Source organism: Camarhynchus parvulus, chromosome 8, assembly GCF_901933205.1.
Source record: "Camarhynchus parvulus chromosome 8, STF_HiC, whole genome shotgun sequence".
NCBI lineage: Eukaryota > Metazoa > Chordata > Aves > Passeriformes > Thraupidae > Camarhynchus > Camarhynchus parvulus.
Genome location: NC_044578.1, coordinates 15,467,393 through 15,522,270, shown reverse-complemented (window position 1 = coordinate 15,522,270; position 54,878 = coordinate 15,467,393). Strand labels below are relative to the sequence as shown.

The 54,878-nt window shown below is 45.5% G+C and overlaps 1 protein-coding gene across 1 annotated transcript; it reads right to left on the bottom strand.

Annotated features, from left to right (window-relative positions):
* Nucleotides 1-26,669: 26,669 nt before the first annotated feature.
* LRRC8C (leucine rich repeat containing 8 VRAC subunit C) lies at nt 26,670-46,081 on the bottom strand. The gene is made up of 3 exons (XM_030953656.1): nt 45,968-46,081; nt 31,524-31,665; nt 26,670-29,113 (listed from the first exon to the last, which is right to left on the bottom strand). Exons 2-3 carry the CDS (start codon nt 31,659-31,661, stop codon nt 26,843-26,845), a joined length of 2,409 nt encoding a protein of 802 aa, XP_030809516.1. The 5' UTR covers nt 31,662-31,665; nt 45,968-46,081; the 3' UTR covers nt 26,670-26,842.
* Between the last annotated feature and the right edge of the window lie 8,797 nt (nt 46,082-54,878).

The following is a 54,878-nucleotide window of genomic DNA, read 5'->3' as shown; positions in this document are numbered from 1 at the left end:
CTCAAACACCTTCAACTTATTACCATTTAGAAATATGTAGAGGGAGAAGGAAGGTCTGATCACGCCTTAACCTAAAATAACGTTTTGCTTTGTCAGGTTAATTATACGTTCTGACATCAGAAACTGAAATTAGCAGGCGATTTTCCCTTGGGTTGCCCGGACACCGTGGAATGAATCATGCCCGCTCTTGTGCTGCACCCGGGACCATGGAGAGCAAGGGATGGAAAGACCAACATATTTATTTCCTTGCTCTGATCTCTGTGGCTATAGTCACAGCCACGATCTGGCTTTGTAGGGGCTGTGATGTGGCTGGCTGGTATTGCTGTCATCCCAAGTGTGGCAGAAATGGCCATCAGCTACCAGTGGGTGCATTTCCACTGCCACAAAAGCATATTCACTGCTTTCCTTTGATCCTGGTGTGAACCCGTGGCACCAGAGTTTCTCAAAATGTCACTGAAACTTTCTGAAATTAATCTGATGTGACAACAGTGTCCAACACAGGGCATTCTCCTCAGAAAAAAAAAAATACAACCAGACCTTTTAGCGCTTAAATACACAAAAAACACTCTCCAGGTAACTAAGATACCCTCCTCCTCCTTACAGCTATTTAGCACAAGATGCCCCGAAGTTAGCCTAAGTCTTAAATCTTAGAAAGAGCACCCCGACACATCTTTTGCTTGTCTCCTTGTTTTTTTAAACCTAAAAGTTCTCCTGGCATTTTGTTTCCATGGTGGCTGCTTTTCAACTGCTCCCCCTCTCAAGCCCCTTTTCCCCTCATCCATTCACGCTGTTAAAAGCTCCCTACCTGGTGCAGCAGAGCAGCCTGAAGCTACCTCCGTCCACCCCTGCCCGCCTCCCTCCTTCCCGGGGCTGCTCATGCCGAGCTTCGCCTGCTCCTCTTCCTCTCCCGGAGCTCCCTCTGCTGTTGGATGCAGCTGCGAGCCCTCGGAGAGCCCGAGCGGATGCATCTCCGGCGGGGCAGGATAAATGGAGCTGCATCCTTGCTGCTCACCCCGCAGGGTTGTTCTTTCTGTCCGAGCGTCAGAGCTATAGGAAAATTTGCCTTTATGTTCTGTCTCCAGCTGTTTAGTGTAGGACATGAGTACAATGGTGGAGTAGCTGCAGACCCAAACTGCTGATTAATTACAAGCGATGCTATAGGAAAGGAAGGCAAAACTCTGCCAAAATTTATGAGTGAAAAATAAGGCCCCATCCTGTGAAAGCCATGTGCTTTTTCTGCCTGCTGTAGGCAGACTGGCCTCACACTATGACAGCCTTACTGGAGGGCACCTACACACTGCAGGCACCTGGAGGTATGTGCCAGCTGCAGCAGGCCATGCTGAGCCAGGGCATGGGAGATCGAAGCCCCCAGCCCCATGGCACATGGGCATGAGGAGGGGGGACGCTCACTCTCCCATCGCTCCCTGCAGAGCTGTCCCCTCACCATGTGGCACACAGGCCCCTCACTGCGGGCAGGATGCTCAGCAGCTCTCACTCTGCTGCACTTTAGGATTCCTAGGATTGGAGAAAGAGAGCACAAAACACCCATTTCACAGCAGTGAAAACCTGCCAGTAACTTGTGCTGGTTTCTGCAGGGGCAGAGCCATGCTGCCCCGGTGGCCAGGGATGGCGCTCGGCTTCACTCCCACCCTGAGCAGTGTGACACAGAAAGGCACCGAGCTGTCCCCTGCTAATGCTGCCACGTTGGCACACTTGTTGCATTTGCCTTCCTATGTTGCCATAGGAACTACAGCCCCAGCATCTGCTCCTGCTGCTCCCTGCCACGCTGCCTCTGCACCCCACTGGGCTCAGCTTCTCTGCCAGCCCGATCATGCCTCCCCCTCACTCACGAACTCCCTGCCTCATCCTCTTTTTTGGGTGACAATCAGATTACTGCTGTAGCAGTTAATTATTGCATTAGTTATAATTTGCCTATTCATTTGTCTTTCTTCTTCCCTCCCACCTTGGAATAATTCCATCTCTCCATCCTTTCCACCTTCACACTACCTCTGCTGTTTGACGCCCATCCCCTTTTCTCTTGCACTCCTCAGCCACACAAAGCTTTGCTGCACTGCTCTACCCTTTCGTTCCTCTTTATCTCCCTGCTACTTACATCTTCTGTGCTCTCTCCTAACACCTTTTGCTCCATCCTCTCTCCCAGTCCTCCTACAGTTTCCTTCACTTTAGACCCCCTGCCTACCACCTCAGGTTACTGCTTCACACTGGTCTTCTCTTTCTTCTACCCCTGTGCAGGGGTACTGCCAGCTTCTCCCAGGTCTGAGCCAGGCTTGTTCCTCTCCTGTACTCTCCCTGGCTCTTATACAGTCAACAGCATTACTCTGCTCCTACTTGTCCAAATACCCCAGAAACTGTATCTTATAATCTGCCACCTCCTTTAGCCTTACTCAATCTTTCACAGCTCCAAATCCTCACTTTCCTTCAGGCTTCTTTATAAAGACTTCCAAGGTAAGCACCTTTAATTTCCCCTTGTCCCAAAATCCCATCCTTACACACCTTTCTTTTTCCTTGTTCTCTGAATGGGAGAATCCAGCCAGCCCCACAGCTAACTCTACCCTCAGCCTAAAAACCCTGATCTATAGCTTTATTCCAGTGCTTGCACCATTAAGTTTCACAGCCTCTCACTCCTCCATCTCTATCCACATCCCTCTGGTTGTATTCCTTCCTGTCTTATGGAATTGCTTTTCTTCTCTGCTGCCTTCTTTCTTTCCACAAAGACCCTTGGACCAGGACCCCAGTGTCCTCCTTCTGTTCCCACCCCAGGCACATTATTCATCCTTCCTTGCCCTCCTCTGTTCCTTGCCCTCTCCACATGGGAGTCTCCAGCTAGCCTATCTACTCCTTCCTCCCCTGTGAAGGACACAAATGTCTCTGGGTGACCTTCTGGAGACCACCTCATCTGATTGGAGGGCTTCAGCTAACATCTACAGCTCTGCTGGTCCCCGCTCCTGATGGGGTCTCTCCACCTTGCATCTCAGCCAACCCCTATCCTTTCCTACATGAACTGAGTGTTGCTAACATCACCTCCTCTGATTCTTTTACTTTTCCTTGCAAGTCCCTTGCATTTGCACACTCTGTTTTCCTACTAGAAACATCACTCTTTCTTGCTTTGTTTCTTTTGCTTCCACTTCTCCAGCTTAATTTCACCACCACAAAACCACCAGTGGTCATGAAATTGTAGCATTTAAACTATTGCTGCAGGACATGCAAGAGGTGTATATGAGAGAGCACATAAGGATGCTCTAAAGGCATGGAATTTTCCATTTGAATTATATTTTCATACATACTTCAGACCATCTGTGGAAAGCTGTAAAATGACTAGTTGGAAACATATTATAAAACTGTGTTATTTTACTTAAAACATTAATTTAGCAGACTCAGATCTGAAAACTCAGCAAAACGTGAACAGTTTTCTTGCATTTCCCAATTTTGCTCATCTTTTAACAACAACAGGATCTCATAGTTTAATGTGACCCAGAGCCTTCCCCTACTGGCTGTGACTCTTGAACCCACATTTGGCTGCGACTCTTGAACCCACATTTGGCTGCTAGCTTGGCACGAGTTACATTTTTCTGTCATCTCAGGTACACATGTGCTTGTTAATGCAGCCTGCAGTAATTTGCAAGTGTGTTCTCAAGTAAGGAAAAGTGAGGCCACACTTCATGATTTTGTAATGACACCTCTGGACCCTGAGATCAGTACATTACCAAGTCTTTTTTTGGCTTGTTTGCAGTGTTCCTTTAGGTACTTTTTGCACACTGTTTTGTCATGCTATTTATATATTTGGACTCAAATTTCCAGCTTTGAACACTCTCTGTCCATTGGAACAGCATCCTGGATACACTTGAAGTTAGCTTTGTGGCCATCTCTTTCCTGCTTCCCCATATTTGAGAAAGCTTCTTATATCTATCTAGTTTCAAAATGCCATTTTGTGGCAATTCTGGCCTGGAGGAGACTGGCAGCTTTATGTTCCTTATGTTCCTGGTTTTCCCTATATGAAATTTCTACACTTTAGTTCCAAACTTCTGGAAAAAGAGACTGTCTGTGCTGTTAGCTCTCAACCACCTTTTTTTTTCCCCCTTATATAGAACAGCTTGTGTTACCAGTGTTTACTGCAGAATTTCTTCTTCACATCTGAATACCAGTTGTTGACTGTGTCTTTAAACACTCCTTGCACACCCTCTATGTGCCTTTCCCCTTGTGCTATCAGTAAGTTCTTTTCTCTTTCCATTTCAAAACCAGCTGTCTGAGTTCCACTGCAAAACAAATTCAGGTCAGTGCAATGGGGATGGGTACCCAAACTTTCAAATTACACAGCCCTATGCCTGATGCTGCTGCGGCATGAGCTCTCCTGGTACTCACATTGTCCCCCTGATCTGCAGCTGCTTCCACTGCAAACCCCTTTGCTTGGATGGCTAATCAGTAAATCTGAATATTTATAAAATTACAATTGAAGGTTACTAAAGCCACAGTAAATTCACTGAAAATAGCCTAATTTTTCCAATTTATGCCCACTTACTATGCCACTTTTTCTAGGTTTCCTGCAGTGACAGGGGTCCATCACAATACCTCCAGAGACACAACCTTCACATATGTTGAGTTCCTACACATTAATTGTGGTGGGAGTAGCTGGTTCCAGTAGGCAAAGTTTTTCACTCAGAGCTTGTTTGCAGAACCAGAAATTAATCTCCAGGGCTTTAAGACAGTCCCACAGCCTCATGCCCAGCCCCAGGGAATCCACATTTTTTCCCTTCTTTTATAACTAGGTTTTGTTTCACACATAAACCTCTTGATAACAAGCAGCAGCTGCACAGAGCAGTGGCAGCTTGTGAGTGAACCAGGATGTTTCTTGTGCAAGAGGGAAGAGCCAAATGCACCTAAGGAAGAACTCCAGGAAGGATTGGACAGTCAGTGTCTTGTGATTACATTGTACTCCACATCAGGACTACTCAGATGGGAAGCACTGTCTAAATTTGGAAGTCTGGAAATTGGGATTGGGAATCGAAAACAGGGAATGAGTAGGGGAGATGCTGTGACCAGTACCCTCCTCCAGGGGGAGGAGCCTGCTGGAAAAGGACAGACAATTGGAGTGTATGTCAGGGAACAGATAAGCCATTCGGAGCACAGGTTCTGTTCCTGCAACATTCACCATTAACTTTTCCATCGTAAGTCCAATATTTCTATGTGCACTGGCCAGATCTTTGTGGTAACATCAGATACCAGGCAAATGTTTCCTTCTATTGTCTTTGCATCTCCCAAAGGACCTTTGGTTTGAGTTTCTTTGCCAGCAAATAAGCAGCAAAAGGAGTTGACAGATCAAGGAATGAGCTGACAGATGGTAGGAATGAGCTGACCATGTTAGTGGTTGCTGTTTATTCTTCTCTGAACAAAGTACAACCAGTTTTCCCAGAGCTGCATGAACAGGAAGGAAGAGTTGATCTCTACTTTAAGCATGTAATGACAGGGATGAACTCCCAACTGGAGAAACTGGGGCTGGGGGTAGCTGAAGATCTTTTAAATTAAGACCCATTTCACTCTTTTTGTGTTACTTACTCCTGTGTGGATTTCCTAAATCTAGGTGAGCAGAACGTGTCTCAGAAATAGTGGCTGGTTTGATTGGTTTGCCAGGGGGAAGGACAAGGTGAGCTCCACACTGCTGGTGTCCAAGCTGCTGGAGACACAAGCAAAGGAGGGTGCTCTCCTCCCCTTTTGCTTGCCTGCACACAGCAGGCAGGCTGTGTCCTTACCTCCTCCTTTTGGGCTTGGAAAGAACAGGAGGAGCACAGGGGAGATGGTCTTTCCACTCAACTCAATCAGCAGAGCCACTACCTACAGCAAATTCCCAGATCACTGAGCTCACATTAATGTAAGACCCTTGAACTTTCCTTTCCTAGAGCTGGATCATTTGGAAAAGAGGCAAGTCATCATTTGGATAAGAGGCAAGCTTGTCACATGGACAAGCTTGTTGTGTTCTCTATAGCAAGACCATGGCTGGATTGGAGCTTGCAGTTTGTCTCAAAGCTAATACAAAATCTGCCTTTGAAGTGCAGTAGGCATTACAGGGGAGTGGTACATGCACCTCTGGGATCCAACCTGCCAGATCTCACCTGGTTTGGACACCACAGTGGTGTCTTTGCTCAACAAGAATTATTAGAACATTGAAAAGCAAGAATAGACACAAACAGTTGCTGGATCTCTACTTCACTTTTTCAAGATTTTTCCCCAGTCCATTCACTTGAGTTTTGTGGATATTTTCTTACTGTTCCAATTCAAGTGTGTACAGGCTTGAAAAATGCTGGTAGAGGTCTTTGAAAACCCTGAAAGCAGCCAATGGAGAGGACTGAACTCTCCCACCTGTACAGACACAATTGTGTGTTGACACCTGCAGACCAAAGCTTATGAATTCATTTCCTGTCTCTAGGAATTTGAAGGTAGGATGCAGCATTTTACTACATCTCTGGTAAATCAGTGCCTGGCACAGCTTCATGAAAGACATGGGTCAGCAGCCAGAAGTGCTTGCAGATATGACACAGGACCATGAGAGACCTCTCTTCTGCTGGAATAAGAACTCGAGGTAAAGCAGGATATTGTCAACAGCAACACTTTCACGATCTCTGTGGAAAATGAACAAACCTTGAGTTGCTCTGAAAACATCCCATGACACTGTTTATGAACTGCACTTGCAGAAGCTCTACCTTTATGAAACACAATGATAGTTTTATTACAAACCTGGAAAACCCCATGCTTTGAAAGAATAGCTCCTTTTAGGTCAAGAAAGCTTCTTTTACTTCACTTGGGGTATGCAAAAGAACCACAGAAAACTGCATGGGTACACGATCGAGAGAGATCACATGGAGAGCACTGAAGGGAAATACAGGCCTCCCTTTCTTCCCATCATTGTGTTTGGAATATGTTTCCAATTGCACAAGTTACAAAGCAATCAAAGAAACTTGTCTACAGTGGCAAACTGAAGATGCCCTATCAGACCACATTACAGGGTGCTACACAGTATTGAATCCTTAGTCACAACAGAAAAAAAATCCACATGACTGTAGGCAACAATGCGCTCAATTTCCATATGTCTTAACAGAAAAGAGCACAGCTCTTCAAAGAAAATGAAATTTGTCTTTGGAGGATGCCCACGAACATGTTTCTTCCCCCACTTAGATCCTTACCCAGCTTCTCACCTTCCCTTGAATGAAATTGGGAAGAAGGGAGGCCACCCACTGCAGCACCCCAGAGGCAAAGAGCTCATCAGCCAGACACCCTTGGTCCTTGCTAGATTCCCAGCAAGCTCCAGTTCCTGCAGCTCATCCTTCATCATCTATCACCCGTGTTAGTAGGCTGGTCCCTAGGTTTGAGGGCAAGCAAATGCTTTGCTCATATGGTTTTGAGTGTGCAACATTTAGCATTCCCAGTCTTGGTCTGCTTGCCTGAATGTCTGCTGGTTTTAACAGTTCTGCAAAGGAAAACAAAAGCAAAATTATTAAACAATGCAGCCATGGCCTCATGGTAGCACAACAGCTGGGGCTGGCCACTACCACAAGGAGCAGCCTGGCCTCAGTGGGCTCAGGACTTGCCGTGGGAGCCCTGGCTATGAATAACTTATCTAGAAGAACAAAGAGAACCAGTAACAGACTTTCTGTCATGCTCCAAAATCCATCAGAGATGACTGAAGCCTGTTACTGCTATCTTCCAGTACTTGTTATAAAATGACTGCTATATCTAGCACAAAGAAACACTTTTTTTTTTTTTTGTTAGGTCACTCTTGCAGCATGAGTATAGTAAGTAAAAACTGCAAAGGAAAAATGTTTCCTTTTTATTACTGCAAAGACACTTTGAAGATGGTCAGGCTAGGGAAGTAAACTCTGCTCAAGCTACAGCTGTTCTGTGGCCGGAATGAGAGCTCTGCGCAGACCACCGCAGTGAGCGCTGCACAGCCGGCTGCTGAGCCTCTGGGACGGTGTCTGCACAAATGTGTCCCTTCGCCTAGCGGGCCGGGTGCTCAGGCAGCCAGAACTGCCGCTGGAAGGGTTCGCAATCCGGCCGAAATCCCATCAGAGGGCGGCGGGCAGAGTGTGCTAAACGGCCCCGAAATGCCGGCGCTAGCCGGCCCCTACAGCAGGCGCCACTGCGGGCCGCTGCTCGGCCCCGCTCACCCCGGGCCCGCTCACCCCGGGCCCGCACAGCCCCGGGCCCCACTGCGGGACCCGACCCGCGCTCGCAGCAGCTCTATCGTGGGGCTGCCTCCCGCGGTGGGGGCCTGGAGCCGCCCGCCGGCAGGAGGCACCCGGGAGCCGTGCGAGGGCAGCGACAGGGGGACAGGACCGTGCTGGAGCTCCGTACCCGCGCCCAGCCCCGGCAGGCCGCCCCGCTCCCGGCCCGGGCACGGCCCTGCTGCGCCGGGGCTGGGCCTGCACCGCCTCGGTGCCGGCCATGGCCGCAGGGCAGAGTGCGGCTCCTCTCTCGGCGGGCACGCAAGGCTTTACCCTTAGAGATCACCTTGGCACTGCACTCCGGGCCCGTTATTGCTACTCACAAGGATTCATGATGACGTTCTGGAAAAAGTCAATATTCTCCTGTTTCCATGACCAGTAAGAGAGGCAGCCACGGGAGAATGTGGGCCATGTTGTTAAAGCTGAGTCTGTTTACACCCACACTGTGAATGAATGAACTTCAGAATGGTGGCAGGTTTTTAACTTCTCTTTCCTTTCTTATTGACATTTTTGGCCAGGAAAGCATTACACGCCGGAATATTTAAAAAGAATAGCAGAAAGAGAAGGAAAAGCAAAGGCAAGGAGGGGAAACCCCACCAAAAAAACCCAAACAGCAAAATTAATGATGAAAAGAAGTAGCAAGGACTTCTCAGTTCATGGAATTCCTTTCCTCATGGGAGGTCTTCTTCTGGACCTTCCCTGTTTGGACCTCACTCACCTGGTGGGGCTGGACAACCAGTGGAATCAAAGTGACACTGTGCTGTGCCCTTACCTGCCCAGGCTAATGAAAATTGCTTGCGACAGGCATCTGAACCCACAAAGATTCCTTCTCCCACAAACCTACTTTTCTAGTTGATAATTTTCCTTCCAGCTCTTTCCTTTCAAGGAGAGGAAGAAAATGCTCTCTCAGTGTTTCAGTGAGCTATCCAGTTCTCAGACCCAGCACCCAGCCCTCTGCTTGCTTCACTGCTGCAGTAGTTGTGGCTTTAACGTGAACTCTCAACAGTCACAACTCTAGCAAAATGCTTGAGATTTTCGAGATTATTTTCATTTCTTGGTATGTCTTCGAGGCCAGGCTGGAAGCCGAAGTGGAAGACAGAAAGGGCCCACAGGAGATGGAGGAGGCACTGGCAGTGGGGCAGATAAGCAGTTGCCCACCAGCCACTTCAGACACCCCAAGGTACCTCAGACTGTACAGAGCTTCCAGACACAGTGTAGAGCCTCAGGAGATGGGTCCATGCAGCAACAACCACCAGAGTGCAGAAGGGCATGAAAGGATGTACTGGAGACCTTCAGTCTTAGAGGTGGGAATAGAGGACCAGAGATGGTGAATTCAGAGATCCATAAGGAAGGAAAAAAGTATGAGCAAGTGCTATGGTTCTCTAGATTCTCTTTTTTGTCTCTTTAGAATCTCTCTGTAAAGTGACAGATGAAAACTGGGTGCTGCTCTGTGCTGTCAAAGGCAGATGTGCTGTGCCTGACCAGAGCAGCGTTACCCCTGGGGCAGCAGGGCCGTGCTCAGCGTTACCCCTGGGGCAGCAGGGCCGTGCCAGGCCGGGAGCGGGGCGGGCTGCCCGGGAGCTGGGCCAGGGGTGCCAGAGCTCCAGCACTTTGCCCTTCTTGCCCTCCTGCCTGTGGCTCCACAGCCGCTTGCAAGGCCCCTGTGTTTCATGCCATAGATGTCCCCAGTTCCACGGCTGTGACAGACAATCCCGGCACATCCTTTCTCCAGATATCCTGGGCACATGGCATGCAGGAAGCACTGGAAGGGCTACAGCCAAACCCACAGCTTCTGGGTGCTTTCTCAGCCCCTAATGTACTGTTCTCAGGGTCATGCCCTCCACCCCATGACAGCCTCGGCTATTTGCAGCAGTCCTCACACTGGTGGTGCCCATGGAGGGCTGTGCAAGCTCCTGCCTCTGTCAGCACAGGAGCAGTGTCCCATTGCAGCATCTCTGCTGCACTGGTGCAGCTGCTGGCTGCTAAAAACCTTCGCATTTTTAACCTCCCCACTTTTCCAAGGGAAGGAAGCACTTCACCTCTTGCAGTTAATCTATTGAATTTTGTGTGATAAAAGCCAATTCCTAGAGAAGTTTATTCCTCATGCCTCTTGTCTCTGAATTTCCCATTAATAATTACTCAGTCTGTCAATCAGGTTTGTAGGTGTTGTTTGGGGTTTTTTTTAAGTTTTTTTTTTTACCTACAAGATTATTCTGTGTCTTTCTTGCTTCTCTCTGGTTTCAATGTGATAGCACACAGAGACTGCACTGTGAACAAGTGAAATTGCATGTTCAAACTTCTATGGAAACCACTGACAGGCTCTGTATTTTATGATTTGAAGATATTCATAATTCAACAGGAATCTTTCAAAGTGCATACATATGTACATAAATTCTCCTTTTTCTTTGATTTAATATTTTGCCTGCTTTTCAGAGAAAGCAGCTGCTCATCACATACCTGAACCATTATAATTTTTAAAGAACTGGAAACCTGAAATTATTTGCAATTGTTTTCTCGTTTTTCCTACTCACCTGTTTTTCAAGTTATATTCCAATGAGTCTGTTTTAAATTCCTTTTCCTATTGTTGAAAGACTCATGGACATCTGTTCTGCTCCTGCTGTGCTATCTGTATCCCTGTATTGACGATTGGAGTCAAAATATCCTTCTTTCTGAATAGTCACTCTAAGATGGGCCTGCCCTCTGTTCTGTAATCACATTCAAAGCATTTGACCTAATTTTACAGCTGTAGATAACTGCACAGTGCAGGCAATGCCAGCAACCCCTTTGCTGTACCATCAGCAAACCTGGTACAAGGGGTGAATGGAAAGGTGAGGATGGTGGTAGAGATCTACAAACCTCTGTAGCCTCCTGTATTCTGGTTCCCCGTGGGAGACACAGCAACTGGTATGTTCTGGGATTGCCTGGGACACTTGGGTCAATTAAACAGCCTCTGGCTGGGCCCCAGTTGCCTCTGTACTTACTGTTTCCCCCAGACAGTTGTCCCAAACCTGCAGGGAGAGGAGGGAATGGCAGGGCTGTCCTGGACCATGCTGACACCATGGAAACACCCTGTGGGCTATGGGGATGGTGGCTCTACACCCCAGCTCTGGAGGCCAGCTGGTTTCCAGGAGCTGTAATCCTCATGCCACCATGGCTTCCATGCCACGACTCCTGTTTCAGCACCTCAGTCAGGAAGACTTGCTCAGGAAAGAAGTTTCCCCATGCTTAGCCCCCAGTGCCTCACCTCCTGGCAAGTCTGTCACATAGAATGGAGTTCATCATGCTGGACTTGACCAGCTGAGCTGGGCAAGTGCCCCAGGAAAAGGGATTAGAAAAAAAGCCAGAAGAGATTTCATTTTGTGGACAAGGACACACACTTATTTCCACAGTGCCTGCAGAACATTGGTCCATCTTTTTTTTTTTTTTAATTTCCTAAGAAAGCAAAATAAATACAACACACCAAGAAAAACTTTGCTGTTGCTATTATAATCAGCAAGATAAAAAGAAGCAATTCATAGTGGCCTTACAGCACAGGGCTACTGTAGGAATTGCTGATCTAGGGCTAATTTCAGCCATGTTCTTTAAGGAGTCTCTTTACCTCATGCTGACAGCATTTTGCACAGTGGTTCTGGGCACTGGAACCACATCCCAATAGCCTGTGGGTACCTGTTTTCCATTTTGTCCAAATGCAAACTCTGGTTGAAGAGAGCAGCGTTTCTCACAGCTGAAACACTCCCCCCACTATGGGCAGAGCTGCAGCACAGAACCTGCAACCTTAAACTGGCTTTCTGTGTGCTGGCTGTTGTCACTTGTGCTGTGCCCAGCATCCCTCTGTGGCATTTTCCCAGTCCATCTCCTGGCCTGAGGGCAGGCTGGGAGACCCAGCTGATTGAAGCAGCTACCAGCAAGAGGCAGGGAGTCTGTGTGAGCACAGTTCTCTTAGGAAACTGCCCTGAACTCTGAGGTGAGACAAGTTCAGTCTTATAAAAATAAATGTGGCTCCCCAGTGCTAGGGAATATTTATGTCACTTGACTCAAAACAAAAATAAAACAACAACAAAAAAAAGACAGTGGGAACCCTCAGCTGTAACATAACATGTGCAATGTCCCCAGCCCCACAATGCCCCAGGGCTGGGATGGACTCTTAGAAACTGGGGGGCATCACAGGCCTTCTAGGGGAAGTGTCTCAGTTTTAATCCTGACATCAACCACTGAAATCTGTAATTAGCAGAGTGCTTTTCTGGAACTGTCTCTATATCTGTAGTAAGGCTGCTCAAAGTGTGTAATTACTCAGACCCAACCATCCCACAGATGCCAAGTGAAGGACAGCCATGGCAAACTCCTCACAGCCATATTCCTGCTCCACAGGGCAGACAGGTGGGGAATGCAAGCACCCAGAATGCAGCCTCCGGTGCTCCCAGGGATTTGGGACATTTCTGCCACCATGCCCTGAGATCTGGTGGCAGCTCCCATGGCACTGTGAGCAAGTGTGATGTACTTTGCCACTGCACTACTAAGGATTTTGCCCACTGTATTGTCCTGACTGTGCCTGCTCTGCAAGGTGCCTTACTGTGTTCTGAGTACATCTACAGCCTTCAGAGGAGCAAGGAAAATGCCACTTCACAGATATTTTTCCTCTGACTCCATTTTCTTGGATCCTCTCTTTGTTTTCAGACTCACATGTGCTGAAGCAATTTGCAGTCATGTCTAGGTATTACATTGCCACTAAGTCCATTAGTTCATAGATTTCTTCTCCCATGGAGTTCCTGCAGCTGCTGCTGTCTTGCCAGTTAATTTCTTATGTATTTCCTTTCAAATCTGAATTGAATTATTGAGCATACATAATGAGGCACAGTAGGAAGAAAAAAGGCAGATAAAGCTGACACAGACCAGATGCCTCTTCCAGCCACCGCTGCACCAATAGAGAGTGGGTGAATGTCAGGTGAATGAGGAAAACGAGGATATGGACAAATAACTTGCAAGGGTTTTATCATCAGCTACTTATATAGGGGTTTTGAAAAGTCCCTGCCCTCAGAGCATCACTGTTTCTCTGAACTTCCCAAGCATTGTGCAGTTCAAGGGAGACTCTGAGAAGGAGCTCATTTACATTAGAAAAGTCTTGAATACTGTGGGAACCAATGGTTGAAAGAGTTCAGCAAAAAGACCATCCTAAGGGAGCACAGCACATGAACAACAGAAAAAATAACCAAAAACCTAGACACACAGTCAGTCTCCCTTCACCTTCCCAGCAGGCTCACCTGTCCATCCTTGAGACTCCTCAGTCTCAGTTACATGCACCTTTACACGGCCTTAGTGTTGCCCCTGTGCTGCCTGGAGAGGATCCCAGGGCTGCCAAAGCCAGGCAAGTAATGGCAGTGATCCCAGTGCCCACCTGCTGCCTCCAAAGCAAACCCCTGGCCTGCACTGCCTGGCCACCAGCCTTCCTGGACCCCTCAGAGAGCCTCAACTGCACTTCTAAAACATCTTATTAGGGAAGGACTTGGAAAATAGCTGTAAAGAGGAGCATACCACCCACACATTCTCTGCACCCTCCACTTCCCAGCCTTGTTCAAAAGCACTGTGAAATGGTTTGTAGGCTTCTGTGAGTGTAGATATTCATCAAAAATGTCACCTTCACCAAGTAGTTTCAGCTTGTTTCAGGGCTTCCTCATAGAAATTCCCACAGTGAATGGCTCCACTGGCAGCAGCTTAGCTGGCTGCAGTGGAAGAGGGATTTACACTTTTAAAGACCTCTCCCTTTTTTATTTCTTTGAATCTTTGTTAAAGTGATATGAAGTTATCTTGGAAGATCTGGAGGTATTGGCTTTTAATGCCAAGAAATAAGTAATGAAATATTTGTTCACAGAGTTTTAGCTTTATGTGCTTATATTTCAATTCTCCAAATTTCCAGTCTCCCTTAATGGTGAGCAGAGTCTACAGGCAAAGGCTTCTTGAAGAAGTGAAACCACAAATTTTTTAACATAAGTGGTTTATCACTACTGTTTGCCAGCTATTTTATTAAGTGTTAGGAAAATAAGCAAATTAATTTCCCACTGGTTTTATTATAAATAGATCAGGCACTTGAAGCCCTCCAGTTGTTTGCAATTTGTTTCAGAAAAAAGCAATCTGCCTTTCAATTCTGATGTTCTTCTGCATAGTAACAGAGGAGGAAGGTACAGATCTTTAGTCCTGATTTGTAGTTTGGTTTTTAGATCCACCTTCTTCCTTCTACATGAGTCACTTGTGGCAGCTGAGAGAGATTTCTCCCTCTCTGTGCACGAAGGAGGAGTTGCATGATACTTTGGAGGAGAAGCCATCCCTCTGGCTAACCCCTCCTCCAGCAGCCACCTGTGTCCCTGGTCCCCCTCTGTATCATTTCATCCCTGTGCTATTCCTGGCCTCGTCTGAGCTGAGATTCCTATAAACACTGTGTCCCGTAGGCATTGCAGAAGGCTTTTCTTTTCAGCTCAATAGCAGAGGAAAGATGATGTTTTCAATCCCCTTTGACTGCAGGCTCTCTCACAGTCCCCCAGGGAGGTAAACAGTAGAGGCTGTTTATTAACAGAGGATCCAAGTGCAGAAAAGCTGCAGAAAGCAAACTGGAGTGAGGTATTCACTGAATGAGCCATGATAATCCTGCCTAAAAAACTGGTTTTGCAGAAAATAGGATCCAAATCAGGAAAAAGACCCATGTAGGTAAGCACTTAGTCAGAGAAATACAGTATTTCCTTATTTTACATGTTAGTTGCTCATTTTTATGTTATCAGACTGGGAATACAGCACTCCCGTTAAGGGAATGTGATATCAGGTTGCTTTTATGGCACAGTTTTTTGGGTAATCTGATTTGGTGAGAATTTGAGCTACTGCTTGTGTACCCTGCTTGTATGAGAATTTCCTGGCTAGACAAAGTAATTCCTTTGCTTTTTACAAACAGCAAACCCCCCCTTTCCCCACTCCCTCAGGGAAGAACTTTGACCACTCCATGAGGCAGCAAGGTTTGGGTGCCCCAGGAGGGTCCCTGCAGGCTCCAACTCTGCACCACTCCAGCTTTGCCTGCGGATGTGCCCAAGCCCAGAGGTGGGTGGCAGGAGACACTGGACATTGAAGGAGTCAGAAAAAAAGTTAGGCAGAGGAAGTTCAAAAATAGACAAGCTTTTCCTGTAAGTCTGCGTTATTTATTTAATTTGTTTTTGTTGCTTTGCATTTAGGAACTTTTTTTCCCCCTCAGTGATAGGGAAACAAAAAGGGAAAAGCTTTGGGAAACAGGCAAGGGAACAAAAAATCTTTCAGAGCAAAGATGGGGTAAAAGAGAAGGACTTAAGAGGACCAATATCAAGGATAAAACCTTCTCCTAGATACCCATCAGATTTTAATTCTGAAGAAAGAACAGAAACCATGACAGCTGGAAAACTTCCTTCCTCTTTTATCCAGGCTTTCAGCACTGCCATTTGCAGCTGGGTGCCTGTAGCCCTTTCTGGTGCCCACCCCAGGGCTGGGCATACCTGTGATACCCACAGCCAGGCAGGGACACCCTAAGGGGCAGGACCTGGGCTCCATGCTCTCAGAAAACCACACAGCCCTGTTGCCTTGGAAGTCATTCAGTGCTGTGCTCTGCCTTCCCTGATGCCAGCAGCTGCTGCCCTCCTACCCCATGGGATCCAGCTACAGTCCCTCACTCCATGGGGCAGTGAAGAGCTGGGTGCAGACAGGATTTCAGCAGCAGAGGCTGATGGAGAGGAAGCAAATCCAAAGGCAAGCCAACCAAACTCATGTATTGCTGACAAAGGGTGCATCTACACTGCCAAGGTCTCCTGCAGTGCAGTGTCACCTTCTGGCTTTACTTAATTTAGTGATCAGGAGCTTCACTCAGCTGTAAACACCGGGAGGAACCCAGAATAATTACTGTCTGCTGTATGTGTAACTGTCACCAGGATCAAATCAGCATCTATTGCACCTGGAAAGTGGAAAACTCCCTTACCAACACTGCTGGCTGCATACACCCCTGCATTACTCACATGGAACTGCCAGGATGATTTTCAGGGAAGTCTGATGAGATGCACAGTGATAACAGGTTATTTCATCAGTGGATTTCATCTGAGGATCTCAGACTATTTTACATCACCTCTTGTCAGCTTGACAAACTCCTTTAAATGCTCCCCCCATGCCATAGGTGGGGATGGAGATGCCAGAGAGTCACCACTGGTGCCCCCACTTTGGAGCAGACACAGCCCCTGTCCTGGGGCAATACCTGGCATTATGCTCAGTGTGTGCTTAGCAAGTTAATTAGCAAAGAAAAGAGAGAAACTTCCCCAAGCCTATCCCCAGCAGCATCTCTAGTGAGTTTCACTTTTTCCACCACAGAAAGGGGCACAATCCAGAGAGGGAACACAGCCCAGCCCCTGCTGCATAAGCCAGCACTGTGGGAGGGCTGAGGCCTCTCATCTCCTGCTACCTGCACCAGCATCACTGCTCAGTGAGCTCCTCACCTCAGACCCTGCCCTGCACCCTTACAAAATCTTGTTTGGTGTATTCCCAGTTTCCCCTGGCATCTGCTGCCTGTCAGTGACACTGTGGAAAAGGCTCACATTCTGAGGTCTCACCTCTCTTTTTCACAGCCATAAAAGGGAAAGCAAAATGTTTAAATTTGAATGCTTTGAAGTTTTGCAGAATAAATAAACTTCTTCATGAAGATTGCAATGGGAAAAATCCACAGTGTCTCCATAAGATGTAATAAATTGGGCATCCATTGCATTATCTGTGCATCCATGGCAAATAATACATTATAGGCCTGAAAACAAAGTGCTTGGGGACACCATGCAACTAAAAAACAGGGAATCACTTTTGCTATGTTGGAAGGCAACTGGAGCATCTAAGGCACGTGTAAAGATGGGACCAAAACCTACCGAGAGGGATGCAGGACTCATAGAAGCATGACATTAATGGAATTCACTGTAAAGGCTCCTAAACTGGAAACATTTCTTTATAATGAGAGCTGTTTTCATAGGGGATGCCCTTGGAGGCCTGAAGTGACTGTAAATGTGTACTTATGGAGTGTTATGGGCCTTCTATGCTGTAGAGAAAAGGGGTGTGAAAAATGGAAATACGTTTGGCAGGGAGGCAGCTTTGGGCCATTTGTTTGTACTCTGTCTGAATTCCTTGCTGGCCTTGTTTCTAAATCATCATTATCACAGATCCCCAGCAGCTGAGTGATCTCCAATGGAAAAATGTCCAGCCAGGCAATGTGTAAGGAAAACACCCTCATACATTAGGCAGATCTCTCAGGCATAACTTCTAAACAAGTACTAGATGAAACTGCAGCTCAAATGGATGGATTTAGATGCAGTTTACAGCTACTTTTTAAACCTTGCTTGGATAGCTGGTTAAATGAGATTTAGATAAGGCTAAGGCTCAAATGTATTGCTGTCAAGGGAAAACATCCACACACACATTATGAATTATTGACTTGGGGAGACATTGCTCACTTTTGTTTGGATAGTGTCTCAGCACATATCAAAATCCTGGCAAAAATTTTTCAGCTGGCCTGTGCTATATAGAGGGTTATACTCAGCTACTGGGACCAAGCCCCCTTGAACACCCAGGGATGGTGGTATCTGCTGTAAGTCATTTGGGTAGGGAACTTCTCACCTTCTTTTAGCTGCTTGGGATCAAGCATCAGTCATACAGTTGGTGCTGTTCACCTTCCAACTCCAGCCAAAGGATGCAGAAAGGAGCTGAAGGAGGAGGAAACAGCCTGTGCCACATGAGGGATCTGAGGCAGAGAGACCTAATTGTATCTCTGAACATCCTACCCTGGAGCCTACTGAGTAGTTCAGCCAGTGATTATTCCTTTTCCTCTAATCCCTGTTTAAAATATCCTGGGCCAAACACTAAGACAGACAGAACCTCTTCCTGCCAGGGCTGAGCACACCTGCAGCATGGAGAGGAGAGCTGTCAGTGACACTGGGAGCACCTGAACTGGCCTCACCACATGCCACATGCCTCACCTCTGCCACACTTCCTCATTCCTGCTGTTATAGAGCTTGTTGCCCTCTCTGGTGAGATGATGCATAGGGACCCTTGGTGCCCTATGCTCCAGCCTTGGGGTTCAAGGAGAACAGAGGAGAGGAAGACCAGTTTTGGGAAACTCACCATTTCAGTCATCTACTGACCTACTAAATATTTTTCCTGGGAAAAAAAAATGGCAGAACCTAGGATGTTTTCATCTTATCACAGGGTTTCCATACTGTTGTCTCCTTATCACAAAAGTTTCATCCTTTCTTGGTGTTTCTCATGGGCAGCTCCTCAGAGCACTGGCACTTTCTTCTCCACAAAGCAACCAACCAACTCAAGTTCCCTTCTCACCCAGCCACCCCACTCTTTTATAGCACTCTTCTTCTCATTGGTTACAGCTGTGGCCTGTTAAAGTCAGGCCTGTTCCTAATCCATGATAATTGGCCCAGCTGCAACTCCTTAGGGGTGAGATTACTTTCTACACTATCTTTATTTTCTTATGTTCTATCCCCCTACACTAGGACACAGAGACAATAAGGTCTGGAACCTGCAAGTTTTGAGCAGACACATTTTTGTATTTAGGTGTAACTTCCCCCAAAGACTCTGACCTACCTCTTGCCCCCTTATGAATGAGGACTCTTGAAGCCTACTAAGGGGAACTGGAGTGATGAAGCTGAGGGGAAAAAAAGACATTTAAGTAAACAAAGGTTTTTTTATTTTTAATGAAAGCCCTAAGTGAGCTACTGACAACTCCAGTGCCGGTGGGCAGCAGGGGAGCCTGGCTGGTGGTGTGGCTGCTGCAGCCACCCTGTCCCACCCTGCTGCCCAGGGTCAGTGGGGTCAGAGGGTGGCTGTGGGCCTGCAGGGCTGACTGTCCCTGATGTGGGCTCTCAGTGTGGGCTGCAACACGGCAAAAAAGGAGGCTTGTGCCCATGGCAGCTGCTCCCTGCATTGCCATGGCAACACATCTGTTTCCTCCATTTCCCCATTCCTGCCAAGGGAGAGCCCCAGCCCTTCTGGCATCAACACAAGCCCAGGAAAAATCCAAGTCTCAACAAAACACCTTTTCACTGGTCCCTCTCTCCCCAGGCTGCAGCCCTCTCTGCAATGACTGAAAAAGCCTTTACTCTGTCATGGACAGAACATTCTCTTACAAAGAGTTTGCCTTGCTGCTGCAGCCCTGATTTTGAAAAAGCACCGTAACCCTTGAGCCCTTGGAGCATAAGGGCCAGCAGAACCCCAGCACCCCTCCCCACCCTGGGTATCACCACACCCCACAATATGCAGCAGCCCCCTGCTTCACCACCTCACTTTTTTCAGGCATGCAAGGTTTTATTTGCCTTCCTCAGACACTTGATAAGCACTAAATTTTTTTTTCAGGTCCTTTTCACATGTTTCCGACCAAAAAATCTTTTGCTTTGCAAGATTTATGGTAAAGCTCCACTTGCAGCAGGTACAAGCTTAAGTTCCTGTTGATGCACAAGCTGGACTCACCAAGTCCCAGCCTCCTTTCTCTGAAGCAAACAGCTACAAGTATTTGGGTGCTGACGGGAGAGTGTGGGTTATGGTGCAAAGGAGAGGGTCCCAGAGCTCTGGAGGAGCTGTGAACAGCACAGGTACTGTGGCACTGCTGGATTATTGGCATTCAAGGTGCCTGGATGCTGGTGCTGGCAGGGGTGAGCCCCTTGTGCAGCTGGTTTCTGCTAATGGGTGTTATCAGCAGTTTGGAAGCAGTGCCTCTCCATTTTCACAACCTCTGCAGAAACACTTGCCAGCAAAGGCAAAGCATGTGCTCGGCAGCTCCTCCAGCAGCACATCGGGGTGGCCACGCCAAGCTCCTGGGCAGGAGGAACCTGCCCTACCTGCTTGGCCAATCCAGCCCTCAGCTGGCAGGGCCACGTTGTTGCTCTTCATCTGTGCAAGTGCCAGGCCTTGCAAAGCCATTTCCATAAGCTTAGAAAGTTTCTTTTCTCATCTATTCTACTGATTCCTGCCCCAATAAGCTCTTTGGTTTGAAAAAAATATGTCCAGGCCTGCCACTTTGTAGAAATTTTCAGCTCATTGAAGGCACAGGGGTAACACCCCCCAAAGGTTAGGCTGTGTTTCCAAGGAGCACTGTAGCCACCATCTAGGAGCACACCTCTGCTGGGATTCATTTACCATGTCCTACCCCATGCAGAGTACAGTGTGGGCTCTGACGTGCTGCTGGTGACGGTGAGAAGGGTCAGTGTTTCCACAGTGACACAGGTGGCACACTGAGATCTTGCAGTGAGGATGTAGCAATAGGTTTCTTGTATTTAAAGGAAAGAATAAATTCTCTCCCTTTGAGGCTGTCAGTTCTCCTCAGTGCATCCAGCACAGAGATGCTGCAGTCAAGTGGGTAAATAAACTGCCTCATGGGTAGCATCACCTTCCAAACACAGGTGAGAAGTGCTCTGCTGCTTCCAGCTGTCTTGCATCCAACCACAGTAAGGATGCCCCTCTCACTCTCCAGCCCTGCATTGCAGTGGATCATGTGCCTTGGGAGAGGGACAAATGGGTAAATGAGGTCACAAGTCTCCCAAGCACTAATCCTGCCTGTATTTGCTCCTCCACTGCAGGTTCCCAAAGCTACTCTGCATAGGGTAGTATTTTGCTCTGTGGTTTTGTTTGCAACTTGTTCTGAACTCATCTAGCTCCTAGATATAGCCAAAAACTTGATCCTGAGGATAACCTTGTGACTGTACTGGAGTTTTGTGCTACTTAAACTACTTTCTTCTCTCTGCTCACAGCAAGGAAACAGGATGCCAGAGCTTTGCCAAAATATTTTACTAAATAAATAGAACTGCAGGCAGTCTCCACAAGCCAGTCCAACAGTGCCACATGACCCCAGCTGGCAAGAGACAAGGGTTACATTTAAATTCAATTTTAATTCAGAAAAACATCAACACTTATTTACCACAGTTCATAAAATTCATGTGACAAAATTCCTCTAACAGACAGTTTAGTATCCCTCTTACTCCAGCAATGTAAAAGCACAACAAATCAAGTTAGCCTGTGCTCCAGCGTATCATACCAGACCAGCAGCAACACATGCACTACAAAATGACTCCTTGCTGAAACCTCTGGGAGCTCCGTGGCTCTTGGTGCATCTGGAAGTCCTGAATTCCCTTGCCACTTCTGTCAGGTTCCTGAGGGACCTTACAGTTTTCTGAAGTAGCTCAGGTCTACCTTTTGTGTAATTGCAGCACTGTAAAGAGACATGGTCACTCATGTCTCATTTGGCCCATTGGGAGAGGTTTGGAAGGAAGCCCCATCTTGCCATGACCATTCTCGGTGTCCATGCCACTGCCACCTGTCACAGGATGTGGTCCCCATACCCACTGCATCTTCATGAACTTAGCAGCAGGGGAGAGGATGGGCTGATAAAATCATTCTTGTCAGTAGAATGGTTCAAGAGTGCCTGTAATGCAGATGTTTTACTCCACAGCCCCGGGATCACACACCTTGCCAGCGCTCCCCATCGTGGTACCTGGGAATCTGGCCCTCACCAAAAGCCATCAAACCCCACTGCTCATGATTAATTCGCTCTTTGATGGTATTGCATTTTTGAAAACAACTTCCCGGCCAGCACAAGCTCCTTTAAATGTGCACCTGGAGCCAGAGGACTGGAGTGAGGTCCTCATGCTGGTTTGGGCTTCCTTATGTGGAAGCTCTGGGGCCATTGCCATTCACTGCATGTCTGCCAATCTCATGTTCCCCTATGACACACCAAAGTTCTCAATCCCAGTGGGAACAGGGCAGGTCCAGCCCAGATTTGTCCCTCAGGTGCTCTGAGGCAGTGTAACAGAGAAGGGCACGGTGATGGGCAGCCCGTGTGATGGGAAATCAGGAGCTGAGCCTGGTGTGCCAGGCACCCATGGGTGGAGCTGGACCTGCAGAGAGCTGCTGTGCTGAGCTGCCCTGCTGGTGGGACACTGCCTGCCTGTCCCTGCCCTGCCACTGCCCCAGCAGGGAAGACACTGAGGGGCCCATCCTCACCCTCTTGTCAGAGTCCCTCCTGTATCCATACTCCTGCAGCATTCCCAGCCTCTGCCTGTGTGCCACTGCAGGGGCAGCATGTCCCCATGCCAGCTCCCTGCCAGGGCTCACCCAAAGGCAAAGCCGACTCAGGCTGCTGTGTTTACCACTCTTCTCCCTCCACTGGGACCGCAAGCACCAGAGAGAATTCCTGCTCCATCCTGGCAGGACAGTGCTGTCTTGGTATGAAACACCAAAACTGAAACACGTTATTCCTTATAACTTAAAGAAACAGAAATGAGGCAAACATCCTATACCAAATGCAGGCAGCCCAACTACCTTTGGAGCAATGTCCAAATCTCTTCAGATTTATAGGGGAGTGTGTCAGATGCAAGGACTAACAGCACCATTTCCCTGGCAGCGCAGGCACACGACAGGGGGGAGGAAGGAGCCCTCACACCCCTGGCTGCAGGCTGGCAGGGCTCCCAAAATACCCCCAAGCCCGGGCAGAGCACAGAAACCAGAGTGGGGGAGTTGCAACAGCAGGAATGGCTTTTTTCCTGGCCATTTTTCTGGCTGCTGGTCAGGCAGTGGAAGGAGGTGCACAGGAATGGAGACCATGCAGCTGTAAATCCTGTCAAGTATAATGATGTTTTTTTAAGCATATTTTCTTGATTTCCCTCCCAAGGGACCAAACCCAAAAGATGGTTTGATCTTTAGGTAACCCAGAAACAAAGTGTTTCCCAAAGAAATAATCACATTGCAGTCTGACAATGGTCATTATTACAAAAGAGCATTTTATTTCTGCTTTTTCTGGGTGTACTATATTGCAATGTAACACTATGCAGATCTATTATGATATTAAGATTCTTGCTACAGAATTAAGTTTGTCCATTTGGTCAAATTTCAAAGTTTTTTCTTGGCATTCCTGCAGGACTTGTCACCACTTAAGCACATGAATTACTGACGTGCCAGAAAAGCGATATAAGACTTGGAGCAGGCGTTTTCCAATCAGAATTTGCAAAAGTTGTTGGGCTGGCTGGATGCACGAGGTCAGCACAAATATCCATTCTAATTTTGACAAAGGGGGAGATGAACATCTCCAGATTTTGATCACAAAGTAGATTTGCTTGTCAGGCTCAATGTGCTATGAAGGTTGTCTTCTTACTTTTGATGCAATCTTTGCCTATCTCTAATTCTGTTACCAAGGAAGATTTTTATTATTTTTGAACAACAATGGAAAAATGCCTTGCTTAAATTCTGGAACTGTCATACTTGTTAGGCACCTGATTAATATAAGTAGTTATAGAAACTCTTTGTGTATATATATAAACCATGCTAAAGTATTGTCCACAAAATGTCCATCCACTCTAAGTCAAATACTATTGGTCACAGAAAAGTCTAGTATGAATTGCATGTGAATATACATATGAGCAGTACATGATTCACTGAGTAAATATGGCACTTTTACATATTTTCCTGGATGTTATAGACAATTAGGAAACAATCTTCGCTCAGCTGACTCATTCCTAAGTTACTGTAATATGGGTTTGGAAAATACACCCCAGAATAGACAGTAAGAGGTTTAGAAAAGTCAACAGTGCAGCTACCTGAGTTTGTTTCATTAGGAAACTAACAGTAATGTGATATTTTATCATCCACTCTGAGCCTGAGGGTTGTCTACTCACAAAAGCCAAGCTGCCTCACCCTGCTATACATAAAACAGCACAGTTCTCCAAGCACATGGCTTGGCAAGATGATGAACTGACCTAGCATCCCTAAAGGGACTTGCCCTGACTTCTTGTACAGACCCCAGCTGAGAGTCCTGTCCCCGTGCTACTCCCACCCTAATGTCCATCCAATCCTTTAGAGAGCTGATCCAGCAGAAAATTAGTCCCTTTTTTAGACTGGCATAGTTTTCTGCTGGCTTAAAAAGCTCATCCTGTGGAGGGATCAGACCAGCACCAGACCTGTAAAGGTACATGAGAAGCAGCTGGAAGGTGTTGGCAGGAATAGGGAGCATGGGAGGAGGAGGAAGCTGCCCCTTTTTGGTGACAGTGAGCTGTCAGACTGAGGATGTTGTCTCAGCTGACCAAACCCTTGGAGAAGATACAGTTATTAGCGTCAAAGTGCTTAGACTGGTATAGTTTATTCCTAGCACAGTGAATAAAGATATGCCAGCACAAGGCACTTCATACTCGTGTAACTGTGTCCACGTGAGGGGCTGCACAGGTATAAATATAATCAGTTACAAACAAAACCCCACATCCCCTAAGTGATGTATTTACAAAAATGGCATAGAACAAGTCTCCAACCTTCAGTTATGAGATGTGCATAACTTCCATTCAGAAACAAGACCACAAACTACACATGAAACAATATTACACACAAAATAAATTAGGGGTTTAAAATGCTACATCAAGGAATATAAAGACTTTAAAAAAAAACTTTAAATGTAATCCCATATTTAAAATCTAACTAAGAGAACTATACAGTTCCACCAATTACCTGGACATTTCAAACAGTTTACATTCATCAGGGACAACAGCACTTTGGTTTACATAATTAGGTTAATATGACCAATGAAATGTTTCTCTTCCTCACATAACATCGAAGTGAAATACATTTAGAATATATATACTGCCAAGCTGTTCCAGTAAGTGCACTCCACACATGAGTAAGGGTAGCTCTTACAATAGCTACATCAATTACAAATCTTAAATAGAACTAAATCAAACCCCTTTAAAAAAGCTTGATTTAATTCCTTCATGCCTGACTCATTTTTGATTAATCTGGACATTCTCCAGAACATAGCCAAGCGCAAAAAATAAGTCTGACCTGGTACTGTGGCAAGCTCACACACCAAATTGCATAGCACGCCCTGGATTAATGAGGAAGTTCTCATTGTAGTTTGTCTCCCCACCTTTTTAAGTCATACTCTTAAACCAACTGTATGCTTTTGTACCAAGCTCAAGAACTCAGATTAACTGTAGCTCACGACACACAATGGCAGTTAGAAAACATTTAAGAGCAACCAATCTGACAACTGTCAAATATTTTACATAAATTTGAACAAACAGCAATTTAACCTCTGCAATTTATGAACAGCATTGCCTCCTAGAGAAATAACGACTTATTCCTAGATATTCTTGCAAAACATTTATCGAGTGCCTGCATCTGACTCAAATATGTGTTGTTGGATACAATGAAGAGATCTCCTCCCAGCAAAATATTTTACTACCTTTGATTAGCTTAAATTAGCTTGTGAGCAGCACATCTCTTTAAAACCTGACTAAAAGAAATCAAATGGCTGGATTAAATAAACAGCTGAACATGGCTTCAGAGGATGAAGTTCCCAACCTGATGCACAATCATCGGAGACTACATTATTTTACAAAGCAAACTTCCACCTGTAGGATTTCCAATTTAATTACTCTCAGGGAGATGAAAATACAGCCTTCATCACTGTCCTTGGGTATGCTGGGTAGGCTAAGACTTGTGAGAAATTAATGTATTAATTTAATCTCATTTTTGCAAATCTGCAAATGTTCCTGTGCTGAGCTTGGTTTTATGCTACCCAGGCTAAATCAAGGAGCATATTAGAGGCTATTTCCCTGTCAGAAGCTTTACAAACGAAGTATGATTGCACTTTTTCTGGATCCCATTCCTAGAAGGTGCCAAGCAATTTGGGTGGAAGTGGGCTGAGGGGGCAGAGGGCACTTTCTCTCTTGCAGCACTGGTGTTTAAGGGAGGATGGGGTTTTTCAAGACAGCATTTCATCATGCTGAGTTGACATTTCCAATATAGTGAGTTCATTGCACCCCTTCCACTCAAGTTAGTAGGAAATGGGCAGCCACATCCCTTTGCAATGTTAGGAAAACCTTTACATGAGTCACTTTGGTCCCGATTCCACTGTGAACTGTGACCTTACTCTTCCTGCACCAGAGAGGAAATCACAGTGAGTGCCTCCTGCTCAGTGCACTGTGTGAATGGCCAACAGGCCCTGAAGGAGTTCTGCATGCTCCCTCTCACCTGTTAAAATACATAAAGAACCTTTTCCACTTGCTTTGACCATCTGAGAAAACCCTGTTGTAACTAAAAAGGGATTGTCAGCCTAGATTTGATCTTGTTAGATGTTGAACACCTTCTACTGCCACTGAAGAAAAGAGGAAACAAAGGCATTCAACACCTGCAGCACCACCTGTTGAAGACCATGTCCTAAGGGATTAACAATAACTAGGAAGACAATAAAATAATCTCTTACAAACTATGCAACCCAAAGCATACGTCTTAAACACAGTTTCCCTGGTGGTATTAGGAAATGGAAAGAAATACCAGCAGACAAAATCATTTACCAGTAAAAATTAAGTTACAGATGCCCATGTTTTGAGGGCAAAACAAACTAAAAATATCTTAAAACAGTGAAAAAATATGAGAAAATTTTATTTAAAAATATATGTACTCCTTACTCCAAATTTGTTTGTACAGAAAGGATTTGAAAAAGAAAAAAATAACGACAAATTAAATGCATAATCAGAGTATGCATTCTCTAGAGTGTTTTTGGTAGAAGTGTTATTTCTGTAAAACTGAGCAAGAAGTTATTCAGCTTTCATTTGCTCCCTGACATCAGAAGGCAAAGTTTCAAACAAGTTGTCCTCTACAGTGAAACCAGTCCTCTTCAGAGCTCTACACTCACCAAGCTCAGGTGGGAGGATTTCAAAGTGATTGCCTTTAATATCCAAGTAGGAGAGCAATGTCAAATTACCAATTTTAGGTGAAAGGACTGACAAGTTATTTTTCCCAATTTTCAGAGTCTTAAGTTTTTTGCAAAAGTACAGTTCATCTGGCACACTCTCCACTTTGTTGCAAGTAATAGAAAAGTACTGTAAACTCTGAAGAACTCCTATTTCTGGTGGGATAAAGCGAATGTCATTGTAAGACAAATCCAAGTATCTGATTTTGTTGCATAGGAACAGGTGGGACGGAAGAACCTCTATTTTGTTATGGCTGAAGGAAAGCCGCTCTAGACTGGTGAGTTTCTTTATATGCTCTGGGATGTAGGTTATACTGTTGTACCACAGCTTTAGAATGGTCAGCTTTCGCAGATGTTGAAAACTTACTATTTCTTCAATGGATTTGAGGTTGTTTTCCTTTAGATCCAATTCCTGAAGACTGAGAAGGCTGAAGACTGCATGAGGTATGCGCTCTAAATCACAATGAACCAATTCCAGCTGTGTCAGGTTGACCATTTTCTTCAGGTTGTTGAGCATTACTAACTTAGTGCCATCATTATGGATACACAGTTTCTGCAGGTGACTTGAAACATCAACTGCAGATTGTGGGATTTTGGACAGATTACTTTTTATGTGTAGAACTTTCAGGCTTTTAAGTTCCCGAAAAGACTCCAGTGTAATGTTTTTAGAAATATCATGACTTAGGGATCCAATTAAATAGAGTTCTTCCAAATTTCTGAGGCCATACATCCAATGTGGAAGTTCTCTGATGTCATCAAACTTGACGCTCAAGATCTTGAGATTCTCCTTCAGAAAAGCCAAGGCGGCACTGTGGATCTTCACAGAGCACTGGTGCAATGAGAGCTCCTGGAGATTGTCCAACTGTGCAATGGTTGCTGGTATCATTACATTATTAATAATTTCAAGTTTTAAAGACTGCAGCTCAGTAATTTCAAACACTGTGTCTGGTAGTCCAGAAAGCATGAAAAGCTGTAGCTCCAAATGGCTGTGGGAGTTTGTCTGCAGCCTCTGTCGCAGTTTATCTGCAGTCCACTCATTGTTTAGGTTCAGCTGTTTCAGCTTATTTTCACTGACTTCAGACAGGAAGACAGCAAAGCGCTTGGAGTAGAGAGGATCGTACTGATCGATCATATGAAGCATAAAGGCAAAGTCATTCTTGACATCTGGGATGTCATCGATTCCCGTCTCCTGCCGGACGTACTCAAAAGAATATTCCTTCAGTGAACGGTAGAACAACCAGTACAGTGTATAAAGGCATGTCAGGCCGTAGATGCTTACAAAGCACAGGTAGCAGTAAGAAAGTTTAGAGAACAGATGTGCCATCGTGTGATTACAGCAGAAGTTCTTGTATCCTGTCATGTCTTCAATATCAACATTACAGACTACTGTAAAATTAACTTCTGAGACAAGTGCTGTGTTGTAAGCAATAATAATAAGGAATTTAATTACCTTAAGTACAGTCTGGCGAACGTACATGACATAGAGTATATCACCCTCCTCAACATGCAGTCGAAATTTCTTCACCTTTTCAAACAGTGCTTTGGCCTGTTCACCTTCTTTTTTATCTAATGCCCCAGGTGTTCCCTTATCCACAACTAACTTCTCAGGGATTGATTTTAAAGACTGTGTCTTGACCAAAGTGCCTTCAGTGCTTGGCTGAGTAGTATTGGACTTGTTAATGTTGTTCTTCCTGTTGTCCTTCTCTTCAGAGTCTTCCCCTGACACTTCGGATAAAGCTCTCGTTGTCCAGGGAGAATCAAAACATTTCCCAAGTATTGAAATGAAGTGTTCAATTTTGGAGCTTGATCCAGGGAATTTGAACCAAAAGTTACTACACAGCATGAAGACCAGTGTGTGTATAAGGACAAGGTAAGGGAAGTACTTGGCATACCAGTGCAGAGCCCGTTCATAGCACACCTGATTTATAAAGCTGTATTGCTGAAGGTCCAAGTCAGTCTTGAGTCCTTTCATTTCCACTGTAGCTGGAGGGGTGGATGGCTTCGGTGGGGGAAGGGGGGTGGTGTCTGGCATTGTGCTAAGCACATTTGAACTGTTAGATTGGTTCTGGCAAGGCTGGACGCGCTTTGGAAGGCATATTATCTTGTCTTGCATGACCTGGAACACACAAAAAGACATCTTCTGAACTGATGTACAAACAATGGTGGCAGCACCAATGGGTAGCTGTCCTTGGAGTACCTCCAGCTGCCAGGCATTCCTCCACACAGCCTGCTACTTGTCCTCACAGGCTGCACTATTATTATTCTCAACAAGACTCTTGTTCTGTGTGCCAAGAACTAGGCCAGCCCTTTCTATCTACAGCTAGCTTTCCATAATTTGAATAAGAGGGCATTGACACAATCCAGAAAAAGGAGAAATGAGGGGAATTATTCCAGAAAAGACCAGGGATCTCCTGCTCTGCTCTCCCCAGAGACAGACTGTTACTGCTAGGTGTACTCACCCTGGCTACATGATGTTCAGAGATAGCTTAGGCTTGACAGCAGCACAACTGCATTCATGTGGCTATACTCTCACACTGTGATGTCTTATCACACCAAAAATTGCTGACAAAGGGCTAATGTGAGCTTATCTATGCAGGGACATTATTAATCTTCAGTCTTGATAAAGACAGATAAGGACAGTTCTTTGATGGCATTTGTGTGAGTATGGATATAAATTTTATTTGGTTTCTCACACATATACATAGAGTCTCATAGAATCATAAAATGATCTGGGTTGGAAGGGACCTTAAAGATAATCTACTATTCCAGGGATGGAATAGATCCACAATTTCTCTGGGAACTTCAACCTGTTTCACTGCCTCAACGTCCTCACAGTGAAGAATTTCTTCCTAATAGCTAATCTAAACCTACCCTCTTTCAGCTAAAAGCCCTTACTCCCTGCGCTATCACTACATGCCCTTGTCCAAAGTCCTTGTCTATGGGGGGCTTCTGTAGGATGGACTACACACCTGGGGGAAATGATCTAGCTCTGTTCTTGAGTCTGTCTATAAAAAAAAACAAACAAGAAGTTTTCTTAATCTGGGATGGTCATCCATGCTGACAAGCTGAGGTCAAAGTGCCTCTAGGGAGCAATCACCTTTGGTTTAATTTGGGATAACAGTTCTGAGTTCAATGCAAGGCTCCCTGGTCTGAACTAAAATGCTAATCCATGTGATAAACCAAAGAGCTCTCTTACTTGCCCTGAATGACTACCTGTGGTTAGCCCAAACTAAGAATGTGTGTAGTGTAGATGTACTCTTTGACATCATGGCTGTTGAAAGCACTAAATATAAGGTATCCAACAAGAGCTACCAAAATCAGATGATCCTTGATGAACAACCCTGGTGTAGGGAGATGCTGAGATAAGACCACACATGTTTTGAACAGTATCAGTGCCACAACAAAAACTTCAAACACATCAAAAGCTTCTGTAGTTACTCTATGTCTGTAAAGTGTCTGCTGCTGTGATATACACCCTCAGTTACATCCTAGATTTATGTATCTCACAATAAGTTGGAATAAAAAACAATTTGTCTATTATTTCAGTCTTTCCAAACATTATTTTCCAGTGTGCTTTCTCCAATCAAGCAGGTAAACTTAAAACAGATATAACAGATTATTTACTTTTTGTGGTTAAGCAAACATCTAGTAATGCAAAATTTAGCTCTATATAAAGAGATTTTTAAACATGAATGTTATATCAACTGAAAATACTTGAGAATGGAGAATACAGGCAAAACTACAGTGAGTTCCATGTGAAATTTGAGATATAGTATATCTAAATCCTAGGCCATGTAAATGAGAAAATTCCTCTGAAATAAGAGCTCTGTCAATGTGTCCCTTTAGCTCCATTTCAAAGTTGTGCCAAGAAATGTGAGATTCATGTTTGAACCCGTACTGTAACTTTATATTTTTGTATATTTCATTTCTTTTCTGCTTTTGGCTCCTCAGCAAAATGTAACTAACAGTGACTGACAGTAATGTAAATTGTTTATGTGTAAGCATCCTCAGAGACATTTTGGAATGGAAGAGACATAATATTAGCTGTGGGTGTCATTAATAAAATCAGCACATTAATTTCAAATCTCTTAAAAGCATAATTACAGAAATAATATTAACATCTGCCAAATAAAGAAAAACAGGAATTACAAAATTCCATTTTTAAAACTTTCAAATAGCAAAAATGGTAACAAAAAAGAACTGAAGTTGATAATCTGTTTTGTTATGCCAAACTGAGGTGAAAACAGTGATGCAGACACCAGCCAAACCAACAGCTCTTATCTTAGTTGGCACAGTTCCATTGACTCTATGCAAGTCTGCTGATTCACAGCTCTAAAAGTCTGGTCTGTGTTATTTGATGTTGCTACTTAAACAGCTTTAATCCTGGGACCAGCACATTTTTGCTTTGTTCATGGTGAGCCCAAGAGATAAAACAAGATGGGACAGCATCCTTCCAAGACCCACCCTCATCTGTGGTGTTCTTTCAGCAGCCCAGAAGCTCTCAGGAGTCCCCGCCTGTGCTTTACCTGCAAGGTGCAGCCGAAGACACCGATCATCAGCATGGCCACCGAGAGGTAGTCGGTGAACACATCCCACCAGGGCTTCAGCACGCGGAACGCCGGCTGCTGCTCCGAGAACTGCCGGAACTCGGTCACGGGAATCATCCTCCTGCAAAACAGCACAGCCAGCTCAGCCTCTGCAGATCACACCCCTCACCCTGTAAGAGCAAGTGAAAAACACTCCCCTGAAAATGGAACCCCCAGACGTGGCACAGAAGCTCCCAGCTACTGACACCCCACCTCAGAAGAGGGATGCTCGTACTGTCACTACACAGCTCCTGGAAGGGAGGAATGGAGAGCCTGCAATGCCATCCATGCAGGCAGGCAAATCCCTCTCCCTGTTGACTCCAGCCATCTATGATGGGTCAGTGAGGCCTTCTGCATCCTTGAAAATCAGCCCATTCTGTAGATAGAGATGTTCAGCATCACACACATTAGCCTTGATCTCAAAGGTCTGGCTGAAATGCTTGTCCTGCAATCAAACTTCACATACCTTTTTAGCTATCAAGTTTCATTCACTTCCATTTTATTCATAGTGGTTTCAGGAATGCTTTGAAATATTTTTGCGCATATTCACTGCAATTTTGAATCTACTATGTTTTGAATGCAAGTTCCTAAAGTGGTTTATGTAACCAAAACTACAGCCAGATCAAGGGCTTTATCTTCACCTCAGATGTGTAGGCTTACATCATCATGTTCTCTGAAAAATCAGCTAACACATGAGTATGTACAGGCAAAGCAACTGATATTAAAGCCTACAGCATACTGTGTAACTGAATCCCTGAGATCAAACCAGTACTGAAACTCCTTTAGTTACAGTGGAAAGATAAATTCAGATGGGAATGTAACAAAAATACTCCCAAGGGCAATTAACAAAATTTGTCCATTAACTAACATCATAAATGCTCATCACAATCAGTTCATATCACAGTAACACTGGAAGTCTATAATCCTGATTCAGAGGCACACTGGGACCCATTAATGTGGGTTTGGTGATGTCCATTTCTGTGCAGGCTTAGTGATAAGCACACACTTGCTGAGAGGCTGCTCAGGAACTTAGAGGATTCAGTTCATTCAGAGCCAGGGAACAGGAAGGGAACGATTCAAGCCCTAATGGCTGCAATTCATTGCAAGTGTACAGCCATCCTAAGGATTTAAAACTGACCCCCACTAACTGGCCATAGATGTGTGGAAGGATGTTCCCTTTGGCACCTTCTCAGGCACTGCTCTGTCTCTGCCTGCCCATCTGATCCTCAGGAGGTACTGCAGGCCCCAAAGGCATAAGGTGAAGTCTGTAAAGGAACTTGTGTCATAGCTAGCCTGGGGCTTTGCAGCTGAGTAGCATAAAAACTTTTGATTCTTGCCCCTCTCTCCTCTTGCAACCCTTCCATGTTGCTTTAAGCACTACTTGGCCAGACAGGAGAATCCTCTCTCAGCCTCCTGTCCTTCTAAAGTCTGTCCCCAGGGTCCAGGCTACAATGCCAGATGACACCCACACACACCTCTTGCACAACTGGCACTCCCCAAGATGAAGGCAGGCTGTCCTCCATACCACTTTCAAATTAATAGACCATCAGTGAAAATGATGGCAATGCAAGCCTGACTTCACACAGCCAGGTCAGAGGCTTGGCAGCATCCTTGCCAACAGGCCTGAATTGCTGCAGTGCTGGAAGAGGAATGCAGCATTTGTTATCAAATGGCAGGCAGCCAGGGACCACAATTCTGCTTTTTGTGTGCTTGTCTTGCAAATGTTAGCAGACATTCAAGGGAAGATATACCTCTACAGCAGAGAAAAGCTGGTACGGCTGCTGGGACAAAGCTTTGTTGCCTTTCACTCTTCTTTTATAAATACTGGTGGCAAAAGTGGATCTCATCAATTAGAAGTGCCCCATGTAGCTTTAAGTACATGCCCAGCACTCCATCAGCTAAACCTCTGCTGGCAGCTCCCAGTGGCCCCTGAGCTGAAGAACATCATACACAATCTGTCTTCCATCCCATATGCATTTCACTGCCATTGGTAAGGAATTACCCCTCTCTTTTTCATTTCCACATAAAATGCAGGTGACTGAGTAGCTGCTGGTAAGTTTTTTTTTTTTCAATCAAGCACTGAAAAACTTAGAAAATTCTCAAAGGAATCCACTAATACAAATGTTAGCTAAGCAGTTGCCATGCAACAGTCCTGCTCAAAGTTTTGTAACACATATACTACTGTTGGCTCAGGTTTTGAGGCCAGCTGGCTGACTGAGTGGAATGCCATCAGTACACCCAAGAATACCTATCAACAGATTGCTTTAAAACCACCACATTTTCTTCCCACCCCTGCAATAATGGCTTAGGAGTGCTTTTTCATATTCTGATAGCACAGCCTCTAGAAATCCTATTTGTAAGGTGTTTTTTTCAAAAGGATAAACAATTTGAATGTCAGGTAAAGACAGAATTATGTTTCCTGCAGTGGAGATTCTTGACAAAACACAAGTGCTCATATGCACGGAAATGTGGGGAGACCCAGGAGTCGCTGGTTAGACACCCAAGCAACTGTGGGTCTGAGCCATGGTGTTATGAAAGGTGGCAGCACTGAATCAGGGCAGTGCCTGACAGCAGATGGGACTGGAAACTATCTTGCAAATCACTGTGCAGGGACAACTGTCAGACCAAAAAATCCTTTGGCTGTTGTTTGTTATAGGTTTCACTATGTCTTTTTAGGGCTCTTTGTTGTATCATATATTTGCTTTATTTCTCCCAAGTGATGCGTGGGGAATTTAGATGAAGGCAGATAGGTTCTGATACCACAAGCACATGCTGCCCTGATCCCTTGTTCCCTTCAGAGGCTGTTGTTTGCATAGCATGACTCCTCATTAGCAGAGTGCACATCCTGTTACCCCCATTAATGGGCCAAGCAGAGGCAGAGCTGCACACAAAAAGGCCCTCTAGAAAACCCATCTCTGGGGGTGGAAGGTCTGCTGTCCAGCACCAGACATCAAACCCTGCCGGCCACTAATGTTTTCCTATATTGCTAAAAAAAGAAAACAAACATTACTGAATGATGACAGTAGTACTGCACATAAAATAACAGTAAAAAAGCCAACAACGTCTACTGACAGATGATTTTTTAGCTTTGGGGAAAAAAGATTTTCACAGAAACTTTGAATGGCAATTGAATGTGACAAAGTAGGGAAACCATTTTCCAACACTCACTGGAGGAACCCTATTGCTTCTCCCCTTGCTGTATTAAGAATCAGGGAAAATGCTGGAAAGAATTGCAGAGCAGCCTAGGCTAACCAGCACTGCTGACATCTGCACGCAGAACAAAATGACACCAAGTCACTTTTCATTTGTCTCCCACTTCCCTCTAGCTTTTGTTTCCATTCTGGCTTCTCCAGGGATGGAAAGGACAACTATCAGCAGCAACTCAGACCTCAGAAATGACACAGCAGGTCGGTTCCCCTGGCTCAGAGCAATCCTGAAAAATCCCTCCTGGCCATGTCCAAAGCACAGCTCTTTCGCACACCCAAAGGTGCACCACTGCCAGACTCCTTTATAATCACACACAAACCAGGTCTGCACAAAATAAAAGGATTTAGTCAATCATCAATTTGAAATAATCAAGGGATGCTAAAAAGTCACACTGCAGCCCAAGTCACAGCACACCATTTACTCTGGGACAGCACACCATGCACTGTAGCTTCTTATCTCTCCTTGTAACAAAGAGATAAAAGACAAGGAGTTCAACATTTCAGCTGGTTGAACATTTCAGACTAAGACTGCATTACTAATTTGCGTTCACTCACACTCAACATGTTATTTAATTGCACAGGACATTGTAGCTGAAATGTGGCATCTGACTTATCATAAAGTATTATTCTAACCTACTTTAGTAAATACTAGAGCTCTAGATATTGGAAATTCTTTTCAATTTAAACCAGAACATGTTCTTTTTTTTTCTCCTGCATTTTAAATAATCTTCACACCCTAGAGAAAATAAAAAGGTACATGAGATAAATCACCTCCTAGTCAGCTACAAGAAGGAAATAAAAAAGGAACTTGGATTAAAAAACAGTTGTACTGGCTGTTAAGCAGTGCTGTAGAACAGAGCTGTGGATTTGCCAGATTAAATAAAAATAATAATAATAAAAACCAAACAGGGACAAAAAAGTAACAAAAATCCCAAAAGAAACAAACAAAAAAAAAAAACCCACAAGAACACTGGAGGGGAGAGAAATCAGTAGTGATTCTTATTTTAAAATTTCTAAGAAATGTAGAAAACTTGATGAGTGAAAATGAATATGTCATAATAAGATTAAATACTTGAATCCAGATACAAGTGCAAGGACCTACAAGTACCTACTCTATCAGAAAACCCAACTACAGGAATCAGCTAATGCATAGGAGACTGGGGGCGAGACACAACAAATTGATGTGACCTAAAAGAGCCAAGGAGAATAAATGGATCCAAGTCAGAGATAAAAGTATTGGAACCAAATTAGACTTAATAAATCAACAGATTGAATCAAAGGCTGATTGTGAAGCGCTGCAGAGCGGAGCAAGCCAGCCTCTCAGCAGTTGGTTTATATCAGAGGGAATAAAGGAAAGCAGTGAGGACAGTTTGGGAGTAAGGATGGCTCTTGCCAGTGTGGCCAAAGAGAAAACCGGGGCACCGGCCAACCCACGTGGTGTCCACTGCAGAATCAATGGAAATCAATGCACGAACCTCCTGCCCAAGGGGGCTCTGGGGGCCTGACTGCCACCAGCCAGCCCAGGTACCACCAACCTGACTGCCACCAACCAGCCTGATTGCCACCAACCAGCCTGATTGCCACCAGCGCCAGCAGCCCAAGGGATGGCGGTGCCCCGGCTGGCACGGCTCGCTGTCACAGCACGGCCGAAAGCCCTGGGGACAGCCAAGCCCTGCCTTAGTGCTTCAGGTCGGCACTGTGAGCTGCTCAGCACAGCTCAGCACAGCTTCGTGCCCAGCGGCACACAAGGGACCTGGTCAGAGCCAGGACACACCGTGCTGGACGGACAAACAGACGGGGACACGGAAATTGACACGCCTCCTCATTAAGCTGCATTCAGCTTGTGTCTTGAGAGACTCTTCAAAAGCAAAAGCATTAATGCACAGGAAACAGCCCCTCTGGGACAAGGCTGAACAAAGCTGCCTTTGGCTTGCAGCACCTTCCAGGCCCCAGGCCCAGCTGTCGCTAGGTGACTGTGGCTATTTTTAAGCGGATTCTCACAGAGTCCCTCCATTCATTCATGGAGTGGTTTGGAGCAGCCCTCAGGAGAATTCAAGGGCCACGCTGCTGGGAGAGCCGCACCACCAGTGACACCAGTACGGCACTCCCACTGCCCCACCCAGGCTCTCAAGGCACAGCCTGTAGAGACACGGCAATTAAGAGCAGCACAGTGAGCAAAACAAAGCGAGTAACTGGGAGGCTGTGCCTTAGTCCCAGCCAGGCAGGTCTGACAGCACGAGCTCCTCACTGAGCACAGCCCCAGCAGCTCCCCACCATGATGAGCTGGCCCCCAGCCTGCCTGCACCGTGCTGCTAAAGCTGCTCTGCACCCCTCCCTAGGCACTGCCTGGTGTCACCCTATGGGTGACAGACAGCAGCCAGCGCATGCCCTGGCCATGGCCTCCCCCCCAGCAAAGCCCAAGAGCCTGTCTCCGTGCCCTGCTGACCCTCATGTGACAGAGAAGTGGAGTCACTGCTGCTTCGTGGGCTCAGGCAGGAGACCAGGATTGCCAGGGCTGTGTTTGCCATGCCACAGGTGTTACTCACCAGAAGTCAAGCCCTTGGCCATTCTGTCCTTCCACTACTGGTTACTCAATCATGTCACATGTGTTGAAGCAATTAGAGTCATCCATTTCTTGTTTTGGGGAAACAACCAAAGCTGTGCACCAGAACTGGGGCCCCTGGATGTCAAACAGGCAACTATCATCCAGAAAGTGCTGGTATGGCAAGGGCAGGGTATGAATTACACACCAGTGGGAAAAAGGAGAAGGAAAATAGCTGGAAGAGAAAGAAATAGTGATATTGGCAGCTGGGAAGCACAAAAAGTTGGTGGGAATTCTTAAGTTGACTAGAAAAGATGTTCAAATGATTAGCCTGCTGACATTTAACCTCATTTCCCTGACATCCCATCAATCCTCCTCAGATGCAGGATCAGCATCACCACCTTCCAAGAGTGGCACAGAGTTCAATCAAACCCCAGGTAGCAGGGGAACAGCCCTGATCCCCACTAGGGCAGGAGCTTTCTTTTTGGCAAGAGGAGCCTTGGGCTGGAGGCTGCAGGACCACAACTGCAGCCCAGCTGAGTATAACAGAAGGATCAAAGCTCAGATGTCCTCAAGAGCCAATTCAGATTGGCACTGCTTGGTGTTTCACATCAGAGATCTACTGACAGGAGAAAATGCTAGGCCAGTGCTGCTCTCCTGGCTGTTTTAAACATATTTCATGTTAGGGTAAATTATGAAATGCCTTTTGGGAATAGTGCTGCAAGGTCTCTGTGTTGGTTCCCATACATGATTTACTGCACATCCATCTTCATTAAAGGAACAGAGCATAGCTCATATTTAACACAAAACAAACTTGTGACCTGGCAGCAGGGACTCAGCAGAGCCCAAGGGCTGTGGGCACGTGTGCAGGGGCCAGAGGGTTTTACACAGGACAAGGCATTGCACACTCCCAACCCCTCATCCTTCATTGTAAACATTTGTTACTCTCCACAAATACCATAAAGTCACTTTTCAAGTGTTTTGTGCTGTTTGGCCTCAGCTACCATGGGCCAGGAGGCGAAGTTAAGCTGGAGTGCTTCTCAGCACAGGGCCTGAGGCTGCACTGAGAAGCAGAATTTTGCATTCCTATTTTACCTGCTTTGGAATTGCACACCGAGACAGTTAACTAAACATGAGTAAGGGAGTTTTGCAGTCAGGTTGATGGTGATGTATTCTCAGAGAGGATATTTAAACAAAATCACTGGTCTGTGCAGAGCCCCAGGGCTTAGGGCAACAATCTCCTCTAGACAGCTGATAGACAGCCTGGCATGAAAATGGCTTGGTGCTATCATCAGTCATATATTCTGTTGAATATAACTTTGTTAAATTTGTATTTTTCAGTGGGACTGGGTGCCCAAAACAACTGTAAGGAAAAACCTGTGTAATTTAACACACAATTTGAACAAAGATCTAGCCAGCAATTGTTCCATTCTAGAAACCATTCTAGAAACAAGCTTAGGAAAACAAATTGGATGTGAACCCTACAAAAATTGTGGTCTTTTTATTTAAAACTTTTCAGATCACCCATGTCCCAAAATTTGACCTGGGAACAGAGTTTTACTGCAGTGTGAACAGCTGCCTACAGGTGGCTCATTCATAAACCTCTGGAAACTGTGGGTTTGTGTCCTTTGATGTTAGCAAATGAACACTTCATTTTCAGCATGTGCCCAGAAACCCCTCACAGCTCCTGGCACTGCCTGTGCTGGCACCACAGATAACAGATAATGGACCTGCTTCATTTCATCACCTAACCAGGAGAGGACTAAAAGTAGATGCAGGGACAAGACACCAAGCCAGGGAAACTAAGATTAGACTAACAGGCAAATATGATGATAAGGACTGGAATTAGTAACTCTTAATTCCCAAGAGGTTTATGTACCATTCTTATCCGTGTATTCTCATACACATTGTACAGGCAGTGAAATAATGTCTGAACTACCCTGACATTCAGTTTTGCTAATTATTTTGCTACATGTTTGCACTGACCAAAATGTCCAGCATTTTGGTAAGTGTAGGTGCTTGGTCAGTTCCCATGTAACACACAATAAAACCTCGGCTACTGACTTCTTGTATTTGCAGGAGACCAGCTTCCCTGCTAGGTTTTATTGCCATTGGTGTTTCCTGTAATATAAAATTCAATTTTAAAAATAATTTTTAAAAAGGCATAAACTTTTTGGCTGGAAAAACTACTTTGAACATTGCCTTGTGCTGCCACTGTTTGAAAGATGATGGCGCCCTTTTTGTTCCATTGACTGCAATGGAGATTTTCATAGGAAGAAATAGCATCACTCTGAAGTAAGAAGTACAAACAAATGATGCTGTTTCTTAAGCATAAATCCCATGTAAAGGAACTGGAAAGACATTAAAAACAAACCATTTGCATCCAAACAGTTATTTTTAACAGCCCATGAGTTTACAGTATTTTCAAGCAAATCCATGTCCTTGTGGCTGAAGCTGGTGAGGGAATGTGACCTGGAGGAACAACAGAGAGTGAGTCAGGAGTCCCCAGTGGGACATGGACAGCCTGTGCATGCCACATCAACCTGCCATGCCACCACTTCTCTAGCTGCAAAACAGAAAGGTATCCACTTTCTTTAGTACCCTTGGTGGGAAATATGAATGAATAGTACTACAAAATCATAACATGGCTTTTTTCCAGTTTTCTGCGATGCCTGAATCCAAACTGATAGCATGTCAGAACTCCCCTAAAAAGCCACTGAAGTGAATTTGATTTCATACTACACATTACCAAAATTAAAGGTCACAGTTGGTATTAGTTTACCAATCTGGAGAACAGACAAAATACAATTAGCTCACAGAAGACATTATTCCAGTACCCATCATTTGGCGGTTCTACAAAATGTGTGTCCCCTGTGTGACAGCTGTTCAGAGTAGGGAAGGGGTTTCATTATCAGGTGCACTGACTGGGGACAGCTAGGCTGTGCCATCTGAACTCCAGCAAGGTCCCAACCAACATCTGGAAATCTGTGTTCCTTTATGTCAGCTGCCAGAACCGAGCTCCCCCAGAGCTGCAGCTCCACAGGACCACAACCGTGGGCAAGATGCCAACGGAGGATTTAGTGCTGGAGAGAACTGGAAAGGGTGTAACTTCCAGAAACATGCTGAATACCTAGTCCACTCCTTTCCCTCCAAGCTTCTGAGGCCCACACTGCAATCCAGTTAGGTTTCAGCTGCCCTCCTGCCTAACAGCCAGGATAGAGCGTGGGGGGCGTTCAGCAGCAAATGCCCGTGCTCTGCTCTTGGTACCATCTGCTGTGGCAGTGGAAGCTCAAAGACCTGAACCCAGAACTCAGAGGAGACATAAGGGCTGTAAAAAGAAGACATAAAGGACATAAAGAGGAAGTGACTTTAATAAACTGCATTTCAAAATATATGTTGCAATTTCCACCTACATATACAGTAAGTGCTGCTTTGGCAATGAATCCCAGACAATAACTTTGTTGTTAGCTCCAACTGAGTCATAGCACTTTTTCATGTATTACACACCAAAAAGACTTCCTATTGTCAGCAGCTCTTTGACTTCAGTTTGGTTGGACTAAAGACAAAAAAATGTTCAGTGCAAGATTCTGCCAGATAAAGTCTCAGTGAAATCAACAGGAGTTCTTTCCATACCAAGCACATAGTCTGTGTGGAGCCTTGGCTTTGCTGAGCTATTTCTCCAAATCTAACGAGAAGTACACTCCACACATTTCCATGTCAAAGACTACTTCAAAGGCAATACTTACCATTTTTCAGCTCTGGGAGTAACATTCTTTGTTTATCAGGGCTATCACTCAAGATGCCTGTTCTCTCTCCAGAGCTGCAAAATGGTTTTAATGTGAGTAAAAGCTTTTAACAGCAAACCAAAGCAGCAAGCAAGTAACAATCCAGTAAGTGATATTTTAGTATTCCTGAAATAAATCTAAACAACTGAGACAAATCTAAACAATAAAATCACATCAAGTTTTAATCAAAGTTATACCAGGTTTTCCACAAACAATTCTAACATACTCAGATAATGAAGACAGAAACAATGCTGTTAAAATGTCTCAGAACAGACAATAGTACACAAATCAGTGCCATTCCTCAAAAAAAAAAAGGCGCCTGAGGCTAATACAAGTGCTCATATTTAAAAATGTTCAGCTGATATAATTAAAAATTAATTCCTAATTGGGACAGGAAGCACAAAAGGTCCATTCTGAGTCTTAAGCAGCTCAATCATCTAACAAGTTAGTTAAAAACATTTTATGCAGTGAGTGAGCCAAAAACATTAAAGAATTCCTGTTTTCATGATTTGGGAGACTTTTTCATATAAAGAATCTTTTTTGCTCCTACTTGCCTGCAACACAAAAGAACTTTATAAAACTTCATGATAGTCTCATAAAACATGGATCCTTAAAACACCTTGATAAACATACAGGTATTCTCGGCCTGAAGCAGTTGGTGGATTTTCTTCCCCCAAACCATCCTTTGTTACAAAAATCCCTGACAATAAAAATAAACTTATGGTCTCATCCATATCCCTGAAAGAATAAGAAAGACTAAAATAGATAAATTAAAGCACGTACATTGCACGCGATCTACACCCACTCAAAGAGATACACTAGTAACTACAGAATCAGAATTGGTATTCACATAGGATGACTTTTAAAGATCATGAACTGGAAAACCAGGACTACCTTCTCTACTGGACCTTTTTGGGACAGTGTCCATCCATAGACCACCAAAGGGGGATTACCTGTAACCTCATTCCACCAAAAAGTCTGTTGCTGTATGAAACAGAAAAAAATGCAGTTTTCATCAAGCCTAAACTGTGAGATAAAAGCAGTTGGTAGAGGGGATTCTGACAACACTACAGCAGGTGTGCAAGTCTTCGAAATTATGTCATCATGGTTAAATGACTGCAAAGAGCAAATACTCTTTTTAGTCACATTACACTTAAAAAGGCGCTTTTCTGAGAATACTGTCTGTGAACACTGGTGAAAACTACCTACCCCTGAGACAGCTCATCAAACATTCACATCAACTGGAAAATGTGATCTATAATGGTCCTTTCTCAGAGCACCAAACCCTCTGACAGCAACCTGCACTTCTGAGCTGTTGCATTCTGCTGTAAATGGCACGAGTATCAGGATCTTACACTGCTGCACGCTCAGGGCAGGGCTTGACCTGTGCTCTGCTTCACCATATGCTCCAGAGCAAGCAATTAGTCCAAACTCCCACCTTCCTTTCAGTGATAAGTAAATAAAATTGGAAATGTTCTCAGCACGTTGGCAGTCTTATTGTTGGGTTGTTGAATTTAGGTTATTTCATCAATAAAAAGTCACTACGTACTATTGCCCCTGAAGGGAGATGTGAGCTAGCCATCTCCATTTTGAGCACATGGTAGGTCAACCCAGGATTAGAAACTGGTATAAAAGGCTGTATTCTGCTCACCTGGAAGTCAGTGGAAAATTGAGAAGTTTACTTTGACAGAGAGAAATGGATTTTTAATACTGTGGTACAGAACCAAATGTTTTTACGTGTTCTGGTTCAAATTCAGTGGAACTTTATATGCTCATCATAACAGTGGCATTAGCAACTTGCCCTGGAGAATGGTGCCGTCCTGTGCTGCAGGGGAGGCCTTTGTTTCACTTTAAAACCAAGAAAAAACATGCACTGTATCTTATGGCAGGATTCTCCCAAACAAGTGGGAAATGTGCAAAGCACATGCATGGCATTATCCTACCTTTTAAGAATCTTACCAGATCAAACACCAGGTTGTAAATCAGTCCTTCAAGGGAGAAGGAGACTGTACAGAAACTCTGTACTGGAAAAATTCCAAATAAACCCTCATCCTGGTCCAAACCTACGACTCTCTGAATGACACAGTTGTAAAGTTTATGCTGTGTCTGATTAGCTGCATGTGCCAGGCACTAAAATGTAAAATGAATACAGTGACAAAAAGCTCATCTAGGGCCTGACAGGTCGAAAGACAGCTCTAACACATTTTGCCTGCCTAGGGATGGGAAGGCAGAAGGGCCTGCCCTGTGTTATGAATGACAGCAATGGAACAAATGACATAATCACACCTGGCCAAGAGGCTGAATCAAACCTAGTATCTTCCTAACCAGAAAGAGGTCCTAGAAACACAAACCCAACAGAAGTCACTGCACTATAGCTTGAATCTGCAACAGAGTTTTGTTGCACAAAATCCATGGGTGAACAGCTCAAGGATGAAGAAGAGAGTAGTAAAGTTTCCATTATGCTGAGCATGTGAAATCCAACACTTGTTAACAGTCCTTTGACAAATTATTTTGGAATGAGAATGGCTTCTTTGACTTATTAAGAAAGGCTTTAAAGTGTTTAGAAGGTTTCTTTTTCCTGAGGTCAATTTTCATTTTCAGTGTTTACTATAGAGCCAGCCCTCCCCTGCCCTTCACAACTCTGACAATGAGGACAGCATCTTTCTACCAGGTTTCCTTAAAGAGGAAAAAACTATAAAATTAAACTCTAGCTCCTGTTATTGTGAATTGTTTGGATGGTAACAGAGTTGGTTTTTTTTTACTTCCCAAAGCTCTCAAAAAGCCTTGGGAAGTGCCTTTCTGGCCGTGAATATGGCTCACTTCAACCAGTTGCAGCTGAGGTCAGTGGACAATCAGGGGAACTGCTCCTCCCAGCACCGTGACCCAGTCCATTATTCTGGGTCTCCCTGTGCTGTCCCCCGGGCCCTGAGGCCACCTGAGTATTGTTTAAGGCTCCGGCCTGCCCAGCCCGGATGCTGCCCCCCCTCCCCGTCACAGCTCCTTGCTGTGGGCCCCAAAAGCCAGATACCGAGGTGGGATGAGGCTGCCTCAGGAAATCCACTTCAACTGCTGCAGGAACTGATTGCAAGATAGCATTGAGCGAGCGCTTGTAAGGAGAATTAGCAGTCTCTGATTTCATTTTTCACTGAAATCCACCACTAGCCTTTTCCAATACTGGGCATACAAAGCAAATAGATTTTTAGCCTTTCCACCAGAAAGCTTATTTCTAAAACTGCTTACAAGAGTAAATAATAACAAATAAAACACACAGGATGTTATACTATGGTAAAACCTCTAGCAGGGCCTGTCAGTATTCAGACTGGAAGAAAACAGCAGCATGGATGGCACAAATTTAGCAAACTCAGAAAGTAGCTGGAAAAGGAAATGATTCACAAACCACAGGTGCTCAGCACGGGGCTGCTGTGCCCTGCTGGCAGCCCTGGGACACAGGCACTTGTGAGACAGCAGGAATACAAGGCCAGGTTAAAATTAGGGATCATCTCAGAACTGTGCTCGGCCCAGCTCCCCACGCTGATCTGCACCACAGGAGCGAATAGGTTTTTCCAGAAGAAGAGTGAGCCCAGGGGAGTGCTACCCTCTCAACTGCTTTCATCATACCAAAAAGAAAAGTAAAAGCAGCTGTAATACACCCGGAGGGAGGAGGGGGGTGATGGGTGGAGGGACGGTAAGATGCATAATTAGTTGAATTGGGAAGGGAGATTTTTAAATTATTATTTATTTCCAATGTTGTCATGTTTTTCTCCACTATCTTGCAAAGCACTTTCCTGTCTGTACAATCTTTTACAGCATCATTCAAACCTACAGTGCTTTGTGGCAGCAAACATTACGTGATTGTCTTCAAACAGTGGTGCTAATAATACTGAAATCTCTCGTCACAGGAAGTACTAACTCCAAAAGTTAAAAAAAAAAAAGAAATAATTAAAAAGTCAAACCATAAGTGACATACTTATCTGAGCAATAAAAGTCCTTACTTTTAAACATTTTAACCCTCATGAAATTCTGGTAGAATACATTCAGTGGTCTTTCATAAGCGTCTCATTTTGCTTGGTCAACTCTTTCTAATGAACTGGACAAAATCACTTGATGAATAATCGGCAAAACTGCCCATCACTCTGCGACAAGGCAGAGCTGGTTTTAAGCCGATAAGAAATAGGGCTTTTTTTTTTTTTTTTAATCTCTTCAAAAACCGAGATATCGACGCCGGAGCAGCCCCCGGGGAAGGTACCGGCGGGCGCGGTGGCAGCGCGGCTGGACCGCCGCCTCCCAGTCCTGCTCGCATCCTCCCCGTACTGCGGACTGCTCTGGGGCTTATTATCGGGGAAAATGAGGCCACGGGCTTTCCCCAAGCCCTTCTGCCCAAAGGCTTTCCCAAGCCGCCCGTCTCCACGGCGATTGTTCCCCAACCAGTGCCCCTCGGCGGCCCCGCTCCCGGGAAGCCCCGCTTGGCTCCGGGCCGCCGCCGTGCCGCGAACCCCCGGGGCTGCCCCGCCCGGCGGGGGATGCGGTGGGATGGATGGGGCGTGGGGGACTGCCGCGGCCGCTCCTCGGCGGGAGAGGAGCCGGCGGCGAGCCCCGATAAAGTTTGGCTCCTCCGGCACTGCCCCGGTTCGGAAGCAGCACCGCTGGTGCCGCCGGCGCGCAAAGGCGGGCCCCGGCTGCCGCGGGCCGGGCCGGGCCCCGTCTCTCCTCCCGCGGGGGCGCAGCGCCGAGCCCTGCGGGACGGCTCCGTTCCCGCGCGGCCCCCAGGGTCCCCTCCCCGTGGCGATGCCCCGTCCCCGGCGCGGGCAGCGGAGCGCCCCGGGAGAGGCAGCCGGGCGCGGCAGCGCTTACCTGGTGCTCGGCCGGGCGTGCGGCTCGGGGTCACGGGCGGCAGCGGCCGGGCGGCACCGCGAACATCCCGCGGCGCGGTGCGGGGCTCAGTGCGGCGGGCAGGGCCGGGCCGGGAGGCCGCCCGCAGCCGCGCTCCGCCCGCCGCCGCTCCGCCCCCGCCGCCGCGGGGCCACGTCTCCGGTCTGACGCACGCGGCGGTGCCGGGGGCGCCGGTCGGGCCGTGCCCGGCAGCCCCCGCGGGCCCGGCGGCGGCGGTGGGAGGGACGGCCGCGCTCCGCCCGCTGCCCCGGAGCCGCCGGTAACGGGAACCGGGAGCCGCCGGTACCTTCGGGCGCGCCCGCTGCATCCCCGGCCGGCGGAGCGGCGAGGCGGGGGCTGGCGGAGCGGCACGGACGGACCGGGCCGGGGCTGCTCCGTGGCCCGCACGGAGCGCGGTCGGTGCCGTGGGAAGCAGCGGCGGGCGAGGGGGGAGCCGCGAGTCGCCGTCCCCGCGCGGGCGGGCGGCTTCGCGCCGCGTCGGGAGAATGACAGCACAAATTGAGATGGAAAGATCTGGACCTCAACACGCAGGGCCGCGGAACGACTATAAAGAGACCAGGCTGTAAAGCGCCTGGGACTGCATTAACAATGGAAAAGTGTCTCAGAGAGTGACAATTGGAAACACAAACTTCTGGCCCAGCAATTCAAAAAGCGCAGTCTGAAAACTGCTGCTGAAAGAAACCACATGTTTAAAGGGACTTTGGTCTAATATTTCCAGAAAGATTTACATCTGTGGCAGAGCAAAGAGACAGGACAAATTCTGCATCAGAGGGGGGTACTTGCCCTCCAATAACTTGCCCCTAACCTTAGGGGTAGTGTGCATATCCCCCTAGGGACACCACAAATATGTAAACAAGGAAATACAAATATATAAGCCCACTGGGGAGGAGTTAATGAAAACAAACACAACATGATGCCTCACAGCTGTTTTGCTGCAAAAATATTAACTACATCAGCATGTGAACCAAAGGTCTGCCAGGGATAGCTGTGGGGAATTCTGACTTAGTGTACTTTGTGACCGTCTGCTACAGGGACTGCTGAGGGCAGACTCAGGTTCCTCATTTGGGAATCATCAGTGTGATTTATAGCTGTGGGAGTTTGGTTCATCATTTGCCTGAAGTGTTTGCTTAAGTGCTTTGTTGTGCAGAGCTGCTTTTCTCAGCTGAAACCTCAAGGCTTTCTGAGGCACCTCAAGAAATGAGGGTCTGAGTGTGACAGGAGCTGGAAGAGGATGTCAGCACAGGTCCCTCACAGTCCTTCAGAGCTGCCAGCCTAAAATACTTCAGCAATATTGCACCATAATTGCATACATAATTTTAAGTGTTCCCCCCAATGCTTTTTGGGATATGGCTAAGAAATAAAACAGGACAAACAAGCAAGGTTTCCATACTGACAAAAGCACTGGGTTTCTTTTTCTGAGCTGAAAAAATAGTTATGGTGACTGCTGTGTTCATTTTATTGGTTTCTTTCCATTACTCTTAACTCCTGGCAGCAGCTTAGAGAATCCCTCCCTGTCCTGGATGGTTTCTTCTTTCAGACATTTGGAGGCAGTTGTTCCATTCACCCTTTCATCATTGCTTAGCTCATTTAATCTTTCCTCATAAGTCAGTCCCTCCTGTTACTTAAGTGTGGTGCTGCTTTTCCCTGAACTCCCTGTCAGTTGCTCGTTTATTTTACGGTGACATGGTGGCCAGTAATCCTGCCATTGTTAACGTTTCCTGTTGTGGACTTTGGGGTTATTTTTGTTCAGAGTTACTGCAGTACTTGGAGGACTGAGCTAAGCTTCCCCTGTGAAGAATAATTACAGGCAAGGTCACTGATACTGCAGTAGAAAACATGGTCCATGGATAAATATAGCTGCTGAGTTTGGGGATGGAGGCTTGCTGCAGTTCTGGTGGAAGAAGGCCCAAAAATACACATTTGATAGTAAACACACAACTGGGGCTCCAAATACCTTTGCTCTAGTAGAAAAATTCTGCTGCCTGCAGAAAACTGTAATTTATTTGCGAATTCCTGCATTATTTTAAGACCATCTAGGCCAATGAAATCTGAAGTAACTTCGGAGTATTTCTTTTGTTAAAATGGTAGGCAACAGTAACTGGATTCAACCATGTGTATGACTGCAAGTTTTTGACATGCTTTGATTTCACTGTTGCCTCCTTTTCATTGACTCCAGAGGAATGCGGGACAGATCACGTAAGAAATGTCATTACTCCTAACTTAGTACATGGGCCTTTTACTGTCAATTGGCTTATTCTGTCATTCATAACTTCGAGATTCTCAAAGTGTCATTGTTGCTACTGAGTGCCACCTTGCAGCACTCACACTGTGACAAAACCAGGGGCAGAGTTTGATTTGCACCTGAGTTAAAACTATCACAGACCAGCCTCCAAACTCAGTTGAACACAGGGACAGATTGCACTGCCAGTGCTTACATTGCAGTTATCCTCTGTTCATGGAGCCATGGGCTGATTCTCACGTATGATCCAGGTTCAGGATGCCTAATCCTGAAGTCCTTTCTCAGCACCAACTGCCAGGATACAGCCCCCATCTTCTACTGATTCCTGCTCAGAGTTCTGGGGTTTTTTTCCCCCTCTCCAATCCCTTCATGATTTGAGGATGCACTCTGAAAAAACACAAAGCCATCCCATTCACTGAGGTCTGGGGTCCCAAGAGCCACACTGAAGCTGGGTCTGAGGGAATAGTGCTGCACAGAGCTTGACAGACCCTTTACCCGCAGCTTCAGGAGAGATCAGGGGAAGAAACCAGGGCTTGAGTGCCACAGCTCTGTTTGTACTTGGAAGCACACCCACAATGAAAATGCTTTTCATCAGTCATCTCTCCAACAACTGTTGAAAACAGCATAATCTGCTAACATAGAAAAGCTAAATTGCTTTCAGACGAAGCACTGAAAAAGCGCTTCTGTGATTTGATTCAGCTCAAATCCAAAATGCATGATTTGACAGCTCCAGTACTTCTTAGCTGCTTGAAGTTTCTGTCAGAATTTCTTTTCCCTACTTTGTTTTTCTCTAGTTTCACATTTTAACCCTTCTCCCCCCAGATTAGTGGTTTTGAAGTATTATTAAGGGCACCAGATGTTTAAAGAATAGCAGTGCACCAGGAATACAGTGCTTCTAAAATAAATTGCATGGATGCTATGGGCTGAGTCTGGGACGCTGAAGCAAAGCTTCAGAGCAGGATGAAGAATACAGCCATTTGTTAAGCCCACAGCATTTTCTAAGTACTAAAACTTGCTTTAATCAGAAGGAAAGCATTGAAAGAATGTTTAATCTCATGAGCTCTTTTGTTGTTCCTAAGTGAAGAAGAGCCACATTCATCACTGGTACGATTACAATGAAAGCAGTGCAACTACCTCAGGGAAGAATTTGGCCCAAGTAGATGTTTCTAGACCTCTAGAGCTATTGACAGCTGTGCTGTCCCCACATATTGTTGAGAAAATATAGAGCTAAAGACATACCAAAAGAAATAGAACTAGCTCCCATTTTTCTTTGGCTGAACTGGAGCTCCTGGATGTGAAGGCTGCTTTACCTCTGTAACACTTCTGATCATCATTAAGTGATCTGTCTGATCAGTGATCTGTCTGAAAATATCTTCCTAACTGAGGAGATGTGCAGGTCTGCCTGGTCCAGATCTTGCAGCCTTGAGCTACTGAGCCCTGCCTTCACAGGATACAGCATCTTACCTAATTTTAGATGTGATGCAATGAGTGGGGGTAGCTCACATGAGGCAGGAGGGATGCTCTGAGCAGCTCAAGCTCAGAGCAAGCACTTTATAATTATCAACTGCTACTTTCAAAATAACAGAGGTATTTATTACTACCAATGCACACTTATGGGTGTGATTCAATAAACAAGCTGTAGCAAGGACAAACACTTCTGGTGGAGGATATTCGACAAGAAGCAAGCAGTAGGCTTGCTGTCCTCAGGTGGCAGCTGAGGCTGCCCCAGTGCTGCCTTCCAGCCTTCCCCCTCTGATGTTCTCTACTGAAATGCTGTGGCTGGATCAGACATACACACAGGCTTCCTTCTGCATGGGAACCATCTCTTCCCCTCATTCAAGTGTTTGGTTTTCTCAGCAACTTTCTGCCTCTCACTGAATTAGTCTGCTCATAACCAAAATCATGCAGAGAATCTCTACATTAGTACAAAGAAGCTCTACTTTTAGGGAAGTCTCTGCTTGCCAGAGCAATGACCTCTCCTGAGGTATCCTGGCTCCATGCTGTACTGGATGGAGTCACTGGTTACATGACCTGCTCCCCTGGCTGACATCCTGCAGAGATAACAGGCTGTTGGTGGTGCTCCAACTTGCATCAGGCTTTGGGCTTGAATGTTTTGAAGAGGATTCAAGTTTTTCATTGTCATTAAACTAGCTTAGAATGTCTATGCCTAGTTCCCCTCCTCTGAAATTCCACCATGGAATCACCCACCCTTTTGTCCACTGTCTTTAAACAGTTAATTGTATATCTCTTACTGGTAGCAAACCAGTGTCAATAAATCACATTCTAAAAAGCACAAACAGCACATTCTTAATGAAAATATCTTTTACACATCTAAACGATAAAGTAAATGTTTGAGAAAGAAGTCTCTAAATTTTTTCATGGTATTTTAAAACAGTCATCTCAAAATAAACAAGAAGAAATGTTTGTTAATCATCTGGAATTTTTAATTTCCTATTTTGCATGGAAACCTGAGTAATCAGACATATGGTATGCTTGTTAGCTGGGAAAGGGTCAGGATTAGAATAGATTCTCAAAATTAGAAAGCACTAAAATATAGCAGCAGTCTTGGCTGCCTAAACTTAAACAATGTTTTGTGCTAATTGCTAGAACAGAACAATACTGAAAAAACACCACACATCTAAATGATTCCCTGAAATTCTTCTTGATTATCAGGAGAGGGAGTCTCAGGGGATTGGGGATGAGCTAGTCCATAACTCACCTGCATACGGGTTATCCGATAGAGATATAGCTGATAAGGAACAAAAAGTGTTGGTGGCTTCTGTACAAGCTCAGTAGCTGTAAGAGCTGTGAGATTCCTAAGACAATAGAGGCTGTTTAGATCAAGCTAATAGTATTTTTGGATTTACAGTGCTAAGCATTACTGAGCCAGTCAGCAGTGAGAGCATGTCTGGTGTCAGTGAAGGCACAGTCCGTGGGCTGTGCTGCGCTGTCAGGCAGGTGCAGGGAACGAGGCACGTCAGCCTCCTTTGGGCCTGGAGTTGTTCTCTCACTCAGGAGGGCAATGGATGACAGCACCAGCTCCCAGCACCTCCTGCGTCCCAGGACAAGGCCCACGCAGGGATGAATGCCTTCATGTGCTGCTGCTTGTCCGTGACACAGATCCAGATCAGCTCTGCTCCCGCCTGCAGAAGTCGGTGAGGATCCTGCACTGTGCTTCCTGCATTTCCGTGAGGATCCTGCACTGTGCTTCCTGCATTTCCATGAGGATCCTGCACTGTGCTTCCTGCATTTCTGTGAGGATCCTGCACTGTGCTTCCTGCATTTCCGTGAGGATCCTGCACTGTGCTTCCTGCATTTCCATCAGCCACTCGCCATGGAACGCCTCTGACCCACTGCAATTCTGTCTGCTGTGTTCAGACTTGCCTCCATTTCAGTGCTCATGGGTAAAAGGGTTTCTTCCACTGTTGTTTTTCAGTCATGTATTTGCTCCTTGCAGTTCACTAAGAATCAATTTGAATCCAACTACTGGAAAAACATCCCACCAAAAAACACTTTGGGATAGCTTACAATTTCAGCTCTGGCTACTTCCCTCTACTGCAGTGGGGGAACAGCCAAAAAGACCATGTATTTCATTGCAGTGTTTGGGAACACTGTTTGGAATAAGCTTTTGCGATGAGGGGGCATAAATAATAGCAATCTGTGGCCTGCACTAATTGTCAGTCCAATGTCATGCTTATTCAGGCCTCATACACAGAGCATGCACCTGATATTTTCATTTACTCTCACCCTTCTTCGATTGTCAGTAATTTGGTCTCTCTTGGGACTACACCAAATTCAGCCAAGTCAGCGACTTCACATTTAAAAGTCTCTATCATTTCTTTAATCATTATTTCTCTACCATTATTTCTTTTCTTCTCTTTAAGTGCTTTTGTATCCTCCATGTTCTGGCTGTAAGCCCTTCACACAAGTAAAATGTGATAGTCTGAGGGGTTCAGTCTTCCCTTGTCACAGCTGGAGGTGTTTCTGGTGGATGTGATTTGCAGACTTGGACAAGCAGTCCAGGCTGCATTGCCAAAACTTTCTATCAATATGAACAACTACCACACTATTCAGAATTAAGGCTGCAAGTATTTCCATATACATATATAAAACAAGTCCTCATGCAGCTGAGATAAGGTTGTTTACTATAGCACAAATACAAGGGGATAAAATATCCATGCAAGCTGTTTTGGTCTAGCTGTTGGTTGAAATGGATGTGGTACGCTGACTCTTTTTTCAGCAAGAAGCTGATTATATACCTACACTTAAGACATTTAAAACTCAATGCTTCAAACAACTTCCCCTATAGACTGGTCACTAAAAATTTATGAGACAGAATTGTGCATTTTTCTTTGCCTGCCTTCATCTGCTGTATTGTGGTTTTAGAGCACTGTATATGACAAACCTTCCAGGAATCTTAAACACAAATTGAAGTTCCACTGAATCACTTAAAGCAGCTGAAAAACACCATCAGAGAGGCCACACAACTGCATGGAATGTGATGAATTTCCAGGAATAGGATTGTTTCCTGGAGATTATTGTGTAAAATACAAGTATAAAGAACGAACAAAGGTAATGCTGACAGTGTCTACACCACCAGGCTATTTTAGTTTGTGAAAAGAAGAATGAAGAAAATAGGCATGCTGTAAGACCTTTGCTAGGCTAACAGGAAGCCTAGATGTCAAGAGCAAACTCTGAAACAAAGCAGTACAAAATTATCTCAGCATAAAATATAAACTTCTCTGTGATTTTATCTTATAAACCTGATCCATTTTTAGCTTGAATGGAGTCTTAATAGAGAGGTTTGGAGCTTTATGTCCATGCTGCCATCCAGTAATAATAAAAGAATGACTAGGTAAAAGGCAATAATTATATAGAAAGAGATGAAGCCTGCAGTTCTGAGGAGAAAGGGGCACAACTGATTTGGGACATACAAGCAACAGGAAATCTGACCATTCATTTTCATTAGGAAATCAGTTCTGCTGACTAGGACCTACTCTGAAGCAGAGGTTATGCAGAGAACTTTCAGAATACAATAGCATGTGCAAAAATTTGGCCTCTGTATATAACAAAAGCAATCCTTCCAGGAGAGCTTTTTGCTCTTTTTCTTCAGAGACTCTGCTCCAACATACTGGAGGAAGCCTGATTTAAAAATACGTGGACTCTTACAAGTAGAAAATCTGGTATGGTTTCAACCCTGGAAGTGCTTGCTTCTCAGCTTTATCAAGCAGATCTCAGGTCCTGACACTGGTTATTAGTGAGTAAAGTCTGCAGCTTCAACTTAGACATCAGGTGTCAAACTCAGGTGACATTGGGGTTACTGTTCAGTGTTTGTGTTCCTCCTATTTCAGGTGATACTTGAATGTACAAAGATGCTTGGATGGAACACAAAAGCAAGGTACAGCACTTCATGAAAATGGTTTTCATATTTCTGTTATTTATTTACTTTTTGCTGCAGCAAAGAGGAGATGGAGGAATTAAAAAAAAAACCACTTATGTGAATCCAAGGATGAGCAACTAGCTACAGGCAGCTTATCAAAATGTAAAAAACAAGGATATGATAGTGGAGTTACTTTTCATATTCACATATTGCAAAGAACAGCCTGTATCCATGCAGCTAAACTCCCTCACTGCCATCAACAGAGCTCCACCCAAAGTGCCAGCAGGACACAGTCAGTGGCCTCTGTGCCCCAGAGTGTGACAGGGAGGGTGCAGCCCAGACCAGAGCTGTGCCATGGATGCTCCAGGACGTGCAGGATGAATGGGGAGTGTGCGAGCGCCTGGGCCCGCGCCCAGAGCTGCTTCAGCCTCCCCGTGCCTTTCTGCACAGCTGCAGGGATATCTGCAGGGAGGCCAGCAGAGCCACCTCCCTCAGCAGAGCATCAGCTTGTGCCAGCTCATGCTATACATGGAACTTCAGCTCAGCCCTGACAACAGCACTGTATGCCAGAGAGATACAACTCCTCCAGGCTGACACTGGGGAAACATGCAGCAGCGCCAGCCTACCAAAAGTGATACACCAGCTTGGAACAGAGATCAGGAAGGGAATTTTTTTTGCCCTGCACCTGTATTTTGCCATTACCTTCACAGCGTCTCAGTGGTGTGGCCTTTAGTCCATGTATCACAGTACAATTCCCCCACCCAAGGCACCACTGTGCAGAGGTACTGAGCCAGTCCTGAGGAGCTGGGAGAGCTGCCTGGCACAGCCCACAGGCCTTTACTTATAGCCCAGAAACAGTCAAGCTGCATTAGCTGAAAAGGAAGACAGCAATGCAGGCAGCCCAGCCAGAATAGAGAGCAGTCTGCATTCCCTCTTCTGGCATGTTTGTTAACAACTGAGAACTCCTACAGGATTAAAAAAAAAAAAAAGTTGTCAATTACTGTGTAAGTTCCTTTTTCTTCCAGTCTAACAAATAAAACCATACTACTGGCTCAAATTCTATGAATTTGACAAGAACATTAAGTCATTATGAAAAAACAGAAAGACAGGAAATGATGAGCAACTTTCCAGCAGAAGCAACAGCAACAACAAAAACCCTTAGTAGTTAAAGCTTTGATAATTACACCCAGGATCACCCAGGCAATCTTGTTTTGTGCCTTTGGATAGGTCCATCTTCCTTTTCTCTTCTCCCA

Excerpts from the sequence above, each read along its gene's own strand:
- LRRC8C (XM_030953656.1), bottom strand. The coding sequence starts at position 31,661 with ATGATTCCCGTGACCGAGTTCCGGCAGTTCTCGGAGCAGCAGCCGGCG. Across the intron at positions 29,114-31,523 it reads TCTTCGGCTGCACCTTGCAG|GTCATGCAAGACAAGATAAT; the intron begins GTAAAGCACAGG and ends TGTGTGTTCCAG.